General features: G+C 50.4%; 5 protein-coding genes and 1 long non-coding RNA gene across 8 annotated transcripts in view; 3 read left to right on the plus strand and 3 right to left on the minus strand.

Annotated features, from left to right (window-relative positions):
- Positions 1 to 1,167: 1,167 nt before the first annotated feature.
- On the minus strand, positions 1,168 to 3,281 carry LOC130263863 (uncharacterized). Its single transcript, XR_008842404.1, has 4 exons — positions 3,172 to 3,281; positions 2,554 to 2,728; positions 2,105 to 2,332; positions 1,168 to 1,751 (listed from the first exon to the last, which is right to left on the minus strand). It is a non-coding gene; the product is annotated as an uncharacterized LOC130263863 (long non-coding RNA).
- Positions 3,282 to 3,334: 53 nt separating this feature from the next.
- GOSR2 (golgi SNAP receptor complex member 2) lies at positions 3,335 to 17,699 on the plus strand. Of its 2 annotated transcripts, none has more exons than XM_056511720.1 (6): positions 3,335 to 3,439; positions 4,512 to 4,576; positions 6,704 to 6,812; positions 8,085 to 8,217; positions 10,913 to 11,053; positions 14,891 to 17,699. In XM_056511720.1, the coding sequence occupies exons 1-6, from the start codon at positions 3,411 to 3,413 to the stop codon at positions 15,050 to 15,052; spliced, it is 639 nt and encodes a 212-aa protein (XP_056367695.1). In that variant the 5' UTR covers positions 3,335 to 3,410; the 3' UTR covers positions 15,053 to 17,699. The 2 variants fall into 2 exon arrangements, with proteins under 2 accessions (XP_056367695.1, XP_056367696.1); XM_056511721.1 differs by lacking the exon at positions 3,335 to 3,439 and adding an exon at positions 3,523 to 3,584.
- A 5,195-nt stretch (positions 17,700 to 22,894) lies between these two features.
- GTSF1 (gametocyte specific factor 1) lies at positions 22,895 to 31,414 on the minus strand. Of its 2 annotated transcripts, none has more exons than XM_056511722.1 (7): positions 31,234 to 31,414; positions 28,269 to 28,366; positions 27,051 to 27,177; positions 26,344 to 26,430; positions 25,618 to 25,678; positions 24,788 to 24,868; positions 22,895 to 24,028 (listed from the first exon to the last, which is right to left on the minus strand). In XM_056511722.1, the coding sequence occupies exons 1-7, from the start codon at positions 31,253 to 31,255 to the stop codon at positions 23,977 to 23,979; spliced, it is 528 nt and encodes a 175-aa protein (XP_056367697.1). In that variant the 5' UTR covers positions 31,256 to 31,414; the 3' UTR covers positions 22,895 to 23,976. The 2 variants fall into 2 exon arrangements, with proteins under 2 accessions (XP_056367697.1, XP_056367699.1); XM_056511724.1 differs by having other exon boundaries at positions 22,895 to 23,956; positions 31,234 to 31,339.
- A 4,882-nt stretch (positions 31,415 to 36,296) lies between these two features.
- LOC130263860 (feather keratin 1-like) lies at positions 36,297 to 36,982 on the plus strand. The gene is made up of 2 exons (XM_056511728.1): positions 36,297 to 36,315; positions 36,655 to 36,982. The coding sequence occupies exon 2, from the start codon at positions 36,676 to 36,678 to the stop codon at positions 36,979 to 36,981; it is 306 nt and encodes a 101-aa protein (XP_056367703.1). The 5' UTR covers positions 36,297 to 36,315; positions 36,655 to 36,675; the 3' UTR covers position 36,982.
- A 5,880-nt stretch (positions 36,983 to 42,862) lies between these two features.
- LOC130263858 (feather keratin 1-like) lies at positions 42,863 to 43,606 on the plus strand. The gene is made up of 2 exons (XM_056511726.1): positions 42,863 to 42,940; positions 43,280 to 43,606. Exons 1-2 carry the CDS (start codon positions 42,863 to 42,865, stop codon positions 43,604 to 43,606), a joined length of 405 nt encoding a protein of 134 aa, XP_056367701.1.
- A 3,065-nt stretch (positions 43,607 to 46,671) lies between these two features.
- Positions 46,672 to 68,654, minus strand: part of LOC130263884 (feather keratin 1-like) — a 29,845-nt gene continuing 7,862 nt past the window's right edge. The window contains exons 2-3 of the mRNA XM_056511751.1: positions 48,133 to 48,270; positions 46,672 to 47,205 (exon numbers count right to left, since the gene is read on the minus strand). Of these exons, the coding sequence (XP_056367726.1) occupies positions 46,879 to 47,205; positions 48,133 to 48,270 (465 nt within the window). The 3' untranslated portion in view covers positions 46,672 to 46,878. The remainder of the gene's footprint in view (positions 47,206 to 48,132; positions 48,271 to 68,654) is intronic.

Consider the following 68,654-nt stretch of genomic DNA (forward strand, 5'->3'; position numbering starts at 1 on the left):
AGTGCTGAGAGGCGTGCTGTGAGGTCTGCCTTGTGTCGGGGAGCCTGTCAGAGCTGGGACATGCAGCCCATGGCCTGCAGCTGGACTCACTGGAGTCTCCGTCAAGCACTCATCCAAACGTCTCTCCCGGGCAGAATGCCCTGGGGTTCGGCACTCCTTTGTTTTGAAAGCCACAGTTATTTGTATCAGCAGAGCATGCTAAGAGTGCCCCAAAACGACAGGGAGGGGGGAGACAAAGAGGGAGGGGGGCAGAGAGTTTCTGTGCCTGATGGGATCATGCTCACTGAAACAGGGAGGGATGCATTCCCGGGGTCTGATATTAAACAGAGCATCAGGGTTTTGGAGAGAACCCCGAGTGCCATGGCTGTGAGGGACAGGGGCTGGTGCAGGCAGAGCAAAGCAGACCCTGTGAGGATCCAGCTCTGCCTTGGGTGCTGCCAGGATTCACAAGGCAGAGGAGGGCAATGGGGAGCAGCAATGGCGTTTGAAAGCTGCTGCTGAATGCACATGGGGTCTGCAGATTGTGTGGTAGAGAAAATCCCCCAGCTGGGTTTCTGGGAGAGCAGGGAATATGAAATCCTTTTTCTCCAGTAGATGCTACACAGGAATGACCTGGGGACATGAGAGACAGTGATAAGTGACTCTCTCCATCCCCTTTTATCCTGTTTACAATACAGAGGCTTTCCTTGAACAAAACCCTTTTTTTCCTCTCCGTGCTCCTGGCTGTTGTGTCTAAATGAGCCAATTTGCTGAAGGACTCCTCCTGGAAGGACTTGAAGTGTAACAAGAATAGACGCTGGGTTGCAGCATGTTGTTTCTGGCAAAAATCAATTTCTTCACAAAAGAACAGAAACCTGTTCTTGTATTTCAGTGCTTGCCATTTCATCAGGACTCCTGTGATACCTCTCACAGCTTTGGCCAGGAGGGAATCCCAGGCTCTATTTCCTTGCAACCTGTTTCCAAAATTGTTTGAAAACGGGGTCTAATGGCTCAGGGAAGGGGGAGCAAAGGATGGGGAGTGAATGTGTTTGTTACTGCTGCAGTTAATGGTTTTGTTGATATGCTGTTTATCCTTGGGCTGATGTGATTTCTGGGGCTTGAGCTGCTGTTTGACATCCAGGAGATAATCTCTTGCCAGAGGCCAGGCTGGCTGCATGGCAGGGCAGGACAGACTAAGTTTGATGCATCATCTGAGACACAAGAGATGGACCCACAGGGACAGAATCTCTCATTAATTAAAGATGTGTTGTTGTTTCCCTCTTTTATTCTGTGTGGTGCTCAGGGATGTGCTCTCCTGTGACAAGGCTGCATTCTTCAGGTGCTCACACTGAACTGCAAATGAGCAACAGCAGAAAGAACCCAACACTTTGGAGACTGTTCCAGCCTCCAGGTTTCCCAATTTGCCCAGTCTCACATCAGGAGGCGTTTGCCTTCAGCTTCTCCATTTCTGAAAATAATTTCTCACTTTTCCTCCAACGTTTGTCATCCTTCAGTAGCCTGAATTTTTGCTGTACAGTTATTTTGGTTTTGCCTAGGTCAAGTGCAGGATAAGGCTGAGGTTGCTGAAGGAAGTTTAGGATTTAAATCACTGTGTTTTATTTCATGTTTTTAGAGTGTTTTATCTGGATGGAGCCAGTTTAATACATTATTCTTTTTTGATAAAGCAGTTTTCCCTTCACACCACAGGTGGTACAGGCAGCACAAACCCAGAAAAGGGCAGAATCAGCTCAACATCAGGGGGAATTTAAAGCCTGAGGAACAAGTAAAAATGACAACATTTAATAGAGGGAAGAAGTAGTGGAGAAGGAGAGAGCTGAGTGCTTGTCTGCACCATGAGGGCAGAGGCTACAGACTTAAATTATTATCTTGTGGTATAGAGTTTAATGCTTTACAGAATACAAGCCTTTCCCAATTTTTCCCAATCAAGCTCTTATTAGCATGAAGTTAGAAGAAGTATTTTCCTTTAAACCACAGTGACAAGACAGAGTTATGGTCCTAATTTGAGCTTTCTAATCAATCAGTATTTGTACCTCTGATGTCTTGCTGCCCTGACTAACTGGGCTATACCTCCCCACCACACTGTTTTTTTTTTTTTATAATTCACCTTCTCCTTGGTTCTCCCATGAAGTAAAAGGTGACAGGAATTCAGGTGGCTCAGCAGACTCTGACCATAAAGATATTGGGTGTTGTAGCCCAGTACATACAAGAAGAGTTGTGGCTTCAGCTGTGGTGGATTATGTGGTCCAAACAATGAAGAGTAAACTGAAAAGCAGTCTCTCATCTAGCCCCAGGACAGGAACCTGCAGCTCCACCATGAATGGGTGACATCCTGCTGGAAAGAATTTAGTGTATCTCTAAGTATGGAGAAAAATTAGGATTATTAAGAAACTATTTGCAGAGTGGACACCCTAAACTGACAGTGATCATGTGTGAACAAACCTGTGAAGTGCAGGCAGTTCCTGGCAGTGAAACACTGCACAGGACAGCAAGGCACAGTGCAGGACAGGTGTGATGATGATGGAAGAGCAGGAAGAGCTGTTTCATAAGGGATACCTGAATGGAGGGTTCATCCTACGAGGAAGGAGGTATCAGCTCAGGATCTGCATCTCCAGGTGTGTTGGTCACCTGGACTCCTAGAGGTGAGCTGGCCTCTGGAGGCCCCACCTGTGTCCAGCCCCTCCTGGGCATCAGGAGAACGTGGAGCTGCTCAGGGCAAGGCTGGAACCCTCTGCATGGAGACACAGTGGAGAGCTGGGGGCGTTCATCTGGAGAAGGGAAGCTCCAGGGAGAGCTCAGAGCCCCTCCCAGGGCCTAAAGAGGCTCCAGGAGAGCTGGAGAGGGACTGGGGACAAAGGATGGAAGGACAGGACACAGGGAATGGCTCCCACTTCCCAGGGCAGGGCTGGGTGGGATATTGGGCAGGAATTGTTCCCTGGGAGGGTGGGCAGGGCTGGCACAGGGTGCCCAGAGCAGCTGCTGCCCCCGGATCCCTGGCAGTGTCCCAGGCCAGGCTGGGCAGGGCTGGGAGCAGCTGGGACAGTGGGAGGTGTCCCTGCCATGGCAGGGTGCAGTGGCACTGTACCATGAACCCACTCCATGCTGCCGTGCTGGGGATGCAGCTCCGCGACCTCAGGCGGCTGTCCCAGCTAACACCCTCTCCGTTATCCGTACCGGGAAGCAGCAGCCGCGATTTCCGACGAGGAGAACACGAACGATTTGTTAGGGCAGCGCCGCCCGAGCGCGGCCCCTCACGGCCCCTCACGCCGGTCCTGCAGCGCCCCCTGGCGGCCGCGCGGGGCGCAGGGGCGGCACCGCCGCCCGGGGGAGGCGGAAGCGGAAGCGGAAGCAGCGGGAGGCGGCGGGGCCGGAAGTGGCGGGAGGTGACGTGTGCGGAGCGGAGCCGGTGCGGGATGGAGGGGCTGTACCAGCAAACCAACAAGTGCGTGAGGGATGTGGGGTGTGAGGGGCTGTACCAGCAAACCAACAAGTGCGTGAGGGATGAGGGGTGTGAGGGGCTGTACCAGCAAACCAACAAGTGCGTGAGGGACTGTGGGGTGTGAGGGGCTGTACCAGCAAACCAACAAGTGCGTGAGGGATGTGGGGGTGTGTGAGGGCTGTACCTTCAAACCAGCAGTGGAAATTGCAAAATAAGGCAGAAATTCTCGGTGTTCTGTTGCTAATCCATATGGAATAACTCACGGGAGAGGGGCCAAAGGACACAGTTAAGGCAGTATTCCAAATTTCCGTGGTAATTTGCATCTTTATGGGGCTCTGTTAAGGGAGGTGGGGTGGTAAGTGACTTGAATTCAATCTTGTATTCAATCATCATTTCTCTGTCATTGAAAAATGATAGAGGGTGACCCTGTAGGGAAGAGCAGGGCATTCCAGGAGATCTAGAAATGCAGGAATGTAACAGCAGCTGTTACAGATATGGGGTCTGATGTTGTCCTGTTCCCATTTCTGTAGTTCCTTATTTTGTGATCATTAAATGGTTCAGGTTGGAAGGGACCTTAAAGCCCATCTAGTTCCAGAATAGTTTAACAACCATCAATATTATTTTTCTTTTATTTTCCTATGCCACTGCTTGTCCAGCCACAGTAGTTTTTTCTTATAATTAAATCTTTCAATTTCACTTGATGCCTGTGAATTCACATGTCATAAACCAGTGAAAATCATTCCTTATTCCTCCTCTTGGGTGTCTCCCCTCTCTCATCTCCAGACAAGCTGAACAGCTGTTTCTTGTAGAAAAGCTGTTCTGTGTTTTTCCTTATCTTCACCTTGATTCCTATTTTTAAATACAGTTACTTTGTAGGTGCATGTGGGGTGAGGGCACAGCTTGCTTCATGCTGAGAACCTGGGTTGGTGATCCTCATGGGCTGTCTGCTCTGACACTGTTGCTGATTCTTGTGCTGTTCTAAAAAGTTCATTTCAGTAAAAGAAGCTGTAAAATGAGGTGCTGGAAATGATTTTATGGCTGTTAACTGAATTCTCTGTTCTTTTTCTCCTGACAGGCAGGTCCATGAGGTCCAGTCTTACATGGGACACCTGGAGACTTCAGACAAAGAGTCAGTGCACTGTAAGTAAGGAGTGAGGGAGGGGGGTTTATTTAATTTGCATCTTTAACCTTGCATGCCTTCTTATTAAATTTACAGTCATTATTGGAACATATTTAGCTCCAGGATCATTGTGATCAGCTGCTGGGACACATCACCAATTCAGAATGCATTGAAATTGTATTGCTGTTTAACTTCAATAAGGTGTTGTTTGTTGGAGTGTGTAAAACAGGGAGAGAGATCAGAATGCAGAAATCAAAACCTTTAGATAGATTAAAGTATATTAAGCCACTCCCATGACAATCTTGACATGTTTTGTATGAGGACAGAGCAGAAAAAACAGGACAAGAATTTGCTTCATCTTCATGTTACAATTCTCTAACTGACAGAGAGTTCTTGCTGTGGATGCTTCTTTCATGTCATGGTAGAATGCCAGATTTTTGGTGCTGTTAGATTTTGGAACTCCTGGTCAGGGTGTCTGTGCAGGCCTTCAGCACAAACAGATCAAAAACCTCCACACTGATGCACTCATGGATGTTTTTGAACACCTTGAATTAATGAACCTCCCTGCAGATTGGAGCATCCCTGGGTTGGTTTGTTAGGAGCCCAGAAAGCTGAGAGGTGTGACTGTGCCTGCCCTGCTGTGTGGTTATTCCCTCAGCATCCACCAGCTGGCAGCTTTCCCCTAAAGATGCTCAGTGCAGTTTTGGGGAAGATACTGGGATTTTGTGTGCAGGAACTTAAAAAGGATGCTCCTGCCATTCCTGCTGCATCAGAGTCAGAACCTGTCATTCCACCTACTATGGGAAGTGTGTAGAACCAATAGGTCTGAAATTGCCTCAGTCAGTTTGAACTATAACCTGGGCTCATAAATGACTGTAATAATAAGATGCTCTGATATGTGTGGCAGGACTTTTTACCCCAGTGCAGGATTGGCACATGTATTTTGGACCTGTGTTTGAACCCTTAATTCCTGCATGAGTCACTAATAATGGGTTTCATCAGGAGCTTCTGAGGTGCAAGGACACTGCATTGACTGGATGCATTGCTGCATGTGTTCACTGGCTTCTCTTAAACACATTTGTGAAGCATGACTGGCCTCTAGGAAGGGCTGTGATAAATTTCCTATCAAAAAATAGTAACTTATTAATTCTGGATGTGGTTTTTGTGGTGGTTATACTACTCCTTCTACAGTGCCAGACTTCCCAGACTGCTGTTCACTGGGGGTGATTTTGAAAGTCCTGAAAATTAGTATAATTTGCCATTTTGCTTCTATTGCTTGAGACCATTTCAAGAGATAGGGTTACGTAGTTTACATCATTTACAGTTGGTGCATCAGTTTACACAGTTAATAAATGAATAAATGTATGTATATATTTCTCTCTCTCTAAAGATACTAGTGTGTATTTCAGAATTTATGGAAAACAGGATTACCCATGATTGAAGAGCAGGAGTAGGGGCTAGGAAATCAAACTTGCAGTTTGCCTTTTCCAACTTGGAGCAATAGTCCCTTCTTGCTCAGAAAAAAGTGTAGAGGTGTAGTTTGGTCTGACAGAAGTTGCTGTAACTGTCTGTCAGCTCTCCTGTGTTGAGTTCAGCTGCAGTAAATGATGGAGAGATGGATTAGGACAATGTGATTGATTTGTCTCTGGAGGTGAGTCATTCACTCTTTGCTCTGTGAGATCCAGGACAGACGAGGTTGTGTGTGCTCTTTGCTGCTCTGCTGCTGAGTGTGGATTTCTGGGAAGTGCTGATATGTGGAGTAGTTGGCAGGTGGTTGATGATGCTTCTCTGTGTTCTTGTGACAGCAAATCCTGCTGAGGGAGCAGGAAGGGGCTGCAGGGGGAATGTGGGGGCTTGAAATCCTGATTCATGGAGCTGATGGGGAAGGAGGCTCAGATGTGGGGAATGAGCAGGGGCTTTCCTAGGTGCCTTCTCAGAAGAGGTGGGACAGGTGAGAGTGTCAAACTACTGAGCTAAAGAAGTGACATTTCATTATATTTATAGTTCTCTGTTACCTGATTATTTTCATCCAGTAAAGATTTGCATCTATCATGTTTTACATGCTGCTTTGAATACTTTTGAGCATTTGCCTTCATCAGATAGCTGTTACCTAATTCAAGTCAAGTCCTGTTTTTGTTTCCTTGCAGTGGTAGAAAATGAGATTCAGGCAAGAATAGACAACATATTCAGCAACTTGGAACGTCTGGAAATCCTGTCCAGCAAAGAACCTCCCAACAAGAGGCAGAGTGCCAAACTGTGAGTTCACTGCACTGATTGTGCAGGGTAGTCTTTGTAATTATTTTAATTAAATTTATTGAAGCCCTTTGCCTTTTGATTTGTGTGAAATGTTTATACTTTGCATAACTTATCTCTGTGCTCTACAGTAGTAAAATTGAGGCACAGAGGCAAAATGACTTTACTGCATTTAACCCCAGGATTATGAGAATCATTAAAGTTGGAAAAGGCCTCAAAGGTCATCAAGCCCAGACTGGTGATGCAGCTGGATTCATGGCTCTGTTCTCAGATGAGCAGAACATGCACTTGGGTGCTCTCTCTGGCACTTGCTTTTAATGGCATTTGTGGAGGTAGACAGTAAAACTCCTTCATTTGGTGTCATTTTCTCTAGGCCATTTTCCAAGCTGTTGGTGACTGAAATAGAGGTTTCTAAAGTGAGCAATAGTTTGAGCAGGAGGTTGGACCACAGACATCAGGACTTGCTGTTTTTAATTAATTCTGTGACTCAGTTATTAATGTTTGGTCCAAAATGCCCTTGTAGGTAGTATGGGTGGATTTCATGTCACCTGTATTGAGCAAAGAGGCCAGTACCTACATAGTCCTTGATCTCTTTGTAGAATCCTGGAATGGTTTGGGTTGGAAGGGGCCTTGAAGATCAGTTCCAGCCCTTGCTGTGGGCAGGGACACCATCCACTAGACCAGGATAGTCTGGTGATCAAACATTAAATTTTATCAATCATTGAATCAGGGCCAGTGGAGTTCTGGACATGATTTGTTTCAACCCAGTGGAGATGTCTGAGATATCAACTGTATTGCCCAGTGACTTCTGAACTCCTTTTATTAAAACCTCAAAGTTAGAACATGATGCTAATTAAAGAAACTGGAAAGTATAGTTTTTTATGTTAAGAGGGAGGGTCATAAACTAGAACCTGTACAAATCCTACCATCTTTCTAAATCTGTGTTAAATGAGGAGTGGATACAGTTATATAACACCTGAAGAGACAATCCATGTCTCTTGGATAGGATGTCCAAGATAGCTCAGGAATTCTGTTTCACATTCTCTCATTAGCCTGAAGGCTAAATAATTGATTAAAATGAATAATCACCTGTGAAGTAATCACCTGTGAAGTAGAAAAACGAGATGGGGAAGATGTAGGTGTGGAATTTCAGCCTGTGTCTTGTCGAGAAGTAGAACCCATCATTCCTTGTTATTCCCTGCTGTTAATTTATGGTGTGCATTGTACAAAAGCCCCACAAAAGCAGAGTGTTGGAGTGTTTCTGGTGCTTTGCAGGCGAGTGGACCAGCTGAAGTACGATGTGCAGCACCTGCAGACAGCCCTGAGGAACTTCCAGCAGCGGCGCTACCTGCGGGAGCAGCAGGAGCGGCAGCGCGAGGAGCTGCTGGCCCGCACCTTCACCACCAACGTAAATACTCAGCATGCAGCCTTCCTGCTGGGCTCAGAGCCAGCAGGGCAGGCAGCATGGCAGCACTGCTGGCAGCTCTGGCAGTGAGAGTACAGGGAGAGAGGAGTCAAAATATGGGGGGGTAAAGTACAGCTCCCGTGAGGAAAAGCTGGGCTCTTAAGGCAGAAGCTATGCCAGTCCCACCAGGATTTACACAGCAGTTGTAAAAGGGTCAGTGAGGTAGGTACCAAAGTGTACATTTCATTTGGATTTGTGTCAAATGTCTGCCAAATCCTGAGATCTGTGAAAAGCCTGGCTTTTACACACCCCACTGGCAGCAGAGGTCAGCAACGTCCCTGTAGCCAGACACAAATCACAGCTGGGACAAAGCCCTTGCTTCTTGCCTAGAAATGAGTCAAAAGTTTGTAATAATATGAATGTGTTCCATCTATTCTTGTTTGTTCCTCCATTGGGAAGTGCCCCCAGTGCAAATTCCTGGAGGAATTTTGCTCTGAATAATGTAGGCTTGCTTTCAGATTTCACTTTTCTGCAACTGAAATGTTAAGTCTTTGGGTTTTTTTTGTTTGGTTGGTTTTTGTTTGTTTGTTTTTTTGTTTTTTTGTTTTTTTTGTTTGTTTTTTTTTTGTTTTGTTTTGTTTTTTGTTTTTCTTTTTTTTTGCTTGTTTCGTGTATGTTTTGTTTTTGTTAATGTTTGTTGTTTTGGTTTATTTTTTTTAATGCTGTTTTTAAATTTCTGTTTGATTTCCCTCTTTTTTTTCCCTTCTTTGTTAAAGGCATCTCACCTAACATTCATTATCTGTGTTTTCAGTCATTATCAGGGCAAGAAAGAAAGAATGTGAACAATCCTGATTAACTGAGCCTTTGTTAGTTCGATGCATTTCTCAAAGCCTGCCATAAAGATAATGTCTGGTATTTTGTTGCCTATTTCAAAATTATAAACAAGGCTTGAAGGAAACACTGCAGTTTGTTATTTTTAAACACTCTGGTGTTTCCCTGCAACTAGGGACAAGTTTTCCTACAGGAAAATTTGCTGTTCAGAAGCAAAAGATATGTGAGTGGAACAATTTTAAATAGCAGTAGCAGGCTTACATATGCAAAATATAGAGCAGATGAGTTATTTTCTGCTTCAGATGTTGAAAGGTATCATAGATAAAAAAAATACTCAATTACTTTGTATTTCTTCTTAGCTTGCTACAAAAATGTGGCTTTAAAATGATCCTTTAATAGGAAAATAATGATTTATTTTCAGTTATCAGCCTCTCTTGCTTACAGTTTTCCACAGTTCCTGTTCATATAGGGATACTCTATCAGAGATGCCAGCTGAGTGTGTGAGTAAATCACTGGAACATCCAGAACAGTTTTTGGAAGCTGTAGCAGTGCTCTGAGCAGTTTGCTTAATTCAGAGTTAAGAATGGTCTTTATCTTTAAAACCTTTCCTTGTACCTGGAAAAAATGACAAGCAGCAAAACTGAGCTTGGTGCCATCCCATCTCCTTGGCAGGGGGGTCACAAATTTACTGCTCTGTTTTTATTGCTGCCTTGTAGTGGATTAAAAAACCTTGTAGAGAAATGAAATCTGCTGGTTTGAAGGCTGTTAAATATCTGCAATAAGAACCATTCACATTCTGCTCAAACACTTGTGTGAGCCTTGTGCTGCACTCACAGGGGCCCAGGTTTGTGTGTTCTGTCACAGCCCCTTCATCCAGGGCCCCAAGAGCTCTGTCCCTTGTTCTTCCTTCTCCACAGTGAGCAGAGCCCCTGCCCAGGCAGGGCAGCACCACACCTTGGGTCCTACTTGGCATTTTCAGATGAACATTTGGGGTTTTTACCATTCTGCTGTACCTGTGTGTCACCTGCAGCTGCTGGCACATGGAGTGCCATTCATTGTGAATTCTGCTTGGACTGCTTCTTGTTCTGAGTACCAGGAGCAGGTGGTCAGTGTTCCAACACTTGCCCCTTCCCCAGTTCCTGCTCTAAACCATTTCCTTGCCTCTCTGGATGGAGAACAGCAACCTGGAGGCCTTTGGCAGACAGGGGTGATCCATCCCTGCCCTCCTGTGCAGTCCAGATTAGAGTGTTATCTTGATATTTCCATTTCAAAATTCCCAGTTCCTAGTTGAGTGAATGCATCTTTTATGGAAAAACTTGAAAAATACGTATTTTTTTTTTTAATAGGGCCCTGGGTGAGTGAGCCAGAGCTTAGGGAAGCAGACCCAAGTCTGTTTGCCCTCACTGCCAGAAATTTGCACTATTTTGTAAATGTTTAGAATGTCATCTATAAACATTTTTTTCAGGCCTTTTGTTGCTCAGAAATTTGATGTGAAATCTTCCACAGATCTTTCACTTGCAGTGATCAATGACTAAGCACCTTCTTGGTGTTTAACACTTGTTAAACACCTTCTGTTACTTTGATGTTCTCTCCTGCAGTACCCTTTCCTGCTGAGATTATAAAAATTCTCTGCTTTTGCTCTTTTCATCCTTGAGATCTCATTGCAGTTGAGCAGCTGCTCAGCTTTACTTTTTTTCTTTCTTCTCTAAATGACTCTTTTCACTCAAATATCAATGTTGTATTTAAAACCATTATTAAAAAACAGTGTGAGCACAGTGCTCCCAGTCCTGTTGGGTTTTGGCCATGTGTGCTGGTGCATGTTGTGTTTCTGAGTCAGCAGGTAACTGAGCCCCTGCTTTCCCCACAGGACTCTGCCACCAGCATCCCGATCGACGAAACCTTGCAGTTTAATGAATCCCTGCAGAGTGCCCACCGAGGCATGGATGAGCTTATTGGCAGTGGCACCAGCATCCTGGCGGGGCTGAGGGACCAGAGAGTCACTTTAAAGGTGGGGGCATCATTTTTTACCAGAAAGTCCCCACGTTTTTCTGTGTTCATGCTGATCAGGCTGAGTAAAATCAATATATGTGTTGTTTCAGCTCCGAGCTGAGGATGCTGGAAAGGCCCAAACTTCATTTAAACAACTTGAAATCTTTCCATTTTACCATCCTGTTAGTAATACCTCTATGATCTCTTGGGGCTGGCTGGATCAGCCAGGGCAGCATCTGGAGTGCTGAATGTTGTATTTGTTTTTCTTTGGGTGGTGGTTCTTTTTCTGTTCAGGTTCAGGAGGGACAGTAACTGGCTGGCAGGGAGATGTTGGTTCAGATGAGCATCACTCAGAGCAGCCACAAAGCTGGTGATTGAGATGAGTAATAAAGATAGTGCACCTCAACAGTCCCTGCTTCCCTGCTGATAACAGCTGCATTTCTGATGTCTCTTCATAGCAAATATTTGTCTTTTATTTTACAGACTGCTCAAAGCAATGGTCAGTTCTGAGTGAAAAGCTCAAGGATGCAAAAAACTTTTTAATAAGGCTGTAGGGAGAGGCTGGACTTGTGAAAAATGTAGGGAAATGCCTGTCTGTTACATTCATCTTCTGTTCTCAGTTTGGTGACAATGCTTTGTTTTGGGATGTATTTGCCATATTTAGGCATTTTTAATGGCATCAATCCCAGATTTGGTCAGGTCTGTCACACCTGGGTGTGGCAGGCAGTGCAGGCCTGGTCTCTACTGCAGCTGGCACTCAGGGGGCTGAGCTGGGTGTGCACAGGCACTTTGCTGTCCTGGCCCCAGGGTCCCTGGTGTTCCCTGGACCCTGCACAGAACCAGCACAGGGTCCAGAGCAGGGCTGCAGCTCCTTCTCTGCTCCCCAGTCTAGTGACCAGGCCCTGCACCCACAGATGGGACATGGAGACATTAAAGCACTCTTTGAAGCTAAATTCTTTCCAAGATGAGGTTTAGCTTCTGGTTCAGGTGACTTGTTCACTGACCTGGTGAGTATGGATTTGGTTTTAAACAAGATCCATTACTAGAAAAACTTTGAAGAAAACTCAGTGGATGGTTCAGTGTTCATTGCAGAGGAATGGTGTTGCTGAGCAGTCTGGCCACAGGAGTGGTGGGGAGAGGGAGGGGTTCTGCTGCCAGCTCATGAGGAAGAGGCTGGAAGGACTCATTACTGGTGCTGGGAGAAGATTGGGATTGTGAATGATTTCTGGAAAGAGCACCTTCCTTGAAGTTCCTGCATCCCTGAGAGGACTGGGGGCATTTGTGCACCACGTTGAGCACTGGGTTGCTTTTGCCTGATCACATTGGCCTGGAGCTTCCAATCATCAGTGTCCCTGTGCTGCACACAGGGAGTTGGAGTTGATTCTCCAAGCTGGGAAATCACTGATCCAAGGGAATGTCTCATGAGGGACTGGGTGAAACACATGGATTCTGGAGGGTTCCTGAGAAGGGGCATCCCACCACAGCAGTGCCATAGAGGAGCTCTGGCAGGACCTGGTGTCCTCCAGGGAGGAGGAAATGCTGCTCCTTGCAGTAGCACCAGTCCTCATGGCTGCTTTTGCTGGCTGGCTGGCAGTGGCTGCCTGCTTCCTGCTGGCTCTCCCTGGGCCTTCTGGCTCTTCTCCAGCCTTTGCCAGGCACAGGAGCTCTGGGCCAGCCCTGCAGCAGGGAATTGCTGGTGTCTCTGTGGCTGCTAGTACTCACAGTCTGTGCTTTTGGGCCATGTTCCTGGGTGTTGCTTCTCCCTGGCAGGTGAGGAAATGTCTGTTCATGTTCCTTTTCCCCTTAACTCAGTTTTTCTTACACTGACACAGACTTTGTTGCCTGAGAACATCTGGCAGAAGCAGCTGGTGTAGAGGCAGCTTACAAAGAGAAATGGGTTAATGTGGAATCATGGAACATTCCATGTTGGAAGGGCCTCCCAAGGATCATTGAGTGCAGCTCCTGGCCCTGCACAGACACCCCAACAACCCCACCCTGGGCATCCCTGGGAGTGCTGTCCAAGCTCTCCTGGAGCTCTGGCAGCCTCCAGGAGTGACCATTGCCTGGGGAGCCTGGGCAGTGCCCAGCACCCACTGCAGGAAGAGTCTTTTCCTGATACCAGCCTAGCCCTGGCACAGCTCCAGTGTTCCCTGGATGCTGTCCTTGTGACAGAGCACAGATCAGAGCTGCAGCCCCCAGGGAGCTCTGATCTCAGTCCCCTCTGCTCCAGCTGAACAAGTGCTGAACAGCTCCTCCTCCTACAGCCCCTCCAGATCCTTCCCCACCCTCGTGTCCCTCCTTTGGGCACTAATGGCTTTATTCTCTGCAACTTTGTGTTCATTGGGTATAAATAGACATAGTATAGGTATGGAATGAGTATTCCCTGATTGTCACTTTAACTGATCCAGTACAATTCCACTGTTGTACTATTCCATTGTTCCATGAGACTGCAAGAATTGAAGAGTTTTCCTTTTTTATTGTTTGCTTTAATTTCAAAGCTTCATATTTGGTTTCTGTTCCCCCAGCAAGGTTTGGTTTTGTTCTGAGGCACTGTGAAAGGATTCTGCAGAGACAAGGCAGTGCTGAGCCTGAGAGCAGCCTGCAGGGGTGGTGTGGGAACTGGAGAAAATGGATTATGTAGGACTAGCAGAGACACAACCCATCTTCAGTGAAGGGCCTGAGCTGCCTTGAACACAAGACACTGATGATGTAGTTAGGCATTGCAAATCTATTTTATGGGCTGAGAAACTTCTGCATCTGGGTCTAATATAGTTTGTCCAAATTCTGTCCTTGGAGAGCCTTCCTGTTCTTGAGTCAGGTTTATACTCTAAACATTTCCCAATTTTCACGTTTGCACTCTTTTGAGATCAAAAATGTTGTGGACTAAAGAAGAGAGGCTGAAGTTTTTGTTTCAAAGTCACCACATGGAATTCAGCACTGTGGTGGGGATCTGTGCTGTTGACCTGGCTCAGAGATGAATGCAGTGTTAGAGCACTCTGGAGTGGGGTGTTCTGTCAGGGACAGCCCAGATGTCACCCTGGGGGATGTCCACTGGCCCTGGTGTGGACACGTGGTGTGAGGAGGGTCCTGGCTCAGGGCTCTGTCTGCCCACAGGAGGGTCACTGTGTCCAGCTTTCACCTCCTGTGCCATCAGGGCTCTGCAGCCCTGAGTCCTCTCCCTTCTCCCCACTCAGGGCAGTATCCCACTCTGACTGTGCCTGGAGCACACCCTGTGTCTGTATTTCATGCTGTTTCCTCCAGCCACTGTCCTGAAATAAAGCAGGAGGATTCCAGTTGTGTCCCTGCTGCTGATGTAATGGTGGGATCCATATTGCTAATAATACCAAGTGTCCTTCCTGCAGCACCCTGTGCTTTTCTGTGGAAGGATTTCAGGAAATGGCATTAATTGCACATTTATCTGCCTTTTTTCTGCTGTTTACCTTGCAAGTGTCTGGACCATCTCAGGCTCTGTTGGTGTGGACTGTACTTCAGCAGGGGGTTCTCTGCACAAAACCTTGGCTGCCCAGAGCTCTTTTTAGACTGTGACTGGAACAGGACCAGCAGAACTCTTACTCCTCCCTAAGGAACACATTTTTCTGTAACACTTCTTATCTTGTTTCTGTCCAGACAGATTTTTTTGTTCTTGTTCATGTGTATGAATTAATTAGTCCAAACTTGTAGTTGTTTCCAGGGCCCTGTGGCCACCTCCTGTAGAATGGTAGGGATGGTTGGCTGAGAGAAGTTCCATGGATTAGAATCCATCACTCACCAGCCACGATGAAATACTCTTGGGCTGTGGGATGAGAAGGCTCAGAGCAGGAGGGTGACTGTGTGTTTGCTGTGTTGCTGTCCTCAGGGCACTCACAAGAAGATCCTGGACGTTGCCAACATGCTGGGGCTGTCCAACACGGTGATGCGGCTGATCGAGAAGCGCGCCTTCCAGGACAAGTTCCTCATGCTGGGGGGCATGGCCCTCACCTGCCTCATCATGTTCCTCGTGATGCAGTACCTGACATGAGCTGCTGACCTGCAGGAGGACTGTCTCCAGCACTGACTGTCCTCTGGCTGCTGCTTTGGATGAGCCCTTCCCGTGGACTTCAGAGTTTACACATCCCACTCGGACAGGAAATGGATCTGTGTGGGGACACTGTGCTTGAGAATGGCCCTGTGAAAATAACCCCTGGCCTTTACTACTCTCCCCTCAAGCCTGCAGGGTTAATGGTCTGGTTAATAGGAAGCAGAAGTGAGCACTGTGCCCAGCTGTAGCAAGGCAGGAATGCCCCTTTGCGCACACAGGGGTGGGAGGATACAAAGGCACAGCAGTTTCCTGTGCTGGCCAGCGCCAGCCTGACCCCTGCATTTGCAGGGAATTTCACAGTGTTCATTGGCCTGAGTTCAGCCTGTGGGACTGAGTGTGCAAAAAGAGTTGGGAAGTGAAGGGAGTGAAGGGCTCCCATCTGTGGTTCTGTTTGCTTGGAGAAGGAGGATTTGTGGGGAAGGGTCTTAGAACACGGTTATAACCTCACTTAACTTCACACACAGTATTAACCAGCACAGATCTCTCTGCTTTAGGCTGAAAGCTGCTCTGCTCATCTGGGGGATGTTCTGGTACCTCTCTCTGCCCTGCTGCTTCCCAGGGGATGCTGAGTGCCAGGCTCCCTCCTGCTTCCCCTGGGATGCAGGTCAGGCCTGTGGCATCTCCCTGGGCCTCCTGCCAAATCCAGCCTCCAAGAGTGACATTGCTACTGCTGGAGCACAGAGGTTTGGGGAGCTGTGTTCATTTCCTGAGGTGCTGGTTGGGTCTGGGGCTCTGGAGCTGGAACTTGAGTGGATGGAGCAGGTGAGTCCCCCTGTGCTCCCTGGAGGTGTGGGATTGTTAGAGCTGGAACAGGTTCTTCACACCAGGGGATCAGCACATCAGGCCTGGCACTGAAAATCAGCTTGTCAGGGGAGTTCCCTCAAGTTTCATCCTTGGGATGGTGATGTCCCAGTCCTTTGGAAGGGTGTTCCCTGTGGTCCCCTGTACACTGGGAGTTACTGTAAAGGACACTCAGTGTCATCTCCTGGGGGTCCTGCTGGCTCTCACTCATCTCCTTGGGGTTGCTCCCTGTCCCAGTGCAAGACTGGAGCTTGTCTCAGTCCAGCACTGCAGCCTGGAGGTGTCATAGAGGGGCCATCCTGGGATTTTGGGCATCATCCATTTCAATCTCCCTGCAGATTCATTCCCATCCCCACATGTGGCAAGTGTGGAGCTTTTCCCAATATCTGACAGTGGCACAGATGTGTCATATCCAGCTGATGTGCTTCCCTGTTTCCTGTCTGGAATGGTTGTGGGTCTCTGGATTAGTAACTAATCACAAGTTCTACATTCTGTCCTCACTGCACTGAGCTTTGCTTTCATTATCTGGCCTGTTGCAAACTGGGAGAAAAGTTTTTAATAACTGAAAAAACTTCAGAAGAGACTTTAGGGAATATGGGCCATGAAACAGGACCTTGCTGGTGACCAGAGCTGGGGTGGGGCCCAGCCAGACACCCAGAGTGACCAGTGGCCCCTGTTCCTGGGCTTGTCCATGTGCTTGACACTTCTGAAGTGTTTCCTGCTCTTGGAGTTCCCCATTTGTCCAGGTTTTCCAAGGAAATACTGTAGCACAGCAAGCATGGAACTGGTTTTCATTTGAGCCCAAGGGAGTAAGGAATTGAAAGGAAAAGAGGGAATCTGCAGTGATGGAACATCTGTCTTGCTGTGTGATAGAAACCATAAATACAAATTTGCCTGAGGTTTATTTTGGATATGAAATCTGATGGATTCAGCCCTTGAGAGGGCAGCTGAGCACTTGCAAGGGGTCCTGGCAAATCTCAGTTCTGATGAGCTGATCCCATTCCACTGGAATTTACACTGTTGGGGTTTAGGGTTTAAGGCTGGCATTGTTTAAAGTTTCTGCAGCTGTGACCTGGTGTAGCAGGGTTTGTCTGACACCAAGGTGGGGCTCAGGCCAATCTCTTTCCTTTTGGGCTGTGGTAGGAGCCATAAGATACTTGGAACTGGATTCTCTTTCTGTTTCTGAGCCTAGCTTGGCATTTTAATAGATGTTTTCCTGTTGATTTCTTTTGCCTTCTGGAGTCTCCTTGTCCCTGCACAGGCTGATTTCCCCTTGGTGAGCCAAGTGTCCTTGCTACCCATGGCATCCCAAGGTGACACCTGGGGCTTGAAGGAACCCCCTGGGCAACTGGATTTGGGGACATGTGACATCAGACATGTGCCTGTAAAGTCCAGAGAGATTTCCAGGGGCATCTCAGGTGGTTTTTGAGAACCAAAAACCTCCGTTGCAGTAGGACAGGGGTGGTTCCATCAAGCCCCACATCTCCCCTTGGGATGCAGTTGGAAATGAGCTGAGCCCTGGTGGGATTGTGCTCCCTGCCAGAGGAACTGAGCTGGAGCTGCTGGAGCTTGGTGGTGTTTCCTTCCTCACTGAACACCTCACTTCTGCTTCCAAGCTGTGGCACGAGTTCCAGCTCTGGGGTGAGCTGCTCTCTCAGGAGGGGACTCTGTGGGAATTCAGTTGCCTCTGGAATAAAACTTTTTACCATTATTTTATACATAAAGGAGCAAGGGTGGGACATGATTCATGTGATGTTCTGTGAATAAAGATTTTTTTCAACCAAAAGGAAGTTGTTTTGTTTTTTTTTTACCTTAGCCAACATGTTGGGGCCAAAATAAACGAGCAGGGCCAGTTCCAGGAGTGATCCTGGCTCACTGTGGGTGGAGGAGGGGTCTGCAGGGGAGGGGCCAGGGGGGTCCCAGTGCCCTGGGGCTGGATCTCACTGGTCAGACTGGGGACAGAGCTGGTGAAAGGGAGCTGGCCGTGGGTGGGTGGTGGAGCAGGAGTGGGGGCAGCTGGGGGCACACCCAGGCCTGGCTGTGCTCTGCCCACGGAGAGGGGCCAGACCTTCCTCTACCGGCCAGTGATGCACGTGGGGGGTTCTAATTAAGAGAAGTGAAGGAAGAGCTTGGAGGGCAAAATGTGGCTGATGATAAAGAGATAGTGGATTTAAAATGTGAGATCAAGGGCTTGGATTATCTTCCTCTTGCTCTTAAATTCTGTTTTGAAGCAATTCCAGTCCCTACAGCTACAAAACACTTATTAAATCAGAAAAGAGCCAGCAAAGAATGCAGAAAGTTGTCAGTGCTGTATGGATGAACTTGCTGCAGAGATGTGTTATAGATAATAAAAGGATCAAGCCGAATTAAGAATAGTCAAAATAAAAGGTTTTTATTTCGCGACCGAAATACGATCCTAGATAGCCACAATCAAACCAGGGCAGCGCCGAGCCCGGGGTCGGCACCGGGTGAATGCACTGACCCGAACTATCGCTCCGGATCCCCTCTGTTCACTAATGTCTGCTCGCAGGTTGGTTTTATACAATTTTTCCCGCCTGGGGCAGAGGTTCTTCTTTCCTTTCGTTGTTTTGCATATTCATGTAGTTTTCTTGCTCTGCGCTGGGCTGGACAAAACCATTTCTGGAAAGCGATGAATGTCGATGAATGCTGATGTTGGTTTAAGGAGTCCAGTACTGAGATGTATTTTCCTGACGACCTTGGTTATCTTGATCGGTGACACTTATCAAATCTTCATCGCTTGGGTGTTTCCCGGACTCCATCTCTGCTGGAGCTGCTTCTATTAACTTGCTAATTTAGGTCTCTTTGCTTTGTTGCCAGCTCTGGTTTCACAATCCCGTTAAGCCGCCCAGCTGCGTGTGTTCTAAAGATTTTTATTTTTTTATACAAGCATGTTTTATTCCACGTAAATTTCACACACAAACGTGAATTATTTTATAACATATATTACAGATGGGACCAACCCTGGCAGTGCTGGGATGGGGCTGCACCGGGTCCTGTCCAGGGTGGGCCCTGAGGGGCTTTGATACTGCGAGAGCAGCTGGAAATGAGACTGATGAGTGTTTGAGTGTGACTGAGCATGTGGAAGAAATCCAGGAAAGATTTTATGTTTTATTTCCTGGTTTCACCTGGGATTGAGTTAATTTTCTCCCCTGCAGCTGTTCTGGGGCTGTGTTTGGGATTTAGTATGGGAATAAAGTTGATAACAGTTTGTGTTTACTCTAAATCAAGGACTTTTCAGTTTTCCAGGCTCTGCCAGAGAGGCTCAAGAAGCTGGGAGGGAGCAGGGCCAGGACAGGTGATCTGAACTGGCCAAAGGAATATTCCACACCCCAGAGTCATTCCGAGTGTATCAACTGGGAATGATGGGCTGGGAGGGGTCAGAGGGTGGTGAACAACTGTAGCGACCGGCACTCTTCTGTCTTGGGTTTTATGTCTCCCCCTCTCTCATTATTTTTTTTATTATTATTAATTATATCTAACTTTGTTTCAATTATTAAACTGTTATTATCTCAACCTGCGAGTTTTACCTTCCCCCCCCAGTTCCTTTATCTGCCTGCGTGGGGAGCAGTGAGCTGTGATGTTTAGTTGCTGGCTGGAGTTAAATCTGACAGGGAAACATTTTTAAACAAAGACTAAACCAGTCAGTATTTGTTCACGTAAAACCAGTGAAATGGGAGTAAGATATGTGCAGAATAGAGGGGGAGATAATGAGTGATAAGAGATAATGACTGGAACAGAATTAATTTAGAAGGAAGAGTGTAGATCAGTACCAGAGGATGTTTGTAGTTGGCCCTCAGCCTGCTCTGTGTCTGCCTCTCCCTGCTCCCTCTTCCTCAGGTTAACCCTGTGTGATATATATATATATATACCATATTGTAATTCGTGTTTTGTATAAAATAAGTCTGCAAAATAAACGAGCCACAGGTAAGTGATTGCCTCAGAACTAGGTAAATTAACGTAACTACAGGCCGGACTGCTACCGATAAGCACCTATCTCCTGGGGAAGCCTGGAAACTCACAGGAGAGCAGCATTTCCCGAAAAACCCATCACCAGGACTGCATTCCCCGACTCTGGTCCCCGTAAAGGTGAAATCAACCACCTAAAAGCAATACACAACGGACACAAAATCTCGTCAAGGAGCAGGAAAGACTTTGTCTTGTGTGGACACCAGAGCTGAATTTGAAAGAAACAAAAGACTGGTTTTGTAGCGCTCCAGGCTATGAAAAACAGTATAAAAAAGGGGCCAACCAAGACGGCGGCGTGAACACCAGGGGAACCCAGTGCGATAGAGGCTGGGTGACATCGTGTGTTCACCCAATTCCGACCCCGGGCTCGGGGTTGTTTTTTCCCGTTGTGGCTTTCCAGGACCGTATTTTCGGTCGCGAAAATAAAATTTGCCAATTTAACCTTTTAATTCGGTTTGATTTGTTTATTACCTACAACACCTGGAATATCTGAGCACAAGGGCACGTGTGAAAAATCGACCTCCTTTAGTGCAGCACACAGCCCATGGTAACACTGCCCAGGGCTGGAAGGCTCAGCTGGAGGAGGAAAATGTCTCTTCCTGGGCTGTAACAGGTGAAGGTGTCGTGGTTCCCCTGTGAAGGAAAAGCTCTGTCAGCTCCCTGCTCCTGCCTCACTGTCTGCCCAAGGCCTGTGGGTGATGGAGCCCTTCCCTCCCCAGCCCTGGGGGATTCCTGGCAGGGAGTTTCTCCCTTCCCCCTATAAGATATGTTATAAAATAATTCGCGTTGGTTTGTAATTTATGTGAAATAAATCATGTTAGTATAAATAAAGGAAATAATAAGGAAACTTTAGGACATAAGCTGCAGTGGGAGGAAAAAGGATTGCCTCACGAGAATTGCAACACTGCAGCTGTCGAGACAAAGCCGAAGAACCTAAATTAGCAAATTAAGGGAAATGGCTCCAGCGGAGATGGCTCTTTCAGAAACAGTCCAGGGAACACCCAAGCGATGAACATTTGATAAGTATCGATAAGCAAGATAACCGGAGTCATCAGGGAAAACTACACCTCAATACTGGGTTTCAAGCCAAAATCTGCAATCATCGAAATTCATCACTTCCCAGAAATGGTTTTGTCCAGCCCAACGCAGAGAAAAAAGGCTACATGAATATGTGAAACAGCGAAAAGAAGGGAGGACCTCTGCCCCTGGCTAAGAAAAACTGAATAAAACCAGGACCGGCTGAGGGGACATTAGTGAACAGAGGGGATCCGGAGCGATAGTTCAGGTCAGTGTGTTCACCCGGTGCTGAACCCGGGCTCGGCGCTGCCCTGGTTTGATTGTGGCTATCTAAGATCGTATTCTGCTCGCGAAATGAAAATATTTTCTTTTGATTATTCTGAATTTGGCTTGATTCTTTTATTATCTATAGCAGGGACAGTGGAATAAGGGATCAGTTGTACCATCGTTCTGGAAAGGGGCCGTAGAAATTAAAGTCCAGCCGGACTGGAAATTATCCTGGAGTTGTAAAATACAGGGCAGGAATATTGTCAGAGCCCTTGGCTGTGCTGGACACAGCAAAAGGCGCTGCTGCCTTGGGCCATTATGGGATGTCTGCATCAGGTGTGAAGGGATGGGGTCAGAAAAGCCACTTGGCAAGTGATACAGGTCAGAGCAGAAAGGCCAAGGAGAGTGAACCCTCCAAAGGGACAAGTGCTGGCAAGGGACAGGGGGCTGGGGATGTCCAGCCTGGAGAAGAGAAGGATCCCAGGAGGCCTCAGAGCCCCTTCCTGTGCCTAAAGGTTTATAAAAAAGGAGGGAGAGGGTCTTCTTACACAGTGATAGGACAAAGGAAACAGTTCTTAACTAAAAGAGGGGAGATTTAGATTGGATGTTAGGAAAAAATTCTTCCCTCTGAGGATCATGAGGCCCTGGCACAGGGTGCCCAGAGCAGCTGTGGCTGCCCCTGGATCCCTGGCAGTGTCCCAGGCCAGGCTGGACAGGGCTTGGAGCAGCTGGGACAGTGGAAAGTGTCCCTGCCCATGGCAGGGGTGGCACTAGATGGGCTTTAAGGTCCCTTTCAGCCAAGTCTGTGATTTTGTCTCTACATCTCATCTGCTCCTGGCAAGGACATCCAGCCTCCAGGGAATGGGGTGAAGGCTCTGGCACTGCACAACCCACCCAGCACAAGAGACTGAGGATTCAACACAGGAGCATGTGACAGTCCTTACTCTGTCACCAGGATGGAGGTGCCCTGTGACACACCTGGAAAAATATCCTAAAAAAACAAGCAGAGAGAGCTGAGAGCCCAGTGATTGCCAATACTGGGACTGGAAACATTCCCAGTGCTGGGGGAGGCTCAGCCCAGGATATGGGATTTCAGGAAATGCTCAGGGACATTGCCCAGGATATGGGATTTCAGGATGTGCTCAGTGAAAGTGCCCAGGATATGGAATTTCAGGCTGTGCTCAGGGACAGTGCCCAGAATATGGGATTTCAGGTGTCTGGGATGTGAGAGCTCAGATGTGTCACAGGTGGGCTGCACCCACCCTACAAGACAAACCCTTTTCTTATGGACTCCACCCCCAGTGCTTGTGGCCTGGGGGTGTTTGAAGTCACAACCAGAACCTCCCAAGCCTGGTCCTCTCCAGAAAGGCTGGGGATTCACCCCAGACTGGGGGAACAATGTTACCCCAGTGTTAATAAGGTGGAGCTGCTCTCCATCACAGCACACACATGTGAGCCCAAATGAGGAGCAGCTTTCACCATCTGCCAATTCCAGGAGCTCAGGTTTATGGTGCCCAATTATGGCATGTACCTGTAAAATTGTAGTGCTCTGGCCCACAAATCCTACAAACAAGCTGCTGCTGTCAAACCAGAAACTATCACAGCTGGTGTTTGTCACCACTTTAATTCCAAGTGACAAAAAATAAATGAAGGTGGAAAAGAGAGCTTCCTATGTCAGCACTTACTGACTCCAAAGAAAAGCAGTCCTAGGACATTTGAAACATTTTTATTCTAAATTATCAACAAAAACCTTGACATAAATTGACAGAATTTTAAAAGAATCCTAATTCTGCACATTCCAGTCAACATGTATTATTTTCTAGTGGTAGTATACAGATGGTGGAAATCCAGTCTTTAGAGGAAAATATGAAGACATTTATCTCTTTTTAGACAAACACTATGCCTGGCTTTTTAATTCTTCATAGCTGTATATTTAGATCCCACTTTGTACTTTGCATGTTTGGAAATATACTGCTTGATCTGGACATTTTCAGTCCTAAACATGTATTTTTACTGATTTAACCCATTCCTACTCCCTCCCCCTCCTCCCCCAATACAGAACTGGTACCTGAGAGCTCTCAAACATGTTTTAAGCATTAGAAAACTGCAAAACTCTAACAGAAACTGGAAAAGCACCTCAGGGTCCTCCTAAAACTTCCCCTATTTGGAATTGTGTGTGATACAAGGAACTTGCAGAGGACTCTCTGTTAAGGTCTGCCTGAGAAAGCCCCTCACACACAAACCTGACAAAGGCAAGGCTGAAAGTGTGAAGGTGCAAAAGTTAAGGTCAGGATACCCTCAAAGCTGTCTCTGCAAATGCCAACACAGTTTAAACTCCAACCTGAACACCTGCCATACACTGAGTGGACAAACTCAGATTCCAACAAGATAAAAACAAAAACTGTATGGATGGAAAAAATACTTCTAAGTTTGGCTGCTCCCGATGATTTTAATCTCAGCCCCTAAAAACAAAGATGGTTTTTGCTCTGTAAGGACACAACTCCTGGAGCCTCAGTTGCAGGGAGTTTGCTGCAGCTCCCCAGAAAACAGCTAAATCTTCTCCCAAATGTCAGGAGAATCCTGACAATCCTGTCAAGATCTCCCATGTTAAAATGTCCAGCAGAAGTTCCACATACCCTCTAGGCTTCCTGAGAACAGCAAGATGTTTAAGGCATAGGGTAGAAATTTCTGGAAGTTACTGTTGGGTGCTGACTTCCACTGAAATGGGACTGTAACAGTTGCCAGGTCTGAATTCTCCCAAATCTGCCATTCCTGCAGAAACAGGGAGACACTTACTGCTGGGGCAGAACCAAGTTCCAGGGGGAGGAATTGATACTCCGAATTCTGTAAAGAACAAGATACAATTTTTGCATGAGATGGACAAAGATACAACTTGCCCCACTCCCCCAGGGGACAGTGGCCTCTGCAGAGGCAGCACTTGTCCCCTTGGCAACAAGGCTTGTCTACAACTGACATTTCAGTTTGGTTTGCCAGACTCAGCCCAGACTGGCAATTGCACAGTCCCTGGCTGTGCAGGAGCTGTGCCTGCATGCCCTGAGAGCACCAGGTTTACTTGCTCCCAGTGGGAATCAGGACAATCATTTCTCAAAGCATCTTTCAGCTACTGCTTTGCTGCTAAAGGCAAACTGAAGTTTATGATTTCAGCATTGGACGCTTCCCCATGGGGAGCTCCTTCCCTCACTCCCCCAGATGGAATTTGATAATTTCTTCCCCCAGGGGTGCTGGTTTAAGGACCCCCCTGTTTCACCCCAGCTCTGACTTAGCTGGGACTGAACAGAGCACAAAAGCAAAGGAACAATTTGGTTTAAGTCAGGGGCAGGGTGGGGGGTGCAAGGGGATAATGAGGATGCTGTGGAAGGGTGTGTTTAGAGAGACAGAGCACACATGGTCAGGAAGCAGCTCTGCCTAACCTGGGCCACAGGAACAGAGCAAGGAAAGAACAGAGAGGATGCTTCAAAGGAAGGACACAGAGGATGATCTGAGCAGCAGACTCCCTCAGCAGCTGCTGTTCAGTAGAACCCCTCCTGGAAGTGCTGCTGCAGGCAGAGATCCCAGGTGCCAAGCCCTGTGCTCAGTACTCACAGCCCTGCAGGCATGGTGTACGGGAGGGTCTCAGGGGGCCGCATCCGGGAGGGCAGCGAGTTGTTCTGCTCACTGATGGGGCTGCAATTAAGGGACTTTGGTTACTTCTGGCAATGCACTGACTCACATTTATGCATTTTACTGCAGCAAGGCCCTGGGGGATGGTGCTGTGCTCTGAACAAAGGTCTTTGAAAGAGTCTGACAAGTGGAACCAGTGCTGCTGCAAGCCCCTATGGAAGAGCTCACACAGAACTTAGAGCTGCCAGGGCAGGATTATTGCTTAACCATAAATGGATCTGTTAAATAAACCTTGGGCAGTTCTGGTGGTGCCACCACAGCCCAGAGCCACCCAGGGCAGCCCCTCCTGCTCACAGCTGGGCACTAAGCTCCTCTCTGCCCAAACACTGACCACACTTTGGAAAGAGCAGGAGGGGAGGATTCTGCTGACACAGGGCCCACCTCCAGCACATCTACCAGGCCCCAGGGGACAGGAGCTCACAAGGGATCTCCCAAGGACTCAAAGGGATCACAAGGTGTGACACTGTTCTCCATGCACATTGCCCAGACATCCATCAGTCCCTGAGCACAGGCCATGGCAGGAAGAGCAGCCTGCCACAGGCACACAGGAACAGTGTCTGTGCTCCTGAGGGTTTCCTTCTCTAGTCCAGGCCATATGAGGGAGCAGGTCACAGTGAACCAGCAGCATCTCTCCTCCCAGGGTTGTACAGCAGCAAAGGCATGTCCTCCAGCCATCAAGGTGAGGCTGGGAGGTGGCTGCAAAACCTGTTTAAACAAACACTGGTGTAAAGAATCAAGCTTGCATTCCCTACCTGTTCACGGAAGAGTTGATCACACCCCACACAAAAGTAGACTCAGAGCCCTCCAGCAACTCTGTGAAAGAAAGCAGGTGTTGTGGCTCAGAACCAAGAAACCCCAGAAACCACCATCTGATCAGTGGCTTAAATGGCTTCCCACTGCCAGAGGGCAGGGATGGATGGGATATTGGGAAGGAATTGTTCCCTGTGAGGGTGGCAGGCCCTGGCACAGGGTGCCCAGTGGCTGTCCCTGGATCCCTGGAAGTGTCCAAGGCCAGGCTGGACAGGACTTGGAGCAGCCTGGGATAGTGGAAGGTGTCCCTGCCCATTGAATGAGATGAATTTTAAGGTACCATCCAAACCAAACTATTCAGGGATTCTGTGATTCTGTGATCAGGAATATCTCTGTCATATTTTTACATGTTCAAGAGGGAGGAAAAGTTGACCTATGAGGAATGTGTCTGCTTCACTGAGGAACATGTTTCCACTGCTATCACTGCACAGAAGGTACAAAAGCTCTTATGGGAGGAAGGGATTCTAGGAAATCTCTCTGCATGCTCATTCTGGCAGGCATTTTGGATTGTTCTCTATACTAAGCCAAGCCTGATGGGTGGAGAGATCCATGTTCACAAGAACAAGTATAAGCAAAGTGTCCTACAAGGCAGCCCTGGCCTCTCACTGTCCCCAGAGGAGCTGGAGGACATGGCCAGGAAGAAGGCAGCAGGTGGGGAAGTTCCTCACCTGTTTCCCAGTCTTCAGCACACGGAGGTGCCTGCCATGTGCTCCCATCATTCAGCTGCTCCTGAGGGGGCTCACAGGACCGGCTCACTTCAGGAAGAGAGAAAACACAGTGATCAGCACTCCTTAAATCCATTAAACACTTTGGCTCAAGCTGTAAAACATCTCTGGGCTTTAGAGGAAGCCCCACTCAGTGCAAACAGGTTGTGGACAGCTGAAATCCTCCAAAGGCAACTTCAAATTTGCCTTTTTCAATGAAAAAGAGAAGACTCTGCTTCCTGGAACTTTGAGCAGGAATGCTGGTGTGAAGAGGAAGCCTGCTGACATGGATGCAGGCATCACTGCCTGTGCACCTCTACAGAAGACAGAAAACTGTACTCTGTGGTGTGCAAGAGTTTAAAGAGAGATCAGCTCTGCAGGAGGAGCAGCCCATCCCTGTGGCCATTAATGCATCCCACTCCTCCTTCCAGAGGCACTTCCTGCACAGTTTTGGGTAAAACCTTTCTATTCAACAAGCCTGGTAACAAAATCATGCAAGGCTAGAGAGCATCTGCCACATTCTCAAGAAACTGCACAATAAAACCAAAGAAATAAGATCAAGTTTCCCCAAAGCTGCTGTGTCACACAAAATACAGACAATCATTTGCCTCCCACCTTTGAGCTGTTCCAGGAGGAGACCTCAGGCCCCAGGGTGCACAGGGGTCTCTTACCCACATCCTGCTCCACAAAGGCTTTGTCACTGCACTTCATGATGTGCTCACTGAGGTCCGCCTGAGGAACCAGGTGACGAGCATTGAAGGGACACGTGGCCAATTTCTTCGCAATTTCAGGGTTGCTCTGGACAAGGGAAAACATCTCTCAAATTCACTTACCTCTTGATATATAGGAAAAAAAGACCAGGATATTTGTGGTGCTGTTTTAAAAAATACAATAATAAACAAGAAATTTCAATGTATTACTTGCTCACACTGTTCACCCAGCACACTCCTGCCAAAATGTGCAGGGGCTCAACACTGAACATTTCAGCCCTCTCTGAATGTTTGGTACTTGCCACCTAACTCTGCCCTCCCATTTTCACTAGCTAATTAATACTTTTAAGGCTCAAGTTCCACCAAAATAAATTTATTGTATTGATATCAGGACATGCTGCCTACAACTGCAACTTAAGTGGAAGGCACAGCAACGCTGGACTGTTTTAAAAACACACTGGAAAACTTAAAAAGGGGACAATCAGGTTTTCAAAAGTCTCAGAAAAAAAAAACTCCAAAGCTCAGAAGGTTTAAAGAAACTAAATTATGAGGACAACAGAGAAGAAGAGAGGAAGAAGTGTGTCATATGAAATGATTTGTAATCAAATTCTTGATTAAAGATGGAGAGGTGCATAAAGCTCTCCCAAATGTGCTGAGCCCAGGATGTGCAGTTTCTGCCAGATGCCCATGAAACAGCTGCAGGCAAAACCAAACTGCCCAGCCCTGCAGTGAAAGAATGAGCTGCAACACCACAGCACTTGTGCCCAGAGGGGTGCATTGAAGCCCTGAGTCCTCTCTTCAGCTGAAACTTTAAAAATGAGTATGGCCTCCTTGTGAGGTGCTGGAAGAGACCAGAATCTCCTCCCTGAATTAACCATGAAGGATCTTTGTCTCCTTCCAATAGAGCCAGACTGTGAATGGGTGAATTCCTGTGTGCCTGGAGCTATCAGTAAACAAATCCTGGAGTTATATGAAACAGAAGTTAAACAGTGCTACTCGTCAGAAGTGCAGGAACACAGGGTGTGTTTGCATGCAGTCACTCAGTCACTGCTGTCCAGCTCTGCTGGGTTTTGTTCTATTCTGACCCAGAGACAAGGCACCTGAGAGGCATGTTAAAAAACTTTTATTCCATTTTCAGCCCTAAAAACTCTCTACAAATCCATTTCCCACACAGCTCACCTCCTTACACTTCACCAGGTGATATGGAAAGCGCCGTGCTCTGATCACATGGTGTTTAACCAACGGGCACTGGATTAACCTCTCTGGATCCAGCAAATCTGATGGAACACAAGAACAGGGAAGAGCAGCTGCTTAGGAGGATGAGAATCAGTCACACAGGGCACTGGGGAAAACCCCACACCACCTCATCAGGGCTGTGGCTTGAGGGAGTCAAGCCAGTTGCTCTTAGTTTGAAACCATTCATTAGGCAGGCACCTGGTTTGCATAACCAAATTAATTAAACCTGAAGTTCTCATAACTGGACATGAGTTAAAACAGAGGAGAGTCAGCATCACTGAGTGCAGTAACTCTTTAGGTTACCTTCTTATTAGGGAGGCAACCACCCTTACTCCAAGGGAAAGTCAGCAGCACTTTCCAGCTCTCCACTGGGATCACGTCACACCCACCAGCACCTGCAGCAGCTGAACCAAATCTTTTTTCCATCAACAGCTTGTTCTGCTGGAGGCAAAATGTGAGGGAGCTGAGTTACATTCTGGAGGTAGCAATGTGCCTAACATGGTACATGAGACTCTGAATGAAGCTTTTAATCATGTAATTATTTAGAAGCTGAGGTGTTACTAAAGCAGCAAAAACACTGAGGAACAAACATATTTAACATGAAGCAGTGTGGATCTATGCATACATAATTGTCTATAAAATATATTAAAATATAAATATTAATAAATATGCATATTCTTGGTGAGGAAGAGAGGCAGCCAGGAGGAGACACAAGGCCCCACTACTGCCTGTGGGTCTGTCTGTGGGTACACACCAGGGACCCTGGGCTGCTCCCATCCTTTCTGCTCTGCCACTCTTGTTGCCCAGGCTTTCAGCACATTTAGGATTTGATTCTGCAGGAGCTAACCCAGCTCTAGGCCCTGGCTGCTGCTGCCTCTGCCCCCCTCTCACACACATGGTTCCATCAGGCCCCAGGCTGGCAGCCGTTAAATGCTGTTGCAGAAGTCCCAACGAGCAGAATTCACGCTGAGATCCACTTGGAAAGAGAGGGGACAGACAGGATTCCCATTTCCATCTGTGCTGCTGCCTCTGAGACCTCTCACCTCAACAGCCCACTCAGGGCATGAGAGCAGCTGAAAACCCACCTGGCTTTATATTGGCCCAGCTGCCCCTGGAAGAGCAACCACGAGTGGTTTTGTCACCGAAAACACTGTGAAAAATAAAACACTCTAACAATAATTTCAGTATTAGATAGCAGCATTCTCTATTTTGGCACTGGCTGCACGGGGGATGTTCTTCCAAGCATCTCTCCTCCTCTCTGAGGAAGGTTTCTTCTCCTTGAATGCATTCAAACTACAGGCTCTGGCCAAGATACACCCTTTATCAGGCACACACAGTCTTTATTCTCACGGCTAAAGATACCCACTTGTGCACATTAATCACTGATATATGTAAACACAGGATTAAGCACTGTCTGTTTAAGAAATTCACAAGACTAAACACTATTTGTTAGAGATTTTTCCAATAGCTTCTCTATCTGAACTGGCTCCACACAAGACCAAGTGTGTTGCCAGTGAAGGAAAACAGAGACAGAACACCAGAGGAAGAGCAGAGCCCCCAGCATCAAACACCAGCAGCACAGGAGCGTTTCATGCAGTCGAGGAGCTGTAATTTATACACGGCTGAAAGCACCAAAGGCACAACAATGCCACGTGCAGGGAGATCCTTGTACCCCTCCCTGTCCACACTGCATGGAAACGGATCCAAAAACTGCCTGCAGATATGTGTGGAAGCCACGCTGGAAAAAAACCTGTAGGTTTGCTGATAAATGAAATTGGATATTGAAATATGAAAGAAGCAAAGAGGTAAAACCATGAGTTCTGTAAGAATTAAAATATTAAAAGGGAGGGTTATACATTAGAAGGTAATCTCAGGTATCAGGTGTTCTGTACCTCTCAAGTACCTCAGCCAATGGGGAAAGAGAGAGGGAAATGCGGCCGGGAAATTGGGATAAAAAGGAGGATGTGTCCTCCAAAAATCTGAGAGATCCCAGGGGAATTCCCCATGGCCTCTCCCTTTATTTGAATAAAGTAAAAGGACTCTGTCTCCTTTTTGGACATAAACCTCTGGTGTTTGTGGATTAGTGTTCCTGACAGCTTTACGCAATCAAATCCTGCAGGCCGGACCTCACCCGCAGCAGCTGCACCTGCTGTGACGACCTGGGCTGGGATCACCGAGAGAGGGCCCGCGGGGCCCGGCCCGAGGGGAACAGACAGGCCCGGGGTGAGGGACAGACCCGGCCCGAGAGGTAACAGACCCGGCCCGGGGTGAGGGACAGGCCCGGCCCGAGGGGAACAGACCCGGCCCGAGGGGAACAGACCCGGCCCGGGGTGAGGGACAGGCCTGGCCCGAGGGGAACAGACCCGGCCCGGGATGGGGGACAGACCCGGCCCGGGGTGAGGGACAGGCCCGGCCCGAGGGGAACAGACCCGGCCCGAGGGGAACAGACCCGGCCCGAGGGGAACAGACAGGCCCGGGGTGAGGGACAGGCCCGGCCCGAGGGGAACAGACCCGGCCCGGGGTGAGGGACAGCCGGGCCCGAGGGGAACAGACCCGGCCCGAGGGGAACAGACCCGGCCCGGGGTGAGGGACAGCCGGGCCCGAGGGGAACAGACCCGGCCCGAGGGGAACAGACCCGGCCCGGGGTGAGGGACAGGCCCGGCCCGAGGGGAACAGACCCGGCCCGAGGTGAGGGACAGACCCGGCCCGAGGGGAACAGACCCGGCCCGGGATGGGGGACAGACTCGGCCCGAGAGGGAACAGACTCGGCCCGAGGGGGAACAGACTCGGCCCGAGAGGGAACAGACCCGGCCCGAGAGGGAACGGGCCCCCGTGCCGCGGGTGTGCTCCCGGCCCTGCCCGCAGCCGACGGGCGCTTTTCCGCCCCCAACCCAGCCTCAAGTCTTACCGAAATCCTCCTCGAGTTCCATGGCGGGGCCGCTCCGGGGCGGGATGTGGGGTCGGTTGGGTGCGGGTTCGAGTCCGCCTCGGGGTCGGCTGCGGGAGTGGGTGTGGGCTCGGCTGTGGGGTCGGGACGGCCCTGGGGTGGCCCTGGGCTCGCTGTGGGGCCGGGCCGGCTCTGATCTCGGCTCTGATCTCCGCTCCGGGCTCGCTGTGGGGCCGGCTCTGATCTCGGCTCTGGGCTCGGCTTTGATCTCGGCTCTGGGGCCGGGCCGGTTCTGATCTCCGCTCTGATCTCTGCTCTGCGGCCGGCTCTGATCTCGGCTCTGGGGTCGCTGTGGGGCCGGCTCTTATCTCGGCTCTGATCTCGGCTCTGGGGCCGGGCCGGCTCTGATCTCGACTCTGATCTCGGTTCCGGGCTGGGCTCTGACCTCCGCTCTGATCTCGGCTCCGGGCTGGGCTCTGATCTCCGCTCTGATCTCGGCTCGGGAGCCGGGCCGGTTCTGATCTCGGCTCTGACCTCCGCTCTGATCTCGGCTGTGGGCTGGGCTCTGATCTCGGCTCTGGGCTGGGCTCTGATCTCGGCTCTGGGCCGGGCCGGTGCCGCCCTTCCCGCCCAGCCGCGGTTGCCGCGGTAACGCCGCGCGGGCCGGGCCCTCAGGTGGTGGGGAACGTTCAGCCGAAATAAACGCATTTAAATAGAATGAGCCAGCCTTAGACTCATTCTGATCTTTTTTACTGGGACTGCTGCGGCCTTAGGCGCTGTTTATGAACTGACCCTGGACAGTGAATCAGAATTGCCGAGGCTGGAAGAGACCTTTGATATCATCGAGGCCATCCAGTCCAGCTGTCCTCCCGCTGTCCCCCCTAAACCCTTAAACCTCACACCCAGCACCCGATCCTCACACCTCCTGAATTCCCAAGCGTTGTTGGCTCCTCACCTCCCTGGGCAGCCCCTCCAAGGCCTGACCACCCTGACCCAACCTGGATCTCCCCTGTCTCAGCTCAGGCCATTCCTGGCTCCTCTCACTGCAGGCACAGCACGAGGGACCGACCCTGAGCACCTCACTGCAGTTCTGCAGTTCTTCTTCTCCTCACTCACAGCCCCCCTCTCCTCGGGGCAATAGTTCTGCAGTTCTTCTTCTCCTCACTCACAGCCCCCCTCTCCTCGGGGCAATCCCCCCCTTCTGGCACTGACTTCAAATGAGGAGTCTCATACACGTGTGAGCCAAAGGCACTGATTTTCAATCCCCTGATTTCCTTTCGGGAAAGAAGGCCTTCCACTGTTCTAGTTAAGAGTTACAGGACAAGGTTTTTCCGCCAGTCGCCAGAAATTTGTCTAATTTAATTCCAGCAGGTGAGTAAAGACTTACCAGTGCTCTCTGGTAGAAGAAAGAGCAGAATCATCTTAAGGTACAAGAGATAGTGTGTTTATAGAATCAAAACTGTACATGACAGAACAGTGTAGGCTTCTCTTGAGTGGAAATACTAACAAAAGACATTTTCAAGCACAAAGAACCTTGCCTCTTCAGTCCTGTCTGCAAAAATATGTAAAAAACTTTCCAGAAGCCTAAGATGGACTAAATCTGTCAAAGGATTGTGTCTCCCTGCACAAATGATCTGCAGTGGTGTTTTACTAATTTGCAAAGGCTGAAAAGAACTCAGCACACTGTTCATTCTTCCTACTGGCACTAATGAAGGCTTTTCATATGGCCCTTTAATCTCTAACCTTCCCAGAGAAACACCCTTCCTTCTGACTGTGTGCGTCTGCAGTGTCCACAGAAGCAGGGACCCTGCACGGAGACTTAACAATTACTGTGTAAACAATCACTGCACAAACATCCCTGAAATACCCTCCCAGAATCACTCCTGGTCAACACTGCATGGCATGGACATCTTGGGATCATGCCTGTAGGGGAAAGGATGACACAGAGGCGTGGGCTGGGATGCAACAGAAATTTAATGAGTCAAAAGATGAGAACAAGGTCACTGTGAGTGGAGGCCTCAGTGCAGAGAGCTCCAGGGTCAGCTGAGAATCTCCATCACATGGCAGTGGCAGAAATGCCAGCAGGTGTCCCTCTGCCTGGTGCAGAGGGAGCAGGGCCAGCAGGTTGTCCCCAGGATGGCTGTGTGGGGTTCACAGCCTAGGGGAGCACAAGGCAGCAGGGACACAGGAGGGAAAGGACAGAGGGGCAGAGGGCAGAGGGGCAGAGGGCAGAGGCAGGGATGGGCTGTGCTTGCCAGGAGCCCAGGCTGGCCCCATCCTGCTGCAGGAGCTGCTGGGGTTGCTCAGCCCCTGGGGAAGCAAAGAGCCGATGCTGCGTCCCCAGGGCGCTTCCATCCTGGCAGTCCCTGGCTTCCTTGCCCAGGGCCGTGGCCAGCAGCTTTAGCAGGGGAAGGACCTGGTGCCACAGAGGCCACTGCCCAAGCCTGAGAGGCCAAAGCCCCCAGAGCTGATGGGCACTCCCTGAGAGCTGAGGATGCTGCCAACAGCAGCAGAGGTGGAGGATCCCACGGCGGTGTTCTGTGGGAAGGAGCTGAGGATGGGGCCAGGCAGGGTCACCAGCACTGTTGAGGGTTCAATGATGACAGTGGAGTCCTGGCACTGCCTGACACAGGGCTCATTGCAGCTGTTGGCCAGCGGGGTGGGGCCGCAGGGCTGGCAGGGCCGGCACGGGGTGTAGCAGGACATGGCTTGGGGCTGGAGAGGCACCTGGCAGAGAGGAGAGAGGAGCAGAGTACAAGGAGTGGGTGAGGATCAGCCTGTGGCCCCTCCAGGAGAGAGCAAAGGCATGAACTGGAAACAAACTGGAAGCCTTGGGGGCTGCATGGACAGACCCACAGGCTTCTCCTTTCCTCAGAAAAGCCTTGCCAAGAGCTACCCACGCAAGATCCCTGTCTGGTCCATGGCTCTGGAAACACCTCAGAGAAGCCCCAGACTTTCCCCATGTTACACCTTCTGCCCCCTTCCTATTCCCATGGCAAGAATCCATATGGGACAAAAAAAAGCATGTATGGACTGAGAAATCCCATGGGAGGAGAAGAAGGATGAGAAAAAGCTTCAGACTCACCTTATTCTCGAGGAGATGGAGGTGAGAGGAGTGAATGAGAGAGTGAGGAGAAGGGCCCATTTTTATACTCCTCCTGCAATGCCCCAGGCTCACAGTCACTGCACAAGGACAGTAATTTTCCTACAGACTCACCTCAAAACAAAACATTCTACCCAATGGCACAGATTGTGGTTTGGTTTCCTTCTAAGTTGCCACTTAGTTTCCTCATTTCTGACATTCCCACTAAAGTCATGGAGGCTTCTGTTGTGTAGTGGGCTGAGAAGTGCAAGGATTTCTTGTGCAGGAACACATGAGTATGGGCAGGAATCGAGCCTCCAGATGACCCGTGTGGAGTTCTGTACTTCCTGCCTGCCTGAGGGATGGTTTGGCTCTTGGGCCAGCACCTTCTCTTCCCCCTCTCCTCACCCCGAGCTGCACTTTGGCTGCACCCTTTGCACCCTGAGCTGGAGGACACACAAAGTGCTGCCCCACAGTCAATTCAGGGAACCCCTGAGCTGTGGCAGTGCTGCCAAGCAGCTCAGGCTGAGTGCCATGGCCTTTGGGCTGCCTGGAGCTGTGCTCTGGGCACAGCCCAGTGCTTGAGATGGTTTTCCAGGGTCATGGATGGAGCTGCCCTTGCTGGAAGGGAATTCAGCCCTGCCTGGGACAAAGCCTTAGACATCACACACTGCTGGCTTGGCTTCACACCAGAATTAGGGTGTGACTCACCATGGCTCAGGAGAGTCTCACTTTGGGGATTTGCCCACTGAAGGCATTTCCTTGCCCTCCTGCTCGTGTCCCAGCTGCCCCCGTGTCTGCAGGGCAGGGAAGTGCTGCACTCCTTGGTGTGCTTGGAAAGCTGCATTGGCCTCTAGGGTCTTTCTGGGCACACCTCCTCCCTGAGCACTGCATGTTGGATTTTGCCGGGATTTTCTCTATCACCTTTCCAGATATGGAGACAAGTCTGACTGGCCTGTTATTCCCTGACTCCTCTTTCATGCCTCTCTTGGAGACAAGACACTCACTGGCTTTCTTCCAGCCCTCAGATGCATTCTGTGGTCACTGGGACTTTCAAAGGGAGTTGAGAAAGGCTTTGTACTGACACCAGTGAACACATAACATCAATTCACACATACTCATTTCAGACCAGTGTGTTTGAAATTTGCCCCATCAGATTCTGTTCTTTCTTGGGGAAGTCTTTTCTGTCCCAGTTGTTCCAAGGAGTACCAGGAACTTCAATACCTGACAGCAGTTGCTGATGGCAAGGACCAAGGACAGGACCCTTGGAGATGTCCACCTTTGCTGTCCCTCCTGCCCTCAGGGAAGCTGCCTGGTTGAATCCTGGGGCTGCCTGTGTCCAAGGCTCTCTTTATTGACCACTGCTCTGGAGGAGACCTTCTTATTGCCCCTCCATGTGCTTTGCCTGATTCAGCTCCAAGTGGGCTTTGGCTTTCCCAATGCCTGGCAAACATCCCCTCAGAGCAAAGGGCATTGAGAGGAAGAGAGATGAAACACTGGCACAGCCTGGCTACCTGGACATGCTGCAGCTGGAGACCCTTGCAGAGAGTAGAGAGAGGGAAAAGAGGGAAGCAAGTGAAATGTCCATTAAATACAGATTATTTGGATGCCCTGTGACATGTGCAGTGCAAGACAGGGCCTCTTCCTGCAAGGGCTATTGCAGAGAATTGCTTTTCACTGCCCTAACTCTACATTCCCTGCCTTCATCCAGCACTTGGATCATGTGCCCTCACTGACATGGCTGTGCCAGGAATATGCTTTGGCTTCTCATCACAGAACATGAAAGGATCCTGCAATGCAGGGCAGAAATGTTAAAAATGAGGAAACGAAATGGCAGCGTAGTGGAAACCAAATGTGAATTGCTGCCACTACGTGGGATATTTCCTTTGAAGATGAGTCTGTTGAAAATTGCTGTCCTTGTGCAGGACTGTGGGCCTGGGGCAATGCAAGGGCTGTATAAAAGCAGGCTCTTCTCCTCACTCTCACATTCACTCTGCTCACCTCCATCTCCTTGGAACAAGGTGAGTTTGAAGCCCCTTCTCCATTTTCTCCTTCTAATGTGGGATTCCTCAGAATGCAGCTGTGACCGTGTCCCATTTGAGATCTTGCAGATGCTTTTTTTGAGGGGATGAAAGAAGTGGGAGATGTGTGACTGCTGGGTCTTGGCAGAATCATTGCCCCAGTTTTGGGCTGGTTGGGGCTGGAGCATTTGGTGGGGTTTGTGTGTGGGGAAGAGCCCAAGTGCCCCCACAAACAGAGCTCAGCTCTCATTGCCACTCATGCCTTGGCTCCCTCATGGTGAGCTCACAGCTGGATCCTCACCTGCTCCTTGTGATTTACTTTCCTCTCCTCTCTGCCAGGTGCCTCTCCAGCCCCAAGCCATGTCCTGCTACACCCCGTGCCGGCCCTGCCAGCCCTGCGGCCCCACCCCGCTGGCCAACAGCTGCAATGAGCCCTGTGTCAGGCAGTGCCAGGACTCCACTGTCATCATTGAACCCTCACCAGTGCTGGTGACCCTGCCTGGCCCCATCCTCAGCTCCTTCCCACAGAACACCGCCGTGGGATCCTCCACCTCTGCTGCTGTTGGCAGCATCCTCAGCTCTCAGGGAGTGCCCATCAGCTCTGGGGGCTTTGGCCTCTCAGGCTTGGGCAGTGGCCTCTGTGGCACCAGGTCCTTCCCCTGCTAAAGCTGCTCCCTGCACTGTGGCCTCCACCTGGATCCCCCTCATTTCCCTCTTTTGACTCATTAAATTGTGCTGCATCCCAGCCTGTGCCTTTGTGTCCTCCTTTGCCCTGCAGACACTCTCCCAGGGCAGAGCTGTTGCCCCAGGGGTGTTTGTGGGAGGGGGTTGTTGGGGCTGGTTTTGCACTGGCTGTCAGCACAGGCTGGCACTGGGTGTGCTCAGTGTGCCCTCAGTCACCCTCTGCCTTCTGAGTTTCTCTGCCTCTTTGGGTCAGCACAGAATTTCCTACATTGTCCAGGAACAAACATGCACTCTGTTTGCACTTCTCTTCCTTTCTCAGCTCAGCACTGTACACAAGTACTCAGCAGTGAATGTGTTACTGAGCAGACAGAAGAGCTGGATTCCATCAGACTCCAGCAGATCCCATGGGTCTGAAAGGTTTCTCAAAGAGAAGCACAGAGTGCACTGTGCTGCCTTCTCACAGACCCTTGTTATCATGGAATCACAGAATGGGTTTTGTTGGACCAGGTTGCTGAAGCTCATTGAGTCCAACCCTTCTGCCATGGACAGTATCTCAGCTCCAGCTGGCCTATTCCAGTTTAAAACTCCTGCCCCTTGTCCAATCACTCGATATAACGTCTCTCTCCAACTTCCTTACACCACCCCTTGATGTACTGCAATAAAGTCCCTGAGATCCTGCTCCTCTCCTGACTGAAAAACCTCACCTGCATCAGCTGCCCTTCAGAGCAGGGGGATGCATCCAGGTGTGCAGCTGTGACCATTTTTGCAGCCCTTCTCTGCAGGGCAAGCTCTCCTTCCATCATCCCACAGTCCCTACTGATTTCTGAGATTGTCCCAAAGCAGTGTCAGGACCTTTCCCTTGGCTTTGCTGAAGTTCCTGAGTTCCATGTGGGACCATTCCTCAATTCTGCCAAGATCCCTGTGCGTTTAAACCCTCCCATCCAGCAGAGCTTTGCTCCCCTCAGCTTCATGTCATTGCTGGGAGTCACAAATCATTAAGTTTGGAAAAGACCTCTGAGATCATCACCTTAACAAAATACCCCGTGGCCACTAAAGCACAGCAGCAAGTGCTCTGAGGGTGCCCCCAATGCCATTGCCCATGTCACTGATGCTCACAGACACCGAGGGCTGTCAGCAGCAGCCTGGGCTGTGCCTGCAGGAGGGGAACCAGCACAGGGCTGGGAGCCACGATGCTGCTCTGCTCAGCACTGCTGCCATCCCCGTGCTGGGCACAGGCTGAAATGCAAGAGCCACCAGGAGCAAGGGGAGTGAGCTCAGTGCAGCCAGGATGGTGAGGAGATGAGAGCACTTAACTTAGGCCCAGGGATTGCTCAGTGTGGTTTGGTCAGAGAGATAAAATCATTTTTGAAATCATCAGGGTCAGTGAAGAGGTTTGGTTCATTCTGTCCATCTGCAGACTGGGAGACACTGAAGTCTTAAGGGAAAATGAGTGAAAACATTCCCCCATTTGTGGAGACCAGGGTGCTTTGGTGAACTGGGGGAAGTGAGCTCTGGATGTGTCATTGCCAACCTCTGATCTGGTAGAGAGAGAGTGAATGATGGGCTTTGAATGAGGTAGGAGGTGGATGCTGGTGCCTCTTGTCACTCTAAGCTAAGGGTGATTGAGAGAGAGACAGGGACTACTGACTCATGATCAGAATCCAGATTTTACTGTGAGCTACATATGCTTATATTCCATTTTCAGAAAGGCTAGGAATTATTTACAGCATTAATTTATTAAACATCACACAGACAGACTTTGCATTTCTGCTTAGTTCAATCTCCTTTCCTGTCACCAGTCTCGATCCAATCTTCTTGTAATCTTCAAAGCTCTGTTTGCTCTTGCCAAGAGATCTTGGTTATCAAACTGCATATGCTAATTAAATCTTGGCTTCCACACTAAGCTGCCTTCCCTTGCACAGCCCATGGGGTTATGGGACTCCCTCTCTTCCCCCAGGAAAGCACCAGGACACTCCTGTGTGCCCTGACAGTGTTCATCCCTGCTGCTGGGCCATACTGGGCCAAAAGCAAAGCAGCTGTGCTGGCTGTGCTGGGCAGCTGTGCTGTCTTAGAAGGTGTCAAGGGCTCCTGAAGTGTCCCATGATGCACAACATTACATGATGCAGAGTGAAGCTCTCCCCTCCAGGGGATGAACCTAGGCATAACCTCCTGAAGCTGAGTGAATATAAGCCAAGTAGATTTTATGCTGTGGGGATTTTCCCAGGGATCTTCCCCCATCACTTCTTTGAGTCTTTCCCCACCACCTGACAGCTCCACTCTATGACCACTTTGAGCAAGACTGCCCAGCAGCCAAGTCTCATCCCAGGGCCTATGGCTGGAGAGATCTTCACAATCTTGCCCTTTATCTCTCCTCCTTTCTTTTGCCTTGTGCATGTTCCTGGGTGATGTGGTTGCATTTTCATCTTGCAATGCTTTCATGTTGTTGTATTGCTTTAGAGAATAATAACCAAATTGCCTACAGATGTGTTTTCCTGTGCAACCCCACTGTTCCACCATAAACCCTCTGTGTGTACTTACAAACAACCCACAGTGTTGGTTCTCCCAAGGGATGTATTAACAAGAACCTGGGTTACCCCTCACCTTCTGCAGTGGGTCATAACACGGACACATGGAGGAGGAGAGAGAGCAGCAATATTGAAATAAAGCACATTCAACTCTCCCATCTTAAAATACACTCAAACACCTTCTCCTAAATCTGTCACACAGAACCATCCCTGAGCAGCACCACTGTCCCTGGGAATGTTGGGAGACCAACAACAGGGAAAGGATGACACAGAGGCGTGGGCTGGGATGCAACAGAAATTTAATGAGTCAAAAGATGAGAACAAGGTCACTGTGAGTGGAGGCCTCAGTGCAGAGAGCTCCAGGGTCAGCTGAGAATCTCCATCACATGGCAGTGGCAGAGATGCCAGCAGGTGTCCCTCTGCCTGGTGCAGAGGGAGCAGGGCCAGCAGGTTGTCCCCAGGATGGCTGTGTGGGGTTCATAGCCCAGGGGAGCACAAGGCAGCAGGGACACAGGAGGGAAAGGACAGAGGGGCAGAGGGCAGAGGGCAGAGGCAGGGATGGGCTGTGCTTGCCAGGAGCCCAGGCTGGCCCCATCCTGCTGCAGGAGCTGCTGGGGTTGCTCAGCCCCTGGGGAAGCAAAGAGCCGATGCTGCGTCCCCAGGGCGCTTCCATCCTGGCAGTCCCTGGCTTCCTTGCCCAGGGCCGTGGCCAGCAGCTTTAGCAGGGGAAGGACCTGGTGCCACAGAGGCCACTGCCCAAGCCTGAGAGGCCAAAGCCCCCAGAGCTGATGGGCACTCCCTGAGAGCTGAGGATGCTGCCAACAGCAGCAGAGGTGGAGGATCCCACGGCGGTGTTCTGTGGGAAGGAGCTGAGGATGGGGCCAGGCAGGGTCACCAGCACTGTTGAGGGTTCAATGATGACAGTGGAGTCCTGGCACTGCCTGACACAGGGCTCATTGCAGCTGTTGGCCAGCGGGGTGGGGCCGCAGGGCTGGCAGGGCCGGCACGGGGTGTAGCAGGACATGGCTTGGGGCTGGAGAGGCACCTGGCAGAGAGGAGAGAGGAGCAGAGTACAAGGAGTGGGTGAGGATCAGCCTGTGGCCCCTCCAGGAGAGAGCAAAGGCATGAACTGGAAACAAGCCTTGGGGGCTGCATGGACAGACCCACAGGCTTCTCCTTTCCTCAGAAAAGCCCTGCCAAGAGCTACCCACGCAAGATCCCTGTCTGGTCCATGGCTCTGGAAACACCTCAGAGAAACCCCAGACTTTCCCCATGTTACACCTTCTGCCCCCTTCCTATTCCCATGGCAAGAATCCATATGGGACAAAAAAAAGCATGTATGGACTGAGAAATCCCATGGGAGGAGAAGAAGGATGAGAAAAAGCTTCAGACTCACCTTGTTCTCGAGGAGATGGAGGTGAGAGGAGTGAATGAGAGAGTGAGGAGAAGGGCCCATTTTTATACTCCTCCTGCAATGCCCCAGGCTCACAGTCACTGCACAAGGACAGTAATTTTCCTACAGACTCACCTCAAAACAAAACATTCTACCCAATGGCACAGATTGTGGTTTGGTTTCCTTCTAAGTTGCCACTTAGTTTCCTCATTTCTGACATTCCCACTAAAGTCATGGAGGCTTCTGTTGTGTAGTGGGCTGAGAAGTGCAAGGATTTCTTGTGCAGGAACACATGAGTATGGGCAGGAATCGAGCCTCCAGTTGACCCATGTGGAGTTCTGTACTTCCTGCCTGCCTGAGGGATGGTTTGGCTCTTGGGCCAGCACCTTCTCTTCCCCCTCTCCTCACCCCGAGCTGCACTTTGGCTGCACCCTTTGCACCCTGAGCTGGAGGACACACAAAGTGCTGCCCCACAGTCAATTCAGGGAACCCCTGAGCTGTGGCAGTGCTGCCAAGCAGCTCAGGCTGAGTGCCATGGCCTTTGGGCTGCCTGGAGCTGTGCTCTGGGCACAGCCCAGTGCTTGAGATGGTTTTCCAGGGTCATGGATGGAGCTGCCCTTGCTGGAAGGGAATTCAGCCCTGCCTGGGACAAAGCCTTAGACATCACACACTGCTGGCTTGGCCTCACACCAGAATTAGAGTGTGACTCACCATGGCTCAGGAGAGTCTCACTTTGGGGATTTGCCCACTGAAGGCATTTCCTTGCCCTCCTGCTCGTGTCCCAGCTGCCCCCATGTCTGCAGGGCAGGGAAGTGCTGCATTCCTTGGTGTGCTTGGAAAGCTGGATTGGCCTCTAGGGTCTTTCTGGGCACACCTCCTCCCTGAGCACTGCATGTTGGATTTTGCCGGGATTTTCTCTATCACCTTTCCAGATATGGAGACAAGTCTGACTGGCCTGTTATTCCCTGACTCCTCTTTCATGCCTCCCTTGGAGACAAGACACTCACTGGCTTTCTTCCAGCCCTCAGATGCATTCTGTGGTCACTGGGACTTTCAAAGGGAGTTGAGAAAGGCTTTGTACTGACACCAGTGAACATATAACATCAATTCACACATACTCATTTCAGACCAGTGTGTTTGAATGTTGCCCCATCAGATTCTGTTCTTGCTTGGGGAAGTCTTTTCTGTCCCAGTTGTTCCAAGGAGTACCAGGAACTTCAATGCCTGACAGCAGTTGCTGATGGCAAGGACCAAGGACAGGACCCTTGGAGATGTCCACCTTTGCTGTCCCTCCTGCCCTCAGGGAAGCTGCCTGGTTGAATCCTGGGGCTGCCTGTGTCCAAGGCTCTCTTTACTGACCACTTCTCTGGAGGAGACCTTCTTATTGCCCCTCCATGTGCTTTGCCTGATTCAGCTCCAAGTGGGCTTTGGCTTTCCCAATGCCTGGCAAACATCCCCTCAGAGCAAAGGGCATTGAGAGGAAGAGAGATCAAACACTGGCACAGCCTGGTAACTTGGCCTTGCTGCAGCTGGAGACCCTTGCAGAGAGTAGAGAGAGAGGGAAAAGAGGGAAGCAAGTGAAATGTCCATTAAATACAGATTATTTGGATGCCCTGTGACACGTGCAGTGCAAGACAGGGCCTCTTCCTGCAAGGGCTATTGCAGAGAATTGCTTTTCACTGCCCTAAATCTACATTCCCTGCCTTCATCCAGCACTTGGATCATGTGCCCTCACTGACATGGCTGTGCCAGGAATATGCTTTGACTTCTCATCACAGAACATGAAAGGATCCTGCAACGCAGGGCAGAAATGTCAAAAATGAGGAAATGCAATGGCAGCGTAGTGGAAACCAAATGTGAATCGCTGCCACTACGTGGGATATTTCCTTTGAAGATGAGTCTGTTGAAAATTGCTGTCCTTGTGCAGGACTGTGGGCCTGGGGCAATGCAAGGGCTGTATAAAAGCAGGCTCTTCTCCTCACTCTCACATTCACTCTGCTCACCTCCATCTCCTTGGAACAAGGTGAGTTTGAAGCCCCTTCTCCATTTTCTTCTTCTTCTCTGGCATTTCTTAGCACATACCTGTGACTTTGTCCCATGTCAGATCTTGCAGATGCTTTTTTTGAGAGGATGAAAGGAGTGGGAGATGTGTGACTGCTGGGTCTTGGCAGAAGCATTGCCCCAGTTTTGGGCTGGTTGGGGCTGGAGCTCTTGGTGAGGTTTGTGTGTGGGGAAGAGCCCAAGTGCCCCCACAAACAGAGCTCAGCTCTCATTGCCACTCATGCCTTGGCTCCCTCATGGTGAGCTCACAGTTGGATCCTCACCTGCTCCTTGTGATTTACTTTCCTCTCCTCTCTGCCAGGTGTCTCTCCAGCCCCAAGCCATGTCCTGCTACACCCCGTGCCGGCCCTGCCAGCCCTGCGGCCCCACCCCGCTGGCCAACAGCTGCAATGAGCCCTGTGTCAGGCAGTGCCAGGACTCCACTGTCATCATTGAACCCTCACCAGTGCTGGTGACCCTGCCTGGCCCCATCCTCAGCTCCTTCCCACAGAACACCGCCGTGGGATCCTCCACCTCTGCTGCTGTTGGCAGCATCCTCAGCTCTCAGGGAGTGCCCATCAGCTCTGGGGGCTTTGGCCTCTCAGGCTTGGGCAGTGGCCTCTGTGGCACCAGGTCCTTCCCCTGCTAAAGCTGCTCCCTGCACTGTGGCCTCCACCTGGATCCCCCTCATTTCCCTCTTTTGACTCATTAAATTGTGCTGCATCCCAGCCTGTGCCTTTGTGTCCTCCTTTGCCCTGCAGACACTCTCCCAGGGCAGAGCTGTTGCCCCAGGGGTGTTTGTGGGAGGGGGTTGTTGGGGCTGGTTTTGCACTGGCTGTCAGCACAGGCTGGCACTGGGTGTGCTCAGTGTGCCCTCAGTCACCCTCTGCCTTCTGAGTTTCTCTGCCTCTTTGGATCAGCACAGAATTTCCTACATTGTCCAGGAACAAACATGCACTCTGTTTGCACTTCTCTTCCTTTCTCAGCTCAGCACTGTACACAAGTACTCAGCAGTGAATGTGTTACTGAGCAGACAGAAGAGCTGGATTCCATCTGACTCCAGCAGATCCCATGGGTCTGAAAGGTTTCTCAAAGAGAAGCACAGAGTGCACAGTGCTGCCTTCTCACAGATCCTTGTTATCATGGAATCACAGAATGGGTTTTGTTGGACCAGATTGCTGAAGATCATTGAGTCCAACCCTTCTGCCATGGACAGTATCTCAGCCAGCTCCAGCTGGCCTATTCCAGTTTAAAACTCCTGCCCCTTGTCCAATCACTCGATATAATGTCTCTCTCCAACTTCCTTACACCATCCCTTGATGTACTGAAAGCTGCAATAAGGTCCCTGAGATCCTGCTCCTCTCCTGACTGAAAAACCTCACCTGCATCAGCTGCCCTTCAGAGCAGGGGGATGCATCCAGGTGTGCAGCTGTGACCATTTTTGCAGCCCTTCTCTGCAGGGCAAGCTCTCCTTCCATCATCCCACAGTCCCTACTGATTTCTGAGATTGTCCCAAAGCAGTGTCAGGACCTTTCCCTTGGCTTTGCTGAAGTTCTTGAGTTCCATGTGGGACCATTCCTCAATTCTGCCAAGATCCCTGTGCGTTTAAACCCTCCCATCCAGCAGAGCTTTGCTCCCCTCAGCTTCATGTCATTGCTGGGAGTCACAAATCATTAAGTTTGGAAAAGACCTCTGAGATCATCACCTTAACAAAATACCCCGGGGCCACTAAAGCACAGCAGCAAGTGCTCTGAGGGTGCCCCCAATGCCATTGCCCATGTCACTGATGCTCACAGACACCGAGGGCTGTCAGTAGCAGCCTGGGCTGTGCCTGCAGGAGGGGAACCAGCACAGGGCTGGGAGCCACGATGCTGCTCTGCTCAGCACTGCTGCCATCCCCGTGCTGGGCACAGGCTGAAATGCAAGAGCCACCAGGAGCAAGGGGAGTGAGCTCAGTGCAGCCAGGATGGTGAGGAGATGAGAGCACTTAACTTAGGCCCAGGGATTGCTCAGTGTGGTTTGGTCAGAGAGATAAAATCATTCTTGGAATCATCAGGGTCAGTGAAGAGGTTTGGTTCATTCTGTCCATCTGCAGACTGGGAGACACTGAAGTCTTAAGGGAAAATGAGTGAAAACATTCCCCCATTTGTGGAGACCAGGGTGCTTTGGTGAACTGGGGGAGGTGAGCTCTGGATGTGTCATTGCCAACCTCTGATCTGGTAGAGAGAGAGTGAATGATGGGCTTTGAATGAGGTAGGAGGTGGATGCTGGTGCCTCTTGTCACTCTAAGCTAAGGGTGATTGAGAGAGAGACAGGGACTACTGACTCATGATCAGAATCCAGATTTTACTGTGAGCTACATATGCTTATATTCCATTTTCAGAAAGGCTAGGAATTATTTACATCATTAATTTATTAAACATCACACAGACAGACTTTGCATTTCTGCTTAGTTCAATCTCCTTTCCTGTCACCAGTCTCGATCCAATCTTCTTGTAATCTTCAAAGCTCTGTTTGCTCTTGCCAAGAGATCTTGGTTATCAAACTGCATATGCTAATTAAATCTTGGCTTCCACACTAAGCTGCCTTCCCTTGCACAGCCCATGGGGTTATGGGACTCCCTCTCTTCCCCTAGGGAAGCACCAGGACACTCCTGTGTGCCCTGACAGTGTTCATCCCTGCTGCTGGGCCATACTGGGCCAAAAGCAAAGCAGCTGTGCTGGCTGTGCTGGGCAGCTGTGCTGTCTTAGAAGGTGTCAAGGGCTCCTGAAGTGTCCCATGATGCACAACATTACATGATGCAGAGTGAAGCTCTCCCCTCCAGGGGATGAACCTAGGCATAACCTCCTGAAGCTGAGTGAATATAAGCCAAGTAGATTTTATGCTGTGGGGATTTTCCCAGGGATCTTCCCCCATCGCTTCTTTGAGTCTTTCCCCACCACCTGACAGCTCCACTCTATGACCACTTTGAGCAAGACTGCCCAGCAGCCAAGTCTCATCCCAGGGCCTATGGCTGGAGAGATCTTCACAATCTTGCCCTTTATCTCTCCTCCTTTCTTTTGCCTTGTGCATGTTCCTGGGTGATGTGGTTGCATTTTCATCTTGTAATGCTTTCATGTTGTTGTATTGCTTTAGAGAATAATAACCAAATTGCCTACAAATGTGTTTTCCTGTGCAACCCCACTGTTCCACCATAAACCCTCTGTGTGTACTTACAAACAACCCACAGTGTTGGTTCTCCCAAGGGATGTATTAACAAGAACCTGGGTTACCCCTCACCTTCTGCAGTGGGTCATAACACGGAGACATGGAGGAGGAGAGAAAGCAGCAATATTGAAATAAAGCACATTCAACTCTCCCATCTTAAAATACACTCAAACACCTTCTCCTAAATCTGTCACACAGAACCATCCTTGAGCAGCACCACTGTCCCTGGGAATGTTGGGAGACCAACAACAGGGAAAGGATGACACAGAGGCGTGGGCTGGGATGCAACAGAAATTTAATGAGTCAAAAGATGAGAACAAAGTCACTGTGAGTGGAGGCCTCAGTGCAGAGAGCTCCAGGGTCAGCTGAGAATCTCCATCACATGGCAGTGGCAGAGATGCCAGCAGGTGTCCCTCTGCCTGGTGCAGAGGGAGCAGGGCCAGCAGGTTGTCCCCAGGATGGCTGTGTGGGGTTCATAGCCCAGGGGAGCACAAGGCAGCAGGGACACAGGAGGGAAAGGACAGAGGGGCAGAGGGCAGAGGGCAGAGGCAGGGATGGGCTGTGCTTGCCAGGAGCCCAGGCTGGCCCCATCCTGCTGCAGGAGCTGCTGGGGTTGCTCAGCCCCTGGGGAAGCAAAGAGCCGATGCTGCGTCCCCAGGGCGCTTCCATCCTGGCAGTCCCTGGCTTCCTTGCCCAGGGCCGTGGCCAGCAGCTTTAGCAGGGGAAGGACCTGGTGCCACAGAGGCCACTGCCCAAGCCTGAGAGGCCAAAGCCCCCAGAGCTGATGGGCACTCCCTGAGAGCTGAGGATGCTGCCAACAGCAGCAGAGGTGGAGGATCCCACGGCAGTGTTCTGTGGGAAGGAGCTGAGGATGGGGCCGGGCAGGGTCACCAGCACAGCAGGTGGCTGGATGGCCACATGGGAGTCCTGGCACTGCCTGACACAGGGCTCATTGCAGCTGTTGGCCAGCGGGGTGGGGCCGCAGGGCTGGCAGGGCCGGCACGGGGTGTAGCAGGACATGGCTTGGGGCTGGAGAGGCACCTGGCAGAGAGGGAAGAGGGAAACACAGTACAAGGAGTGGGTGAGGATCAGTCTCTCACTCCACCATGAGGATGACCCTGCTTCTCTCAGTGCAAAAGGTTCCCCACATAGTTTAAAAGTCCATTCTAAGGGTTGGTGCAAAGTTTCTCTCATCCACCTCATGACCATCATCAGAGACTGAGACCCCAGACCCCACCTCTCGCTCTGGACCTGAGTTCTGGCCTGGCCAAGGTGGATGCTTGCCCAGGACTGTTTGTAGCTGTGCCTGGTGCTGCCATGGCTGGCTGCTCTCAGCAGGGTGCTGCTTGTAGCGCCCTGTACCAGCACCTGTTTCTTTGAGCTATGATCTCCACATACCGTAGTCCATAAATCTCCCACCTTTTGGCCAGAGGTCACTCGCTTTGAAGAAGGACTACAAAAGTGACTGTCCTGAAGAGACTCTGAGATCTCTTTCTCCCCAGCGGATTGAATATGCCTCTGTTATCGGACGACCACAAGGATGTGTCCCTTCTGTTGGTAGTTACATCCCATCCTTTCTCTCTCTCTCTCTCTCTCTTTTACTTCATTTCCTTTACCTTTTTCTCTCTCTCTCTCTTCTGTCGCAAAACTGAATTGTTTACATGCAATAAACTGCATTGCTGCTTTCTGCTGAATAAAACCTGAGTCTCCTGCTTTTGTCTTTTGCACCCTGGGTTGAACGAACCATCATGACTCCCGCCCTGGTTGAGTGGATCGTGACATCCATAGAGATTCCCACCTCACCACAGCTCAGGAGACACCCAAGCCAAGCCCCAGTGTCACTGCCACACCTTCTCCCTCCTTCACTCACCCATGGCAAAGAGCCCCAGTGCCCAGCTGAAGACAAGTAATGTTCTTAGAAATGCATCTGGAGGAGGACAAGGAGGAGGAGAAATGATCCAAACTCACCTTATTCCCTAGAAGCTGGAGATGGGAAGAGTGGATGAGAGAGTGAGGAGAAGGAGCTGCTTTTATACTGCTTCTGCACTGCCCCAGGCCCACAGTAACTGCACAGGGCAACAATTTTCCTGCAGACTCATGTCCAAACTAAATATCCTCCCTAATGCCACGGGGTGTGTTTTGTTTTCCATTAATGCTGTCATTTAATTTCCTCATTTCTGACATCCCCACTAGGTCATGAACATCCCTTTCATGTTAAGGGATGAGAAGCCAAATGATTTTTCTTGCAGGAGCACATGAGTAATGGTTGGACTCAATGATCTTGGAGGTCTTTGCCAATCCTTGTGATTTTGTGATTCAATAATTCTCTGATCATTGGCAGGAATCAAGTCTCAAACTGAGCCCTGTGCCATTGGGTTCCTCCTCAATATCTGTGGAGGTGTTGGGTGCCTGGACCATTCCGTGTTCCTCCCTCTCTCCTCACCATGATGCCCTTTGGCTGCACAATGTGGATGTGACCTGGATGACACACAAGCACAGGCCACTTTTCCAATACATGCTGTCAGTGCTGAGAACACATATGCCACGTGTGAGCTGCCCAGCATCCCTTTTGCCAAGGCCAGGATGAAGCTGGAGGGGGATCCATCCCTGCCTTGGACAGGCCTGCAGACATCATACACTGTGGCTTGGCCTCACAGCAAAAGGCTGACACATGGACAACCCAAAATTAGAGTGTGACTCCTCACAGGTAGGGAGAGTCTCTCCCTGCAGATTTGCCTACTGAAGGCATTCCCTTCCCCTGGGATGTGTCCCAGCTGCCCCCATGTCTGCAGGGCAGGGAAGTGCAGCACTCCTTGGTGTATTTTGAGAGCTTGGTTTTGTACCCAGGGTGTTTCTGAGCACATCCCCTCCCTGAGCATCCCCAGCACATGGCACTGCAGTTTCCCCAAAGCTTTCACATGTTGGGGAAATGGAGGAAGTTTCTCTTCACCCTCTCCAGTGCTGCTGGGTTGTTTTTTAGTCTGAGGAGAATCAGAAAGGGGTGGGCTTAAGTCCAATGTCTGCAGAAGCCAGAGAGCTTTAGACCCCAGGATGTGTCCAAAGCAGTGGGCAGTGTTCTCTGAAACCCTTCTTTCAGCTCCTGAGCCTCCAGGAGAGCTGCCCTCCACAGCCAGGTGCCTCTGACCAGGAAGATGAGTCCATGTGTCCATTCTGTTCCTCCACCAACATCTCCTCCTGTGTATTTATTTCCTGTGTTTTGCCTTGACTTTCCATGTTCTTTTGAAGCACGAGGTGATGCCAGCTTTTCTGATCTCTTTGCTCTTCACAGGTTCCTGTGAAGGCACATCTGACCTGCCAGATGCCTGAGTGGGTGGAAGAGTTGGCATGTTTGAAGTCTGCACATTGCTACTCGTATCCTCCCTGACCATCTCCTTCTCTCTGTCCTCAGCTGCATTCCCTGATTGCCAGCACCTCCCAAAGGGAGCTCTGAGGTGCTTTCTTTAACACCAACACTCGTGTGTCCATCACCAGGTCACAGACTTACATTGGCCCACAGCTGATCCTCCTCCTCTGCTCTGGGGAGGTTTTCCCTGATCCAGATTTTCTGAGGAATATCAGGAGGTTGATCCTGTTACAGGAAAAGTTGCCAGTGAAAACCAAGGCCCAGCAGCCTTGGAGAACCTTCCCCTTTCCTGTAACCCCTGGCTCAGTGAAGCTGCCCCAGTCAGCCTTGGCTCAAGCCTCCCTTTTGCTGTTGCCCTGTGTGCAAGATCTTGTTTCCCACCACAAGCTCTCCTGATTCAGCTCCAGCTGGGCTTTGACTTTCCAGCCCCAGCCCTGGAATCCTGACAGCCTGGCAAGCATTCTGCATCAGCAGAAGCCACCAGGAGGAAGGGAGAGGAAACATTTCCCTGGAGAAGCAGTGTCCAGTGGGGGCTGGAGTGAGGTGAGAGGGAGGAGAGAGCAGCAGGCAGGATGTGCTGCCAGGAGAGGAGCCTTTGGGTGCTCTGCTGCTCTGGGCAGGCAGGGCAGGGCTGGGGCTGTCCCTGCACAGGCAGCTGCTGTGATAATTGATAAAAGATTTGTGTTAACCATAGAAGTTTTGGAGTTTGTATAAAACAGAATACTTAGATAAGACATGGACCTGGATAAAGGGAAATATATGATTAAAACCATTCTGTTTAAATCCCCCTGTTATGAATATTTTGTTTTCTAAGTAAATTGTATTTTATGCCAGTTTGTAAAACAAGGTTTTCCAACGGCCTGAAAGATTCTGCAAAATCAGATTTCCTGTCTTTGTGTAATCAATTGTGACCTATCTGCTAAGACCAGACTTCCTGACTTCTGCTGTTCTTTATCTACCAAGACCAGGTTATCTATGAGACTTGACAAATTGTCCAGAGATCTCACATCACACAGAGGTCCCACGGATGTTTCTGACCACCACTGCTTACCTGGCAGAATTATGACAACAAAAAAATAGCAATTATTGATTACTACAAGGAACCATGATATAAAAATGAGCTGCAAACCAAGTTCAGTGGAGCATGGAGTGGGCTGTGACCTCTCTGTCTCCCCAGTGCTGCTTGCTCAGTCTGTATAAAATAAAGCAATTGAAATTTTGCTGAATGTCGAGACTTTTGTTTCTCATTTCTAACACTGCCAACAATGGCAAGGCACAGCCCTGAGCCAGCATGCCCTGCCTGCAGGGAACCCTGGGCACAGGGGCTCATCCTGTGCCTGCAGACATGCTCTGAGCCCAGGGACCGCCGCCTGGCACACATGAAAGGAGCTGCAACACACACCAGGCACGTCAGAAATGAGGAAATGAAACAGCCTGGATGCAAATCAAACCACAACACGTGGCGTTAGGGAGGATATTTTGCTTTGGAGGTGAATGTGTTGGAAAATTGCTGTCCTTGTGAAGAGCCTGTGGGCCTGGGGCAGTGCAGCAGCACTATAAAAGGGGGACCTTCTCCTTGCTCTCATTAACTCCTCTCACCTCCATCTCCTTGGATCAAGGTGAGTCCAAAGCCCTCTGTTTTCTTCCTCTTTTGGGGTTTCTGTTCACATTCTCTGCTTTAATCCCATGTTGGTTCCTGAGAGCTGCTTGTTATGGAAGATGGAAAGGGCTAAAATTTAGTATGGAGAGAAGTTGGGTTTTGTCTGAGATGTCTCCTGAGTTCTGGCCTGGGTGTGCAAGTCCCTGGGCTTGGTCATTCTTTAGGAGATGCTTGGGGGCCTCTCCAAGCAGCCTCCTGCTGTCTTCTCCTTCTCTTTGGCCCACCATCTCCATCATGGTAAGCCAACAGATTGCTCTGACATAGCCCTTGCTGAACTCTGCTTCCCTTCCCTCTCTGCCAGGTGCCTCTCCAGCCCAAGCCATGTCCTGCTACACCCCGTGCCGGCCCTGCCAGCCCTGCGGCCCCACCCCGCTGGCCAACAGCTGCAATGAGCCCTGTGTCAGGCAGTGCCAGGACTCCACTGTCATCATTGAACCCTCAACAGTGCTGGTGACCCTGCCTGGCCCCATCCTCAGCTCCTTCCCACAGAACACCGCCGTGGGATCCTCCACCTCTGCTGCTGTTGGCAGCATCCTCAGCTCTCAGGGAGTGCCCATCAGCTCTGGGGGCTTTGGCCTCTCAGGCTTGGGCAGTGGCCTCTGTGGCACCAGGTCCTTCCCCTGCTAAAGCTGCTGGCCACGGCCCTGGGCAAGGAAGCCAGGGACTGCCAGGATGGAAGCGCCCTGGGGACGCAGCATCGGCTCTTTGCTTCCCCAGGGGCTGAGCAACCCCAGCAGCTCCTGCAGCAGGATGGGGCCAGCCTGGGCTCCTGGCAAGCACAGCCCATCCCTGCCTCTGCCCTCTGCCCTCTGCCCCTCTGTCCTTTCCCTCCTGTGTCCCTGCTGCCTTGTGCTCCCCTGGGCTGTGAACCCCACACAGCCATCCTGGGGACAACCTGCTGGCTCCCCCTCTGTGTGGACACCTGCTTGAAAAACACACCTTGAAAAACAACAGTGTTGTTTGTTCCTGACATCTGAGTTTGGATTGCCCTAATTTTCCTGTTTTGACTCATTAAAGTTCTTTTGCATCACAGCCCATGTTTCCCTCTCATTTATTCCCCTGCAGATCCTCTCCCAACATGCCCAGAAAGAGAGGTGTTGCTCAGGGCTGGTTGTGGGAGGGGATTGTGGGGCATGGCTGTTCACAGGGTGTTAACACAGGCTCAGTTTAAATATTCTTAATCATACCATAGGTAACTCTGTTTTCTAATTTTCTCTAGTGAACTGGGGCTGGAGAGCATGGCCCAATTCTCTTCAATGATCATAACAATGAGAAAGATGATTTTTGGTCTCCCCTAAAGCATTCACTTCCCCACACTCAGCAGTGAACCTTCCCTACACTGCCTGGCCCTTCAGCTATTCTCTCCAGCCAAGTGCTCTGATCTCCTCACCATGCTGGCCACCTTACACCAAAATCTCTCCCCTTGCTCCTGGTGGCTCTTGCATTTCAGCCTGAGCCCAGCACGGGGATGGCAGCAGTGCTGAGCAGAGCAGCATCGTGGCTCCCAGCCCTGTGCTGGTTCCCCTCCTGCAGGCACAGCCCAGGCTGCTGCTGACAGCCCTCACTGCCAGGGCACAGTGGGACAGTCACCCCTCTTCTGACAGGGTGATGTGCTAATCTGAAAATAAACCAGTGGGAGAAACGAACCCCTCAAAAACACCTTGAGTTTTCAGGTTAAAGTGTAATAAAAAGATTTTGAGAGGAATGTTGGATTTGTCTTTACAAACAGCTGTGGGTCTGCTGGTGGATAAAACCAGCACTGAGAGATAAAAGAAACAGTGGGAAGGATTTCACTGATTGGTGAATGGAAAAAGATATTTGCCTTTTCAAACAGACTGTAGGTTTGCTGGTAAATGAAACTGGATATTGAGAGATTAAAGAAGCAAAGAGGAAAAACCATGAATTCTCTAAGAATTAAAAATTAAAAGAGGGGGTTATATATTAGAGGGGAATCTCAGGTATCAGGTGTTCTGGGAAGTCTGTGCCTCTCAAGTACCTCTGCCAGTGGGGAAAGAGAGAGGGAAATGCAGCTGGGAAAATGGGATAAAAAGGAGGCTGTGTCCTCCAAATATCTGAGAGATCCCAGGGGAATTCCCCATGGGCTCTCCCTTTATTCCAGTAAAGCAAAAAGGACTCCTCTGTCTCCTCTTTGGACATAAACCTTTGGTGATTGTGGATTAATTTTCCTGACAATACCATCCCTAAACCACAACAGTAATAAATCAAGATGTTGTGTGCCATGGAGCAGATTGCAGTTAGCATCTCTTACTCCAGGACATCCTGGAAAAAAAACTATTTTTAAGGATGCAGTAAATCAAGTTGATGTGTGCCATTGCTAATCTAGCAAAATATTCAAGGCTCATTTACTCTATAGCTGAATTATGCTCATTGCAATACTGAAAGTCACACCTACAGGTCAAAAAGTCCCTGTTCCCAGGTAAAGACATTTCCCCATGGCACTGAGCTGGGGTTATGTCACTTGTATGGAACTCAGCAACCAATCCCAGTACAGGGGCTGTACTTGGAATGATTCAAACTCCAAATTTCTGTGTCCAAACAATGGCATGAAAAGTCATGTGGGTATATTTGATTTGGGGAATTCCAGCAAGCACCCAGGCTTGTACAACTCTGACATAAATAATCAATGTCTTTTCCATGTGTGTGACTATAGAGTTGTAGCACAGTTGGTAACAAATCTGATACTGTGGGCAAACAACCCAACCCGTGCTGTGATTCCATGGGAATGCAGGTCTGTGAGAAGGCAGCCCACTGCACAGTGCCTCCTTTTGGGAATCCTTTTGGGAATTTGGTTAGCATGGGAGCTCCTGGACTCTGATGGGAAGCTGGTGCCTTTGTCTTCTCAGAAACACATTCACTGCTGAGTGCCTGTGCCAAATGTTCAGCTTAAAGAATAAAGACAAAAGAGGTGCAGGGCTGTCTCTGAACAATGTAGGGAAATTCAATCCTGTTCTATGGTAATTCTATTCAATGCAGCCCTGCCAAGAAGGACTGTGGGTGCCTGTGGGATGACAGACCTGCCATGAACCAGAGCTGTGCTCTGGCTGCCCAGAAAGCCAGCTGTGTCCTGGGCTGCATCCAAAGCAGCTGGGGCAGCAGGACAAGGGAGGGGATCCTGGCACAGCCAGGTGAGAGCAGAGCCCACCTGCAGAGCCTCCAGCTCGGGGCTGCCAGCACAGGAAGGACCTGGAGCTGTGGGGCGAGTGCAGAGGAAGCCAAGATGATCAGAGGGATGGAGCAGCTCTGCTGAGAGGCTGGGCTGGGAGAGCTGGCATTGCTCAGCTGGGGAGGAAAAGCTTTGAGGTGACACAGTTGTGGCCTTGCAGCACCTGAAGGGAATTCACAGCCAAGATGGAGAGAGACTGTTTATTAAGAATATGTAGTGACAGGAGAAGGGGAATGGCTTCACACTGACAGAGAGCAGGTTTAGATTGTTTATCAAGAAGTAATCCTTTATTATAAGGGTGGGGAGGCCCCAGCACAGGGTGCCCAGAGCAGCTGTGGCTGCCCCTGGATCCCTGGCAGTGTCCCAGGCCAGGCTGGACAGGGCTGGGAGCAGCCTGGGATAGTGGGAGGTGTCCCTGCCCATGGCAGGGGGTGGAACTGGATGTGCTTTAAGGTGCTTTCCAACACAAACTATTCTGGGATTTTATCATTCTTTTCAGATCCATTGAGACACAGAAACTCAGAAGGCAGAGGGTGACTGAGGGCACACTGAGCACACCCAGTGCCAGCCTGTGCTGATAGCCAGTGCAAAACCAGCCCCAACAACCCCCTCCCACAAACACCCCTGGGGCAACAGCTCTGCCCTGGGAGAGTGTCTGCAGGGCAAAGGAGGACACAAAGGCACAGGCTGGGATGCAGCACAATTTAATGAGTCAAAAGAGGGAAATGAGGGGGATCCAGGTGGAGGCCACAGTGCAGGGAGCAGCTTTAGCAGGGGAAGGACCTGGTGCCACAGAGGCCACTGCCCAAGCCTGAGAGGCCAAAGCCCCCAGAGCTGATGGGCACTCCCTGAGAGCTGAGGATGCTGCCAACAGCAGCAGAGGTGGAGGATCCCACGGCGGTGTTCTGTGGGAAGGAGCTGAGGATGGGGCCAGGCAGGGTCACCAGCACTGGTGAGGGTTCAATGATGACAGTGGAGTCCTGGCACTGCCTGACACAGGGCTCATTGCAGCTGTTGGCCAGCGGGGTGGGGCCGCAGGGCTGGCAGGGCCGGCACGGGGTGTAGCAGGACATGGCTTGGGCTGGGAGGCACCTGGCAGAGAGGAGAGGGAAGTAAATCACAAGGAGCAGGTGAGGATCCAGCTGTGAGCTCACCATGAGGGAGCCAAGGCATGAGTGGCAATGAGAGCTGAGCTCTGTTTGTGGGGGCACTTGGGCTCTTCCCCACACACAAACCCCACCAAGAGCTCCAGCCCCAACCAGCCCAAAACTGGGGCAATGATTCTGCCAAGACCCAGCAGTCACACATCTCCCACTCCTTTCATTCTCTCACAACAAGCATCTGCAAGATCTCAAATGGGACAAAGTCACAGGTATGTGCTAAGAAATACCAGAGAAGAAGAAGAAAATGGAGAACGGGCTTCAAACTCACCTTGTTCCAAGGAGATGGAGGTGAGCAGAGTGAATGTGAGAGTGAGGAGAAGAGCCTGCTTTTATACAGCCCTTGCATTGCCCCAGGCCCACAGTCCTGCACAAGGACAGTAATTTTCAACACAGTCACCTCGAAAACAAAATATCCTGTGTGATGGCACTGATTCAGGTTATGTTTCCATCTACCTTGCTATTTCATTTCCTCATTTCTGACGTTCTCACCCTGCATTGCAGGATCCTTTCATGTGCTGGAGCAAGAAGCTAAAGACCATCCCAGGCAGAATCCTGTCAGTTGGGCCAGTGGTGCTGGAGTGGTCCCATGCAGGCAGGAGATGTTGGCTTGGGGCAGTGAATTATAGTTGTTTACTACTGCCTGTGTCAGAAATGCCCCAGCTCTGCTCCCAGCAACACGTGCCACCACAGTCCCCAAAAGCTCCTCCTGCTTAGGGATATGTCCCTTTCTTCCCTCTCTCTACAAGGGTAGAGAGCTGCAGCAGCTCCAGGCTGGTCTGGGCCAGTGTTCCATCTCTCTTCCTCCTGATGTCCTGGGGGAGATGTTTGCCAGGCTCTTGGAGTATCCAGGCTGGGTTCAGGAAAGCCAAAGCCCAGCTGGAGCTGAATCAAGCACAACAAGGGCAACAAGGTCTTCAGTTAAAGGGAAGAATTGGCAAACTCCAGGATTCAACAGGGCTGCTCCCTGGTTACATGCCTGGCAGAGGGGCTCCAGGGGTTCTTGGACTTGTTCTTTACTGGCAGGAATTGCTGTCAGGAATCTGAGTTCCTGATGCTCCTCAGGTTGTCAGGAAATGGGAAGACTTCCCCAGAGTGCAACAGGATCAGTGTGGGAACATTTAAAGGTTTTAGCCTGACACAAGTGTGTCTGATTCGATGCTGTGCATGCAGGAGCGATGGCTGGTGTCACCCAAAAGTCACTTTCAACTCCCTTTGGAATCACAGCTGCCACAAAAAGCATGTCAGCACTGGAAACCAGCTGGGGGATTTGGCCCATGTAAGTTTTTCTGCCTTCAAGAAGGTGGCAAAAAGTAAGTCTTGCACTGCAAAAGGAAGAACTCTTGAATCACTGGGCACAGAACTCTGCTGTGATCTCACATCCTTCAAACTCTGCAGTGCCACATGCCTGGGGTGCTCAGAAGGGCCCTGGGTACAAAACCAGGTCTCAGAGTGTACCAAGGAGTGCAGCACTTCCCTGCCCTGCAGGCATGGGGGCAGCTGGGACGTGAGCAGGAGGGAAGGGAACACCTTCAGTAGGCAAATCTCCAGGGAGAGACTCTCCCTGCCTGTGAGGAGTCACACTCTAATTTTAGGTTGGCCAACTGTCAATCTTTTGGCATCCTGTGTGCTGGCCATGTCCCACACAGAATTCCCTGCTGTCAGGGCAGCTCCACCATGTGCAGTGAAACCATCTCTGAGCTCTGGAGCACAGCTCCAGGCAGCCCCACGGCCACTGCCCTCCCCATGACCTGGCTGTCAGCACTCCCTCAGCCCAGGGGGCTTGCAGGACTCTCACTGTGTTTGCAAAAGGAGTCCAGCTCTTTGACTCTGCTGCTGGAAGTGCCCAGAACTGCTGCTAATGCTCATGGTGCCATCAGGAGAGTAGAGGTCCGAGGTTTATTGAGGAATCAAGGAATTTGAGAGAACAACTTTCTTCTGCAAGCCTAATGACAATACATCTTGTGGAGCCCAGAGACTGTCACAAGAAGGGATGACTTCCAACTGGCAATTTTTCCTCAGGAGATTTCCTTGAGTGAAGGCATCTGCCAACAGCAGTGCAGGCCACCTGTCTGTAGAGACAATGCCCTGGCATGAGCAGGGAAGCAGCAGGGAGGGAGAGGGATGGGCTCCATAGTCTGGCACAGTGGCCTTTAGGTACCCAGGAGCCACTGCCTTGGTGGGAAGATGTGCATGTTGTCCTGCAAACAGATCTCCCCAGAGCTGCACAGGCCCCTCCAGGGAGTGGAGCACATCTTCTGACTGTACTGATGTGCACCTGAGCAGGAAACCCTTGGGCTCCTCGTCCAGGTACTTGAAAAGTGCCTCTGTGACCTAGAGGGTGAGTCAGAAATGAGGAAGTGAAATGGCAGCATTGATGGAAGCTAAAACACCACCTGGGGCATTAGGTCAGATATTTTGCTTTAGAGGTGAGTCTGTTGGAAAATTGCTGTGCTCATGCAGTGACTGTGGGCCTGGGGCAGTGTTGGAGCAGTATAAAAATGGGCCCTTCTAAGCATTCACTCATCCACTCACTTCTTCTCCATCTGACTGGGAACAAGGTGAGTTTGGAGCTGTTTCTTGTCCTCCGCTCATTCTCCTCCTCCTCTTACTCTTCCCACATAATCCCCTTTTGAAACTTCTCCTCACATTCCCAAAACCCAGAATGGGGAGTCTTGAGGCTGCTTAACATGGCAGAGGGAAGGTATTCCATGGAAAAGGATGGATATAGGATAATGTGTCTCCTGAGCTATGGGATAGATGGGCTCCTCCACAGACTTGATTATTTTTGCTGCGGCTCACTGGGGCTGAGGGAAAGAATCTCACTAATTCTGGGGTGACAGGTTGTACTTCCAATTCCTATCATGCCTCGATTTTCTCTTCCCTGTCTCCCAGGTGCCTTTCCAGCCCAAGCCATGTCCTGCTACACCCCGTGCCGGCCCTGCCAGCCCTGCGGCCCCACCCCGCTGGCCAACAGCTGCAATGAGCCCTGTGTCAGGCAGTGCCAGGACTCCACTGTCATCATTGAACCCTCACCAGTGCTGGTGACCCTGCCTGGCCCCATCCTCAGCTCCTTCCCACAGAACACCGCCGTGGGATCCTCCACCTCTGCTGCTGTTGGCAGCATCCTCAGCTCTCAGGGAGTGCCCATCAGCTCTGGGGGCTTTGGCCTCTCAGGCTTGGGCAGTGGCCTCTGTGGCACCAGGTCCTTCCCCTGCTAAAGCTGCTCCCTGCACTGTGGCCTCCACCTGGATCCCCCTCATTTCCCTCTTTTGACTCATTAAATTGTGCTGCATCCCAGCCTGTGCCTTTGTGTCCTCCTTTGCCCTGCAGACACTCTCCCAGGGCAGAGCTGTTGCCCCAGGGGTGTTTGTGGGAGGGGGTTGTTGGGGCTGGTTTTGCACTGGCTGTCAGCACAGGCTGGCACTGGGTGTGCTCAGTGTGCCCTCAGTCACCCTCTGCCTTCTGAGTTTCTGTGTCTCAATGGATCTGAAAAGAATGATAAAATCCCAGAATGGTTTGTGTTGGAAAGCACCTTAAAGCACATCCAGTTCCACCCCCTGCCATGGCAGGGACACCTCCCACTATCCCTGGGTGCTCCCACCCTGTCCAGCCTGGCCTGGGACACTGCCAGGGATCCAGGGGCAGCCACAGCTGCTCTGGGCACCCTGTGCTGGGGCCTCCCCACCCTTATAATAAAGGATTACTTCTTGATAAACAATCTAAACCTGCTCTCTGTCAGTGTGAAGCCATTCCCCTTCTCCTGTCACTACATATTCTTAATAAACAGTCTCTCTCCATCTCGGCTGTGAATTCCCTTCAGGTGCTGCAAGGACACAATTGTGTCACCTCAAAGCTTTTCCTCCCCAGGCTGAGCAATGCCAGCTCTCCCAGCCCAGCCTCTCAGCAGAGCTGCTCCATCCCTCTGATCATCTTGGCTTCCTCTGCACTCGCCCCACAGCTCCAGGTCCTTCCTGTGCTGGCAGCCCCGAGCTGGAGGCTCTGCAGGTGGGCTCTGTTCTCACCTGGCTGTGCCAGGATCCCCTCCCTTGTCCTGCTGCCCCAGCTGCTTTGGATGCAGCCCAGGACACAGCTGGCTTTCTGGGCAGCCAGAGCACAGCTCTGGTTCATGGCAGGTCTGTCATCCCACAGGCACCCACAGTCCTTCTTGGCAGGGCTGCATTGAATAGAATTACCCTAGAACAGACTTGAATTTCCCTATGAACTGGTTTTACACTGCCTGTTTTTTGGTACCTGTTGGGCCACAAAGATGTCTCCTGTTAAGAAGTTGCTGGAATCTTTCACCATGTCCAGCAGAGTCAGTCTCTGATGGCTCTGAAGGTGGACATGCTGCTGGCCAACACTGGGCCAATGCGAGGGGCTGGTAATGCCTCTGTGATGATGTATTTAAGAACAAAATCAAAACAAAGTCACACAGTTTTGCTTCTAGTCAGGGAAGAGGAGAATGTGAGAACATGTGAGGGAAAACAACACGGTAACCCCAAGGTCAGTGGAGAGGAGGGGCGGGAGGTGCTCCAGGGGCTGGAGAGGAGATTCCCCTGCAGTGTGAGACCATGGTGGAGCAGCTGAGCCCCTGCAGCCCCTGGGGATCCACGGGGGATGCAGAGACCAACCCAGGGCTCTGGTTAGACCTCACCTGCAGTCCTGAATCCAGTCTGGAGTCCTCAACTCAGAGGCATGGACCTGTTAGAGCAGCTCCAGACATGGGCTGCAAGAATGATCACAGGGATGCATTGCCCCTTCTACAGAGAAAGGCTGGAGGGAATTGAGCCTTTTGAGGCAGGAGAAGAGCAGGCTCTGGGGAAACCCTATTGCAGTCTTTTGGTATGAAAAGGGGTTGAATTAAAAAGGTAGAGAAAGATGTTTTCTCAAGGCCTGCAATAACTGGACAAGGAGCAAGAGTTTTCAACTGAAATAGGATAAATCCAGATGGGACAAAAGGAAGATTTTTGCTGTGTTGAGTGTGATAAGACTCTGGGAAATGTTGCCTAGAGAATGATAGGGTGTCCCATCTTGGGAAGGGTTCAAGGTCAGGTTTGCTCAAACCTGATGTGATCCAGTGAAGGATATCAGTGAACATGGCAACAGAGTTGGACTAGATAAACCTTAATGGTCTCTTCCACCCAGACCCATTCCATGGCCCCATGACCACAGGGGTCTGTGAGAAGGCAGCCCCATGCACTCTGTCCCTCCCTGAGAACATCCTGTGTTGGGATGGGATGTGCTGGAATCTGATGGGAATCCAGATCCTCTGTCTGCTCAGTAACACATTCACTGCTGAGTACTTGTGTACAGTGCTGAGCTGAGAAAGGAAGAGAAGTGCAAACAGAGCGGATGTTTGTTCCTGGACAATGTAGGAAATTCTGTGCTGACCCAAAGAGGCAGAGAAACTCAGAAGGCAGAGGGTGACTGAGGGCACACTGAGCACACCCAGTGCCAGCCTGTGCTGACAGCCAGTGCAAAACCAGCCCCAACAACCCCCTCCCACAAACACCCCTGGGGCAACAGCTCTGCCCTGGGAGAGTGTCTGCAGGGCAAAGGAGGACACAAAGGCACAGGCTGGGATGCAGCACAATTTAATGAGTCAAAAGAGGGAAATGAGGGGGATCCAGGTGGAGGCCACAGTGCAGGGAGCAGCTTTAGCAGGGGAAGGACCTGGTGCCACAGAGGCCACTGCCCAAGCCTGAGAGGCCAAAGCCCCCAGAGCTGATGGGCACTCCCTGAGAGCTGAGGATGCTGCCAACAGCAGCAGAGGTGGAGGATCCCACGGCGGTGTTCTGTGGGAAGGAGCTGAGGATGGGGCCAGGCAGGGTCACCAGCACAGCAGGTGGCTGGATGGCCACATGGGAGTCCTGGCACTGCCTGACACAGGGCTCATTGCAGCTGTTGGCCAGCGGGGTGGGGCCGCAGGGCTGGCAGGGCCGGCACGGGGTGTAGCAGGACATGGCTTGGGCTGGAGAGGCACCTGGCAGAGAGGAGAGAGAAAATCAAGGCATTAACCATGTGTGAAATATAATATGTCACCCCCTACATGGGCAAGACCCTTTTCCTCACCCCTAAAGGATTTCACCAGGAGCACACAGGCATCTCCTTTCCTTCCAAAGAGTGCAGCAGGAATTGCAGACCCAGGAAGGACCCCACGTAACCCACGGCTCTGGAGACATCTCTGCCAAGCCTGAACCTTTTCCTTTCCCCACTGTCTGCATCCTTTCCTCTCCCAGTGTATGCCTTCCCAGGGCCCCAGAATATGACAGAGAGGTATGTGTGGAGACAATCCACAATTGGAGGAAAAGGAGGATAAGGATGAGGACAAGAGAAAAGTCTTCAAAACTCGCCTCGTTCCCAGTGAGATGGAGCTGAAAAGAGAGGATGAGAGAGTGAGGAGAATGTCCTGCTTTTATACTGCTCCTGCACTGCCCCAGGCTCACAGTCACTGCACAAGGACAGTAATTTTCCTACAGACTCACCTCCCACGCAAAATGCCCTCCCTAATGCCACAGGTTGTGCTTTTGTTTCCATCAGCAATGCCATTTTTATTTCCTCATTTTTGATGTGACCTGTAGGCCTCCAAGGATTCTTTCAAGCATTGAGATGAAAGACCCAAGGATTTTCTGGGCAGTGACACATCAGTGCAGAAGATGAGCTGCATGTGCTGGAGGGTCTGTGCAGACAGCTGACACATATCTGGGGATGTATCTGGGGTTGTTTTGTGCCCTCTTTGCAGACAGCTGAACATACCCTCCCACCAGCCTGTCTGCTCCTCATGTGCCAGTTTGTTTGGCAAGGCTGTCCCCTTTCATGGCAGCCTGGTGGAGTGAGCCATTGTCACTATCAGATTGGGAATGGTGAATAATGAAGCAACACACACCCATGACTTCTCCCGAGGCAGAAAGAAGCAGTTTATTGAAACCCCCTGCACTTATACAGGATAGATCGTGCAATACAGAATAGAAAAGGCTCATTGGTCCAAGAGGGCAACACCTCTTGAGAACATGCCTCCATCAAAACATCACGTAGCACACGCACTGCTCTGGGACAACACCTGGTGTTAATCTATGTTATTCATTCTTCCTTCCCTTGTTAAACTCTGAGAAAGTCTCCAGCCTGGGAAAATGTGAGTTGGAATTTTCCCTGAGCCTTCCGCAGTGCCCACATGCCAGCAGCAGTTGTGAGGGAAGGTAACTTTGCTCTCCTGAACACCAGAATTCCCTGATATGCCTCATGGAGTTGGGTCCCTTCTAACTCTCCTAGGGGTGTGTGCAGGTTCAGTAAATGCCTCGTTCTTCCCATTTTCCTCAGGTCACCATACACTTTGGCCCCACTCTTTTCCCCATACTAGCTGAGGACACTTTTCCAAAACAAGCTGATTGTCCTGGAAGCCTCCAGAGCTGTGGGAGTGATGACAGCAAATTGATGCTGAGGGCAACGTCTGTTTGAGCTGCCTGCAGCTCTGTACAAGGGGATGGTGACTGGAGATGGGTTCCTGAGGTGTGGATGGAGCTGCCCTTGCTGGAGGGGAATTCAGCTGTGTGTGGGTCATGGGCCCGCACACAGCACATCACAAGGCTGACACACGGCCAACCCAAAATTAGGCTGTGACTCCTGACAGGCAGAGAGAGTCTCTCCCTGGAGATTTGCCTACTGAAGGCATTCCCTTGCCCTTCTGGGACGCGGCCCAGCTGCCCCCATGTCTGCAGGGCAGGGAAGTGCAGCCCTGCTTGATGTGGTTTGAGAGCTGGGTTTGCACCCAGGGCCCTTCTGAGCACATCCCCTCCCTCAGCATCCCCAGGCATGTGGCACTTCCAGCTCTCATTCACTGGGGACTGGGCAAGTTTCCAGCTTCTCCATGGTGTTGATTTGTGCTCCAGGCTGCAGCAGCCTTTGGGTCAGGGCAAAGGAAGCATGATGAAGCACTAATGCCAGGGGAATCAGTCACCTGCAAACCAGGGGCTTGTCCCAGATGATGGAGAGATGTTTCCTGCAAACATTTAACTGTGCAAAGCACTCAGGAGAGACTCCCACCACAGCATGAGACAAGCCTCAGGCCAGCTAGATGAGGCCTGTGCATCACTTCCACCCTCTGCTTGTATGGGTTGAGTATTCTCAGGGAATCCTTGCCTTGGAGCTCACCCACTGCAATTATGAACAGCGCTTCACTGCCCCAAGCCAACATCTGCCTGCACAGAACCCCTCCTGCACTTCTGCACTCACTGCCATGACTCTTCTTGGGCTATCTTCTCATTGTGGCACATGAAAGGATCATGCAAGGCAGAGCAGGAATGTCAGAAATGTGGAAATGAAATGACAGTGTTGACAGAAACAAAAGCACAGCTTGTGGTGGTAGGGAAGATCTTTTGATTTGGCGTTGAGTCTGTTAGAAAATTACTGCCCTAGTGCAGTGACTGTAGGCCTGGGGCAGTGCAGCAGCAGTATAAAAGCAGGAGCTTCTCCTCACTCTCCCATCCAGTCCTCTTGCCTCCATCTCACTGAGAAGAAGGTAAGGTTGAAGACTTTCCTCCTCTCACTTCTTCTATTCTCCCCGCTCCTGTTCTCTGCACATACCTGCCCCTTTGTTCTGTGGCAGCTCATGGGGATGCTTATGATGGGAGAGGGACAGGAACAGAAAGTGTGATAGGGAGAGTGTGGGACTTGACTGAAGTGAGTGATGGGATTGGTGGGATTACCCTGGCCTTGGCTGTTCTTGGCAGGGAACTGGTTGGCTAAATGGAAGGAGAAGCCTGTGGGCATCAGTATAACACCTCCAGCTCTTGTTCCCATCTTGGCTTGACAGGTCAGCTGCATAGTGTGGTGAGGTGTTACTCTTCAAACACCCCTCATGATCTGCTCCTCTCTCCTCTCTGCCAGGTGCCTCTCCAGCCCCAAGCCATGTCCTGCTACACCCCGTGCCGGCCCTGCCAGCCCTGCGGCCCCACCCCGCTGGCCAACAGCTGCAATGAGCCCTGTGTCAGGCAGTGCCAGGACTCCCATGTGGCCATCCAGCCACCTGCTGTGCTGGTGACCCTGCCTGGCCCCATCCTCAGCTCCTTCCCACAGAACACCGCCGTGGGATCCTCCACCTCTGCTGCTGTTGGCAGCATCCTCAGCTCTCAGGGAGTGCCCATCAGCTCCGGGGGCTTTGGCCTCTCAGGCTTGGGCAGTGGCCTCTGTGGCACCAGGTCCTTCCCCTGCTAAAGCTGCTCCCTGCACTGTGGCCTCCACCTGGATCCCCCTCATTTCCCTCTTTTGACTCATTAAATTGTGCTGCATCCCAGCCTGTGCCTTTGTGTCCTCCTTTGCCCTGCAGACACTCTCCCAGGGCAGAGCTGTTGCCCCAGGGGTGTTTGTGGGAGGGGGTTGTTGGAGCTGGTTTTGCACTGGCTGTCAGCACAGGCTGGCACTGGGTGTGCTCAGTGTGCCCTCAGTCACCCTCTGCCTTCTGAGTTTCTCTGCCTCTTTGCATCAGAATGGAATTTCTGTAAACACTTCAGTGGTTACTTGTACTTTCTGCACACACTTTTTGATTGTTTCTCACTCAGCTCAGCACGGCATGGGAAGTACCAAGCAGTGAATATATAACTGCAAGGACACAGATTCCAGCTTCCCATCAAGTGCCAGGCAAACCCTTCCAAATAGTATTGTGCCATTATATCTGTTACTCAAAGTTCCATTAAAACTCACTCTGAACACTTCCCATGATGGGATATGCCATTTGCCATTTCCCACCACATCATTAACCTCTTCCATCTACATCTATCCTATTTCAGTTTAGAAGTGTTGCTCTTTGTTCAATCTCTGCAGGCCTTGATGAAATGTCTCTCTCCAACTTCCTTATCTGTCCCCTTTACATATTGAAATGCTGCAATAAGGTGTCCCTGGAACTCTTCTCCTGCCTGAACAAACTCAAGTCCCTCTGCCTCTCTCCATGGCAGGAATATTGCATCCATGTGATCACTTTTGCAGCCCTTGGCTGGAGCTTCTCTAACAGGTCCATGACTATTTGAACTGGGGATTCCAGACTGGACAAAACACTCCAGGTGGGGTCTAAGAAGAGCTGACTTTCTGGCCATATTTCTGTTTGTGCAGACCAGGATATGTTTGAATTTCAACCTTCATGTCAAAACACATTTCTGGCTCATGTCCAATTTTTTTATCTCCATCATTTCTGGTTCCTTCTCTGCAGGGCTGGTGTAACCCATTTCTCTTCTACTCTTGGCCTTGTTGAAGTTCCTGAGTTTCACATGGGGTCATTCTCAAATCTCGGAATTGAAACACTTCCCTCAAGCCTCGGCTTGGTGTAATGCACAACTCCTTCAGTGTCCACTCAGTCCCACTATCTATGTTTTTGAAGAACATATTAACAAATACTGGTCCCTGTATGGATCCCTGATGGACACCAATCATCGCTGATTTCCACTTGGACATTGAGCCCGAGCATATAAAACCTTGGATGCTCCCAAAATTCTCCTGGAACACTGTAACTTGCAGGTGAGGAAGAAGCCATGACTCCAACCGACCCCCTGACCATCAGATCCAGCTTTGCCCTCCTGGCCTTGGTGCTCATTCTGCAGAAGGAGCACGTGGCCACTGCTGACATTGGCAAAGAAGCCTGGGTTGTGGTGGGCTCTGGAAGGGAAGAAACCCCAAAAGTCTCACAGAAGTGGATGGGAGGAGAGAGGAAGAGAAAGGAAACTTTATCTTGCCCTGGCTGCCATCATTCTTCAGGGGCAGGCACAAACCAAGAAAAGTCTCAGGAGATGAAACAGAGGACCAGTTGTTTAGATCTGATTATTAAGAAGTGCCTCTGCCCAAATTAAGGTCCAGATGAGACCACATGCCAAAGTCAATAGTATGTATTTTATTTAATGATAAATATGAGGTGGAGATAAATAGAAAGAAATACAAAATAGAAGAGGGTGAGAGAGAGGAAGAGTGTGAGAGACAGACAGTTTAAGCTGAAAGATATCACCACCCTGAAGACCCAGTGGCATCCTGTTGTTTTTTTCTTCTGGTCTTTTCAGTGTTGGGGGTCCCCGAGTCATTCTTCTGGAGTATCACCTTTGTACAGTCCAAGTTCTGGGTATCCTCAGGGTGTAGATACACTTCCCATAGTTTGGGAGGAATGTGCATAGGCAGTTGCTTCCTTTTCCACACAGGGAATTTTTGGATGCTCCCCAGATCTGCCTCCAATCCTGGAATTCTCACTTTCCAGTTGCAAATTCCTCTCTCCGTGCTTATCTCGAGTTCCTTGTGCAGTGGCTTATCTTATTCTGTGGCCTTGACAGTGTTTAAGGCAATTGTGATCTTTAAGCCTCTCACACCAGTCTGTACTGCTGCTGACTGGGCTGGAGCTCATTGTCTTCAGAGCAGCCAGTATTGCTCTGTGCTTCAAAGGTGTGGCTAAACCAGTGCAAAGAACACACCAAAGCCTGAGCTGTGCTGCACAGGGCTGGCCCACCATCAAGACCATCCCTTTCTCACGCTGCATCACCCACAGTGGAGGCCAGGAGTGGGCAAGCAGCTGGAGCTGATGCTGTCACTGCCCTGGAGCTCCAGCTAGCTCTGACCCCACTGACTGCTGTGGGTGCATCTCAGCAGTGGATTCACCTAAGGTGCAGCCGAAGAAGCAGGAGTCAGAGGAGTGGCAAGGAGGCAGAGGGGAATCTTCTGTATGAGTTCTGGAAAATCTTCACTCCAAAAAGATCAGGAACAGAAGACAAAACAAGGGGCTGATTCAGTCGCTTTTAAACTGGGGAATGCAATGGGAGGGTACAAAGGAACAACCAATAGGGGATAACATGGGAGGAGACAAAGGCGGGGTGACAAGCACAACATCCTATGAAGGATCCTTTGGGGAGGAGTTACATTGTACAATCCAATAAAGCACCAAATAACTGGTAACAGGCACAGAACTTTCTAGCAGAGAAGGCAGGAACTGGGGAAGATTGACATCTGGGAGGAGGCGAGGAACAGAACATTTGGGAGCTATGGGTGTGGCAACCAAGGGATTGACATCTAATTGGGAGGGGAAAGCTAGAGGAAGGAACTATTGAGCATCCAATAAAGGGGAGAACAAATTAAGGGGAAATAAATATAACAGAGCAAACCACAACATGATACAACCAGGACAAATGACCCAAGCTGACCAAATGGCTGTTCCAGGTCATGTAGAATCACTGAATCACTTAGGTAAAGACCTTTAAGATTAAGGGGTCCAACCATTAACCTGGCTCTTGCAAGCTTAACACTAAACCGTGTCCTCAAGTGTCACAAGAAAAGATGTCTTTTAAATCCCACCAACGATGGTGATTCCACCACAACACTGGGATGATACAATATCATGCTTAGGAATAAAGCTGTGGGAAGTCTTCCCAGAGTAGCCATTCTTTGGGCATTGCCTGGGCATTGGTCTGCCTGTGCCAAGTGATAGCCTTGGAACCACTTTGTGTTTTTCTATTTCCTCCCATCCCTTCATAGAATGTCCTAATCTTGACACCAGAGTATGCCACTCTCTTGCTTTTCCAGTTCTCCCCCTTCCCACTGGGTGAGCAGATCATGAGAACCACTGCTCAGTGCTTAGTGCTGGTCACAACACCACACAGATCCACAGGCAGTGCTTTTCCTCTTTGCCCTGCTCCTTCCTTGTCTCTGCCCAGGGCTCCCTAGGAAGGTTTTTGGAGAGATGAAGGCAGGAAAAGACATTGGGCAGGAAGAGAGGCGGCGAGTGGGGGCTGAGTAACTCAAAGGTTTGTCCAGAAGCAGCTCAGGGAGGGATGAACTGCTGCAGGACACAGCTGGGCACAGTGACACACATATTCCCAGAGCCCTGAAGGGCAGCAGACTTGGGACCAGCCAGCTCTGTCTCCCCATATCTCCCTCAGCCCCCGCCCAAGCAGCAGTCCCAAAGCAGGGCTAGGGAAAGGGGCTCTTGCAGTCACCACATCAGAACAGGGGTGACTGTACCAACTGTACCCTGGCACTGAGGGCTGTCACCAGCACCCTGGGCTGTGCAAGCAGGACTGGAACTAGGAGAGGGGTGGGAACCACGATGCTGCTCAGAACTGCTGCCATCCCCCATGTTGGGCACAGGCTGTAATGTAAGGG

The sequence above is a fragment of the Oenanthe melanoleuca genome, chromosome 27 (genome assembly GCF_029582105.1).
Source record: "Oenanthe melanoleuca isolate GR-GAL-2019-014 chromosome 27, OMel1.0, whole genome shotgun sequence".
Taxonomy (NCBI): Eukaryota; Metazoa; Chordata; class Aves; order Passeriformes; family Muscicapidae; genus Oenanthe; species Oenanthe melanoleuca.

Coding starts and splice junctions, on each gene's coding strand:
- LOC130263860 (XM_056511728.1), top strand. CDS start 36,676: ATGTCCTGCTACACCCCGTGCCGGCCCTGCCAGCCCTGCGGCCCCACC.
- LOC130263858 (XM_056511726.1), top strand. CDS start 42,863: ATGCAAGGGCTGTATAAAAGCAGGCTCTTCTCCTCACTCTCACATTCA. Junction 42,941..43,279: donor CTCCATCTCCTTGGAACAAG/GTGAGTTTGAAG, acceptor CCTCTCTGCCAG/GTGTCTCTCCAGCCCCAAGC.
- GOSR2 (XM_056511720.1), top strand. CDS start 3,411: ATGGAGGGGCTGTACCAGCAAACCAACAA. Junction 4,577..6,703: donor AGACAAAGAGTCAGTGCACT/GTAAGTAAGGAG, acceptor GTTTCCTTGCAG/TGGTAGAAAATGAGATTCAG. Junction 6,813..8,084: donor AAGAGGCAGAGTGCCAAACT/GTGAGTTCACTG, acceptor GGTGCTTTGCAG/GCGAGTGGACCAGCTGAAGT.
- GTSF1 (XM_056511724.1), bottom strand. CDS start 31,255: ATGGAACTCGAGGAGGATTTCG. Junction 26,431..27,050: donor CTTTGTGGAGCAGGATGTGG/GTAAGAGACCCC, acceptor CTCTTCCTGAAG/TGAGCCGGTCCTGTGAGCCC. Junction 23,957..24,787: donor TACACCATGCCTGCAGGGCT/GTGAGTACTGAG, acceptor CTGTTTCTGCAG/GAATGGCAGATTTGGGAGAA.